This window comes from Cinclus cinclus, chromosome 2, assembly GCF_963662255.1.
Source record: "Cinclus cinclus chromosome 2, bCinCin1.1, whole genome shotgun sequence".
Lineage (NCBI taxonomy): Eukaryota > Metazoa > Chordata > Aves > Passeriformes > Cinclidae > Cinclus > Cinclus cinclus.
In genome coordinates this window covers 53,024,338-53,085,285 of record NC_085047.1, presented here as the reverse complement: position 1 = coordinate 53,085,285, position 60,948 = coordinate 53,024,338, and the positions used below count along the sequence as shown (strand labels likewise).

General features: G+C 36.2%; 1 protein-coding gene across 1 annotated transcript; it reads left to right on the top strand.

The window, feature by feature from the left end:
• The first annotated feature begins 1,360 nt into the window (after positions 1-1,360).
• POSTN (periostin) lies at positions 1,361-31,215 on the top strand. Its single transcript, XM_062514723.1, has 23 exons — positions 1,361-1,482; positions 2,948-3,046; positions 7,044-7,108; positions 8,319-8,476; positions 9,095-9,259; positions 9,675-9,821; positions 10,664-10,805; positions 11,419-11,631; positions 11,785-11,919; positions 13,321-13,469; positions 13,945-14,081; positions 14,762-14,892; positions 16,330-16,460; positions 16,628-16,730; positions 17,100-17,167; positions 17,715-17,760; positions 23,018-23,113; positions 23,702-23,791; positions 25,342-25,419; positions 25,826-25,906; positions 28,020-28,106; positions 30,181-30,222; positions 30,736-31,215. The coding sequence occupies exons 1-23, from the start codon at positions 1,361-1,363 to the stop codon at positions 30,774-30,776; spliced, it is 2,526 nt and encodes an 841-aa protein (XP_062370707.1). The 3' UTR covers positions 30,777-31,215.
• Positions 31,216-60,948: the final 29,733 nt, after the last annotated feature.

Sequence of the window (60,948 nt, the reverse complement as noted above, 5' to 3'; positions counted from 1 at the left end):
TTTCAAGTTAATTTTACAGTGTATCTTCTGATTTTTTCACCTTTAAATTGAGAACTGCAAAGACTACTCAACTAAGGCCAATTAGCAGCTTGAAATATCACAGCTAGGCATATTTATATTAAGAGGTATATTTCTCAGAGTATTTCTTGCTGCAAAGACCAGAAAGAAATAAAAAGATCTGAGAGGAATAAGACCACAGCACTGACATTCTCCTAAAGCTTGTAATAGGCAATCACAGAGTTGATCCATCACCTCCATCAGTGGATCTGTCAGTAAGGTTTCAGACATGGAGCTCATATATCAAGAGATGATGACACTTCCATGAGCTATCTTGAGTTTTTTGTAAGTTGGGTATGTAGACGTCATGACAGAACAGAAGCCCACATACCATTTAACCAAATGTCTCTGGTTTTAATCTTAGAAACTATGAGGTGTTATGCAAACACTTCTATATAAATGGCAGCATTTTTTCCTTGACATGAAAATTTCGAACTCCTGGTTTGAAGTCCAAATACCAACTGCCCCTGGAGCCCTAAGACTATCCCTTCACAGGAGGCTTGAGCCTGTCACTTCTGCCTCAGTTTCCTCAGTAACAGCTCAGAATTACATTTTCCATTTACCATACAAGAGGCTTTGAAGGACTCACTGATATGTACAGAAAGGTACACATTCAAATTTTCAGATACTCTGTGATTTTGATAAAGCTTTGAATGAAAGCACTATGTAACAGTACTTGTTATTATTAGAGTCAAAATGAATATTTAGACTAATACTGCATTTGATTGAGAGACTACTTCATAATCAGAATGTGTATTAATACAGCTTTTCTTTCTCAAGACAAAAATCTTATTTCAGGTTACTGTCAACTGTATTTGAAATTTTCATCAACTTCCCTAGCTAAATAGCTCATAGCTGATAACTGTGAGGACATGGAAAACAAAGGAAAGCAATGCAGTTCTTATGGGAACATCTTCCCCTGAGTTTGAATAAAACCACACGCAATGATCATGACCTCTGGATGCCTCAGTGCTATAAATACTAAACCATAAGTCAAAGTCTAAACTTCTCAAACTATCTCTGTGTTTGTGTCAGCAGAATAAAATGTTAAGTCTCCTGTAATAAGGAAGATATTAATCAATTGGGGATTAAAATAAATTATTTATACAGTTAATGTATGGTACTGATTTAGGCTAGTGAAGCTGGCAGCAAAAGCTGCTGTTCTAAGGGGGGTGGTACAAAGTTTCAGGTTTATCCTGTGGTTCCCTCCCACCACCTTCAAACATGTATATAAATTGTCAGCCCTCCAGACCCATTGCCAGTTCTCTCTTCTAGACTTGCCAGAAGCAACAGAGGACTAAAGATGAAGAACTTTTTCTTATTCACCTTTTTGGCTTTTTTGTTGTCTGCTTTTGAACCAGCAGCTGCTTTTGCTCACTATGACAAGATTTTAACTCATAGTCGAATAAGGGCACGCGACCAGGGGTAAGTAACTGGCTTTTATTTCTAATTTATAAGGAAGCTTGTTAATTTTTAGTCTCCCCTTTCCTCTGGAATTATATTTCATGTAATTTTTTACTATGAATTTTTACTGTCATTCAAGTAGACTTTTCCTTTATAATTCATTTTACAAGAATTTTTCCTGAATAAAAAGCCTTTCATGTAGTTTTAAAAGGAGACAGAATACTGGTAAACTTCATAAAATTGAAAGAAATCTAAAATCACGGCTTCTCAATGTATAAAATATGATTCAGAATCACCAAGATTAATTTCAGTTCCTAAGTATTGTAATGAGAATCAGAAATGTTTAATGTATGTTTTCAAACTCTTGAAGAGTTGGTAACAGTCCACAGTATTTTCTCTCTTTATTCCATCCTGATGAAAATCACTAACTCTAAATGTTTTCTAATATGAGAATATATCCTGGGAATCCTTTATGAAACTTCTGTTCCCACTAGAGCAATGCAGCAAGCTGCTCAGCAGGGCTTCCAAAAGGCAATGCTTACAAGCCAGGCTGCTTGGAGACATGGAAATAATTTGAACAGCTGGTGTCAGGGAAACACATGTGCCTAAAGATATTTTCCTCTAGTCTTCTTAAGCAAAAAACATTGTGTGAATAATTTTTTATCATCCTATATTCCCACTGCCTGCTACACGTACACTTCAATTTTTTTTTAGCTTTTCAAAAAAAAGCTCTCTGGCTTCCCAGTGATGTAAAGAATATATTCTAACTTCTGAACTGGTGAATTTTTTTAATTGCAGAAGTATAAAAATTAGGGATGAAAATCTCTTGCTCCATGGAATTTGACCATAAGTAATTCATCTTTGTACACCACCATGCTAAGAACATGTATTCCTCCTCTGAAGTCTGTGACTCCTTTTATTTACATGTCAATTTACCCTTTGGTCCCCAGTAATTCCCAGAATGTTTATTTAGGTGCCTGCGGTACTTAAAATGGTTGGTAATCAAAATAGCTGATTGATTTACAGAAGACAGGGCTTCCTTCTACAGAAAGAACAAGGCACATTTCTTCCCCACCTCCCCACGACCTTCAGCTGCACAGATGTGTAAAAGACAAAACCTTTAATGAAAAGAGCCTCATGGTGTTCACTGCTCCTTGGTGGCTGGTAATTCACTTCACAGGGGGAAGGGAGAAATGGATATTGAGACTTGCCTGGGCACAGCTGGTGATCACTGCCCATCAAAAACACAGGGTCAAACCAGAATGAAGGGGAAGCTTCTGTTGCTGCAGGCAGGGTGGACTTGCTAAGGAATCCAGCTGGGTAGTCCCAAGAGTTTGCATTGTGGCTACTTCAAAACACACTTGTCCTGGGAACTGAAGCCAGATGTTAATTTATTATTCGACGGGGAGAGTATTTGCTACTATTTCATGTAGAATTTTTCATGTACAAAAACTTATTTTTAAAATGTTTCTCATTCCCCTCATAGCCCAAATGTCTGTGCTCTTCAGCAAGTTATGGGAACAAAAAAGAAATACTTCAGCACTTGCAGAAACTGGTACCAGCAAGCCATCTGTGGAAAGAAAGCGTAAGTATGCTCTGCTTCCAAGCTATTCTCTGTTGACTGAAATTAAAAAAAAAAAAAAGTACGCTTAGAAAACTTCTTTTCTCCCAGACAAACTGTTTATATTAGAATCTTTACTTCTGCTCCTCCAGGTGGCATTGCAATACTGACTTCCCCTTTCCTTCTCTGGGCACATTGCAAGTCATCCAAAATACTTCACTTTTTCAGTAAAGTCTGCCATACTTCTGACAACTTTGGCACTAAATTTTGTTCTACCTCAGACACATTGGGAAGAAGGGTATTTCCTGAAAAATACTTAGAGTAGAACTTAAATATTCTCACAGGCAGTTTTTGGAAAACAACCTACTTCTGTGGTTTTATTCCTAGATAGATGTCAAGTCTTCCTATGAAAGAAAGTCTGCTCTCAGAAAGAATTTTAGGGAACACATTACTTTGCCAAGCTCCAGAAGCAAAATGTGTTAAGCAGTGATAGTTAACTTCATGCCTTAAGAAAAATAGTTTGAAGCAATCCTCAGCTTAGGTTCACTGAAATGAAGTCACATGGAGAATTCACTTTGAATTCACTTTGTTCTCATAATGACTAGAATTTAGAGGAATGTTAGTTGTAAAACATTTCACAAATACTGTGCAAGGCCCAAAGAAGTTTCATACAGCCAACCAAAGGAAGACATTGAGCAGTGGGGCTGAGTGGATTTGGTCATGACAGTCTACACAAAATTATGATCCACCCTCCCCCTTCCATTTTAACCCCCCTACCATTGTACAAGTTCTCAAAGAGCAAGGCTAGATGAGGAAAAGGATGTGTGTGAGAGTAAGTTGGGTCATAAAACTCCTGAGGGTTGTTTAAGGGGATCTTGTCGTTTTAATGAAGCATCTGTTATAAGTTAGTCTTAGCCATTAATGAGTTTTATACTCTGCATACTAAAATCAGAAATGCAAAGACTAAAGAGGTTACTCCAGTAGGAATGCTAATCTAAGGACAATAACTCTTCTCATGTCAATATTTCCACATTAACAAGTCCTCCCTAATTTATATCTATAAAATGTTGAAAATTCTTATTATGTGCAATGTAAACCCCTGTTTACAATGGGAGTGTAACATACAAATTTCCTAAAATCAGCATTTGTTGGACCAAGAGTCTTCCCACTGTTTCTCAGCTGTATTTTATCTCCATGCCAGCAAGAAATAGAAACAGATGAGTCACAGAGCTGATTTGAATAAACTGAAAACTGGCTCTATTAGCCAAGAATAACAAGGATTAAGGTAGTGCTGTTCTGTCTTTTTCCTTTGGAACATACTCCTTTGGATGAAGTCAGGACAATTTTGTATTAAAAAAAGAAAAAATAAATAAAAAAGACAATAACAGTAACAACAACAAAACCAACCAAAAAAACCAAAAAGAAACACAACCCAATAGAAACACAGAAACAAACCTCACCAAAACCTCAAGAATGCAGCATTGGTTTCTTATCTGAATAATTGCTTGCTTTCTTTCTTTCGTCTTTTGGCCACAGGCTTATACTAAGCTATTAGGGATGCATATGAGGGTAATTTCTGGTCTGGTCTGGTCTGAGGTGGCACTTCCTCTGTGTGCTGTGCCTACACACAGCCACTGAGGAACTGCATCTTGCACTGAGTTTTATTTGGCTCCAACCTTATTGTGGGGTGATGCTCCATACAAACCTCTTTTCTCCCATCCCATCTTTCTTAATTTTTGGGCACAGCTAAAGAACCTTTCAACTTCAGAGAACTGTAAGGGAACATTAATAATGTAAGCAGAAACTTGATAACTGAAAAGAAACCTGGGCTGTGCATAACAAGATACGTGGTAAAAAAGTCATTGATCTTGTAATGCTTGGCTTAAGAAACATTTTCTTCTTAACTATGTTCTTTAGCCAATTTTCTGTCTTTCATTAATTGTATCATTGTTGGATGTGCTATGAGGATTAAACTTGCCATGTCTTACTCTGTGCTTATAACTCATCTGCCTCTTTCCTTTTTCCAAAAGCTAATTAAACTGCAATTTTTCATAGCTTCCCATGGGATAAGGGGGAAAGATTTTCTATTCCAGGGAAGGAAAAAATATTTTCTCATGACAAAGCAGTTCACACAGTTGGGAGAGCATTTTGATTCCTATTCTGCTACACATTTTTTAAATCAGATAATCATACTATTATATTTTTATTATTAGTTTCTGGCAAGGATGCAAGAAGGACTAAGAAAGAAAGGTTAGCTTAAAAATCTGTAGCCTAAATTGTACACTATCCCTGCATTCCCAAGAAATAGCCTTCAGTGAATTGCTTCAAAGAAAGATATGTACTACAAAAACTACACAAATACTTTCAATATATGGCTTCTCAGTAGAAAATATGAACCTGGCAGGAGGGTGAATATGTCATATATGTATATGCATGTGAGGGAATGGAGAAAAATATTTTCATAGCACAGAGAAATAAAAGACTGTTTAAAAAAGAAATCATCTTCACCACCTCCATCAGATTGCTCTCTTTTATGGAATTATAATCCTCACTTTTCCAATTATCTTGTTTACTATTATTTTTCTTCCAGTCTACTTTATTTTGAAATCCCTTGAAGCAGTTTGGATGTTGAAGATATTAAGTCCAACTTTTTATTTGAATAAGCTGTTCATTTTAATGTGGTTGTGGTTAACTTTTTGTCAGATTTAAATTATGAAACATGAGAGAAATGTACTCAGCTGCCACCAAAGATTCTTCAAATTAAAAACTGGAGTGTTGTGGTTAAAGATCCAGTAAAAAACCTTCAAGGAATTGGCTTTCAGAACTTTTGGACTGCCAACATCATCTACGCCTATAAAAATAAATCTATTATGTAAAGCAGTGATGTCTTTGTGCTGTACCATATACTGTAGAGTGCACCATAATTTGAAAAATAATATGTGAAGCTTAATGTATTACATTTCTTCCAAGGAGCCAAAATTGCCTCTGTGATAACTTCAGTGAATTTGCATTTTCCTTAAGAGAGGAGAATTTTTCCAACTGGTCAAATGGTAGAACTCTTATTTCTGTCTATTAATTAAGAAGACATTATATCTTATAAGAAATACAATGTTTAAATGAACATTATATTATGGAATCATCATTCACCCCTGGTTTTCTGTTATGTGTAGCTTAAATGTATTTAAGAATGAGAGTATTTTATTGGCATAATTTTACAGCATTTCCTGGCCCATGGAAATGCTGAAGTCTCTCTGTGCTGTGATGACAAGCTTTTTAAACTCTGGTTTCTATTTATTGCATTCTAGTTTTCATCCTCACATTCACCTGTGAACTTTCCCTTGTGTCCATCCATCCATTTTTTCCAGTGACTTCCTTCTCTATAAGCAGTTTTATGTCTGGTCCTAATTAGCTCTCTCCCTCATTCCTGAGCTTCTTCAAATTCTTCCTTGGAAAACAGAGGCTCTTTTATCCCACTTTTTATTACCATACAATGCACAGGACCGTATCTGAAATACTGGCTAATTCCTATAACCATTATGTAGGTGATCTAATGTAGCTCTGTCACTTTAATTTCTATTCTGTTCATTTAAATTTGTCTTTTTTCCTTTACAACCCTTCGGACAGGATTTTGTTTTAATATCCTCATTTTTTTTTCTCTTTGTTCAATGACATAATCTGTTCAACTCAAAATAGATAAATTAATGTTCTTCAGCTGCTGTTCTAGTTACATCATCTTTTGGTATCTCTACATGAGTACCATAAGCCTGCATGTGTTCCCTCCCAATGATTAAATTCAATGATGGCAGTCATTCTTTAAATTCAAAAGTTTTACATTTAGTAAAATATGACCAATTTGTAATCAATACAAAAAAACAAAAGCTGAATGACAAAAAATAAAGCTGAATAGCTGGAGAGTATGTGCTAGCAATGAAAAATTGATAATGAAAATTAAATTATGCTTACCTAAAATTATTTTTTCTCCTGTACATTATTTAATTGTATTTTTGTCTATATCCCACAGAACTGTCTTATATGAGTGTTGTCCTGGCTATATGAAGATGGATGGTACAAGAGGATGTCCTGCAGGTACTAACTTATTTTCTTATGGATTGGTTGGCATATGGAAAGAATTGCAATTACAGCAGAGTTTCAAAGGTGGTCATCATGAGAAATTATTTATTATTTTTGAGAAGTACTGCCTAAGAATGCACAACTTCATTTTCAAGTCGCAAACACAGTTAAAAGTCAGCTAGCACTGAATTAAATCAGAGAGTTTAGGTCTAATTTCCCAGCTCCTTCCAGATTCTGGATTGGTGAGAATTGATAATGTCTTCAGTTCCCAAAACTGACAAAGAAAAACTTTAATTTCTATTCTCATCAAATCTGAGACTAGTCTAAAGCATACCAGGGTGATCAGAAAGCCAGGACAGAAGGAGTATATCTAAATTTTGTATTTTACTTTTTCTGAAGAAATCTTGAATCTAATTTACCTAAAGTCTTATAACCTTTATCAAAGAAAGAGTGAAAATGAAGACAGAAATTATTGATCTCTCCTATTTACATTTTTCTGCTTTGTAAAAATAAAACTAATTGCAGCAGGAAATAGTAATATGAGATGAGATACATTTCATAGTTTTTAATCCCTATATCTGAAATTATCCTTTTATTTTCAAAAACGCAGAGTTCCATTTGTTTAGATAAAATAATCTCCCTTCAGATGCTGACATCAGGATGAGATCAGTCACACACTAGAATCACCTGTTCTTCTCCATAACCATAAAAAGAGCCAAGAACCATTACATTGCACACAGATTTCTCACTTCTAGATGCCTAAAATTAGGAGAGATGAATGCTGTTCTCATGTAGCTGTGTTTTAACTGTGAGACTGTAGCCACTCTTACTGTTTGGATGAATCAGTGTATGCATAAACCAGGCACTAGAAGAGGAGCAAGAGACCTCCCAAAAAGAATTCTGGTCCATCGTGACCAAATGAGACCCACTCCACTGAAATTTTCATGCTGAGTTGATACAAAATACAACAGCTCTTCTAAAGGAAGCTTAACAATATTCAGTATTGTTCAAACTAATTTTTCGTTAAGAAAAACACAAACAGCAATGGATAGCAGATGTTCTTAGATGATTTTTGAGTATGTTGGCAATGAAATTCTTAATCTAAACATGTTGTTTAATACTGACTTAAACAGTTTCAGAACTATTACACAAAAAAAAAAAAATTGACTGTGCTAAACTGGGGCACTGAAGAGTTTACAGTATTCTTACCTCATGTTTATTTTAGTTGCTCCTATTGATCATGTGTATGGTACGCTTGGTATTGTGGGAGCTACCTCCACACAGCAGTACTCTGACATATCAAAGCTGAGAGAAGAGATTGAGGGACGAGGATCATTCACTTTCTTTGCACCAAGCAATGAAGCCTGGGACCAATTAGACTCAGTAAGTGTGTGTGTTTTTGTCTGTCTGTCTCTGTGCATGTGTGTGGGTTAAGCATTTTAGTTGGAGCAGCAAGCATAGGATAAATAAGATTGGAAACAATGTCAAGATTTTAGAAGGGCAAAATACGAGTAATAATATAAGTAATAATCTACATGTTTAACACACATTTTTGAAGCTAGAGAGGCTGAGTTTACTTTCAGGAGTACTAAGGAACTGTAATTGCTTCTTATTTAAGCACTTACATGACACATATTAATATCATTGATTTTATTAACATAGTTTTGGGGAATCTCCTAGGAATTCCAGCAGTTGCATGATGTATGGCTGTACATTGTCAGTAATTTAGTTGTCCATCTTTTAGTAATTATTTTAGTTAAATAAGCATTGAATTAAAGCTTCTCCAGTGACTTGTCTGTGATGAAACCTCATCTTCCATTTGTGAGCAAATCAGACTTAAAGATTATTTAATAGACCCAGATCTATAGGCATCAAAGTAGTCTTCCCTAACAGATGTTGAATATGTTGAAAGCATATACTAAGGTAAAGCAATATGTACATTTTTCTGAGTGGAAAAATGCTTTGAAGCTTCAAATTAATTAACTTCATTTTTTTCTTCAGGAAATTCACAGGAATTTGGTTGACAATGTAAATATTGAACTGTATAATGCTCTCCACCACCATATGTTAAACAAGCGCATGTTGACAAAAGATCTTAAGAATGGCCTGACCCTGGTGTCTATGTATAATGGCCAGAAATTGCTTATTAACCATTATCCTAATGGGGTAAGTCTATTCTCTTTTCCCCCCTAATATATTTATTTAATTGCAGCCTTTATTTCCTTTATTATTTCCTGTATTTCCTATATTTCCTTATATAACTTAAAAAATATATTATCAAGTTTACCATCTACCAAGTCAGTTGCCACTGACAAAAATAAATATTCTCTTTAAGAACTTTTGACTACTGTGTAGAATAATCACAAAGAAAGAATGAGTAAAAATTGTGCTGTTAAGAAATCAAAGTTCAAATGAAAATTAACTTTCTTTCAAATCTTACAAGGCTTTACTTCAAATTTTGAAAAAAAAAACCAACTGAAATAATGACAGTGATTACACGTCACCAGTCGGTGAGAATCAGGTTCCAAGCATGTGCTCAAATTAATATTTAATCTTCTACTACTTTATTCTTCAAACGCAGGTTGTTACTGTTAACTGTGCCAGGATCATCCACGGCAACCAGATTGCTACCAATGGTGTTGTCCATGTTATTGATCGTGTGCTGACTGCTGTTGGAAATACCATTCAAGATATCATTGAAGTCCAGGAGGATCTTTCATCATTTAGAGTAAGTGGACAAAAATAAATCTGTTCTCTGTTTATTTAAGGAGGTTTTTTAATTCCTTTTTAATTTCTTCGTGATACCTGGAGGGAAGAAGTAAGAGAGAGAAATAAATTAAGAGCTCCAGCTAATATTACAAATACAACTATACAAAAAGGCAACATCAATAGGACAGAATGTGCCCCTGTGCATAAAAAGTGTCTTCTCTTCAAGCATTGAGAAAATTAAACTCGACCATGTGTCTGGTGCTAGATAAATAACAATTTCAAAATGGATGATAAAAAATAGTAGAGATGCCAAATATTTTTCAGAACCTCACAGCAAGTTTTAGAGCACCAGTAGATGCATATAAGACAGATTTTTCTTGCACAGAGAAAGTATGATTAGAAATTGTCCAAGTTCCTAATTTTTCTATCCCCTGAAAAATGTGTCTGCACAGTGTAATGGGATTTCATGCTGCATATTCAAAAAATGTGCCATTGGTTTGAAAATAACTGTTGTCTTTTTCCATCTTCCATCTCCTTAATAAATGCAAAAAGGTATTTTAAATGCAGAGTCATAAATACGGAAAAGATTCTCTGAATCCCTCAAATCCAGTTCATGACAGTTACAAGCAACCATATTTAATCTCTTAAAAAATATATAAAAACCAATACTTTCTAGTTTTCAGTTTAAAAAATTAATCTGTAAATTATTTTTTTTCATCATTCTATAGCAGTCATGATCTATTTTTTCAAACCACTATTATCTCAGTCTAGCGTTCTGCAGGCATGAGCTGAAACTAGACAGATAATGTGTTTCAGTATTATTTCAAATAATCAACATTAAAAGAAAAAATTATATTTTAGGATTCTGCCATTACATCAGGTGTCATGGATATTCTTGGAAGACCTGGTCATTACACGCTCTTTGCTCCTACCAATGAAGCTTTTGAGAGACTTCCAAGGGGAGTTTTCGAAAGAATCAGGGATGACAAACTGGCTTCTGAAGGTATTTAAGCTTTTTTTTGCTAATGACAAACTTATATGAGTGGATCAGGAAGCAGAAAATACATTATCCTTACAGCTCTGGAATTAAGGACCTCTACTTTCATGTGTGTAGATGGAGTTATTTCTTCTGCCTCTAATACTTACCTAAGGGTAGAAAGTCATTGAAAACTTAGTCTCCAAAACAGTTTTAAGAGAACTGTGAAAATATAGGCACATTGACCTTCTAATAGTTCAGCTGCATAGGTCTGACAGACATTCCTGTCCCTAGAAATTCCAGGCTATCTGAATATTAAATTCTCTCATACCTTTGGCATAGGCATAGCCTATAGAATTTTGTACTCATAGGTCCTTTTGGAACATATCATATGCAATCACCAGCAGATTGTAGCATAACCAATTTAGTTTTAATAATACAAGGGATGCCAAATAATTTTGACCATAAATGTTATTTAGAGGCCTACAGTATAATTCAATTTAAATAAAGTATCTGTAAGTGAAATTAATTAAAAATAGTATAGCTGGAATAATTTATTCCACACTATATGTAAATTATACATATATTAATTTGTGTCCAAACACCTACATCTACTAAATTCCTGCTATTTTCTTTGCAGCCCTTGTGAAGTTCCATATATTAAATACTCTCCAGTGTTCTGAAGCCATCACAGGTGGAGCTGTCTATGAAACCTTGGAAGGAAACACTGTTGAAGTTGGCTGTGATGGTGAAAGTCTGACTGTGAATGGAGTGAAAATGGTGAAACGCAAAGATATTGTGACAAGCAATGGCGTTATCCACCTCATTGATCAAGTGCTAATTCCTGATTCTGGTCAGTGATGTCTTTGAAAAACTGAAGAAATTTTCAATAACCTTACCCAGATTCCCTCAGATATATGTAGTTCTGGATAAGCACAGGGAATCCAAATGAGGAATAAGAAGATATTGTGTGTTAAAATACCTTTTCTTAATTCTTTATTTGCAGCCAAACAAGTCATTGAGCTTGGAGGTGCTCAGCAGACTACATTTACGGACCTGGTGGCACAGCTAGGTCTGGCATCTTCTCTAAGGCCAGAAGGTCAATACACTCTATTGGCACCTCTGAATGGTGCTTTCTCAGGTAAGTAGACCTAAAAGATTGTCAAAATAAACAAGAATGTATGCTATTCTGACAGTTTTCCAAATAACTCCCAGTACTTGTTCTGTGTCACTGCAAGAGAATCATAGACAGAATGACTTCAAATTACATACTTTGCAGAAGGGCAAAACATGACTAACCACCAGACTGGACAGCTTGTTTTCAGTCATGTAATTTGCTAATGGAAATAGTAGCACTAAAATAAGATATTACATATGCACACAAAGATTGTAGGAATGGAATGATATTAATGAAATGCAAGTTTCCTTTAGCTTTACATTACTTCCATTAGATTTGAAAATTTTTTATTCTCAGAAAATGTAAGCAGTGGTTCAATTCCAGCTATGTATCACATATCCACTTGATCACTGCCATCTTCCCCCCACTCTGGGGTGAGGAGAAGAATCAGGAAGAAGAATATCTGAAGAACCTAATAGATTTAGAGATTAAGATAAGAACAATTTGATAAGTTTAACAAAGTAAAATGAAATATTAATAATACTATTATTGCCAATAACAATAATAGTAATAATAGTAATAGTAATAAAAATAATATAGAATACTTAAAACTTAAGAGAAACAGGTGATGCACGGTACAATTACCCACCACCAAGTGACCTATGTCCAGTCAGTGACTGGCACCTCCCAGTCAGCTTCCTCCAATTTATATGCTGGGCATAATATTCTATGGTATGGAATATCCCTTTGGTGAATTTGGGTCACCTGTCCTGGCCATGCTCCTTCCCAGCCTCTTGTGCACCTGCCCACTGGCAGAGCACGGGGCACTGAGATGTCCTTGACTGAGGATGAGCACTGCTCAGGAGCAACAAGAACATCAGCACGTTACTACAATTGTATTCATACTAAATCCAAAACTCAGCACTCCTAGGAGGAAAATTAACTCTATCCCAGTGAAACACAAGAAATACAAGAAAGTTAAATATTTATCAATAGATTAAAGCAGTGAGAAGCTGATATAAATATACTGAGAAACAGGTGTTTGTATATTTGCAGAGGTGACCTCTTGCCTATTCTCAAAGAATTAGTGTTGTCTTAGCATCACTGAAGCAAATTCGGATAGATTTTAGGTGCACATGTAGAAAGAGTTCTAATACTAACTATAGCAGTAATTCAGAAGATGAAGCAGGACCACATATCAATCATCAGACATATTAGTTATAGTAATTAATCTTGGCTGTTTCAAAAGTTCTTGACTAAATTTGAGGAATGGTCAAAATAATTTGCCTTCTGTAAACACAGACCTGTTCATGCTTTAACTCAAGCCTTTCAAATAGATTCGGTATTTCCAGAGTATTTTAACTTTATTTGAATAAAAATGCACGGTATGAATTGCTATATATTAATATCTAAATGTCTTTGTAGATGACACCTTAAGGCTGGATCAACGTCTTCTCAAAACAATCCTGCAGAATCACATTATAAAAGTGAAAGTTGGGCTCAATGAATTGTACAATGGACAAGAGCTGGAAACAATTGGAGGAAAACTTCTTAGGGTCTTCGTGTATCGCACAGTAAGTGAATGAGTCTTTCTAAAAATATGCACCCAACTACGAAAGTAGACAGTCAATAAAAGGCAAAGCTGAGTGAAACCCCCAACATTTATAATTATGACTATCTAGCAAAACATCCTTAAACTTTTAAGATAGCAAAAAATGAAAATCTCATCTTTCTCAATCCAAGCTTTGTTTACATGGAGAGCTCTTTGGGAAAATCCAACAGAATTTCAAATTGGGTGCTCAGTTGATGACAAATTTTTAAAGCTAATTTTTAGAACTAATTAAGGCATTCTCAAAAGAAAAACACACACACAAAAATCAAGTTTTTAAATATTTGCACCATGCTATTTTATTCTAGATTTTTCTATTTCTGCTTTCTTAAGCAATGCCAAATTTCCTGACAAGAGCACATAATTCAACTGTAGAAAATACATATGGTTGTCATTTTTAACATTGTGTAAACAGCTGTACTTGTATCTCTTTCAATAAGGCTGTATGTATTGAAAATTCATGCATGGTCAGAGGAAGCAAAGAAGGGAGAAATGGTTTTATTCACATCTTCAGGCAGATCATCAATCCAGCAGAAAAGACATTGCATGAAATGCTGAGGAATGATAAGCGTTTCAGGTGAGTGGCGATATCGACAGAACTGAGATTTTCCTGCGGAAGGTAACTATACATACAGCACAGCTGCTCTGAGAAAAAGTTTTGGTCTGTGAGCATGTGAGCTGTTGGGGTTTTGAGAGCAGGGGTGGCAGAGAAGGGTTTATCACCTACACAAATAACATAAAAGGAAAAAAACGTGGGAAGAAAAAGTGCTCTCCAGCTGTATGCTGAAAAGGCTTCCACACTTCCACAGTACGGTTTTTTATGGCACAAAGGGTTGTCAGACACTAGAATGAGAGGAGTAAGAGGACATAAGGAATTGGATGATAAATACAGAGCTAAAATTGCAATGGTCTCTTGAGCTTTAAGTAATGAGTGGCACAATTCCATATGGGTGCAGCAGGACTTCATACCTTTCCAGTACTTATTTCTGACTTTCCTGCAAGATTCAATACTCCTAGAGCAAGAGCTGCCCTTTGCATCCTCCTTTTATTTGACAAATCCTTCCCTGGTTCAGGCTGACAGTATTTTTATTTTTTTAATTTTCCTCTTCTACTATCTTTATTTCTGGGAAAGAGTGAAAGTGTTTGAAAATTGAAACACTCTCAGAAATGGGGGAACAAAGTAGCTGGACCAAATTATAGTTACCACATTTCAAAAAAAAAAAAAGAATTTGTGGTTTGTCTGTTTGTTGCCAACAGCATTTTCCTCAGTCTGGTGAAGGCTGCAGATCTGGATGATGTTCTGTCAAGACCTGGGCAGTGGACTCTCTTTGTCCCAACTAATGATGCCTTTAAAGATTTGACTGATGACGACAAGGACATACTGATAAGTAAGTAACATAAAGAACCCTGGAATTACAAGAAAAGGAATCTCCTAAATTATCTCCTTCTTGGGCATAGAGAAAATGTCTTTTTTGGAAAAAAATTCCAACCTGATTTTTAAACTTAAATTTCACTCTTTAATGTCTTATTCCACAGTGCATCTTCCTGTTATTTTTGTCTTCAATTCAGAACTTGAAGTTTTCCAAAGCCAATGCCATATTGGACTAATTCAGTAGTTAACAAGACAAATTTATTTGCCCTTCTACTTTTCAAGGAGCTTTATGCACCATTTTTCCTATCATTTTGACTCAGTCATTTAATGCTTTCCTTGGCCCTCATAATTTTTTTTTACAGCAGATGTTTTTTTGTGCCAGATTACTTTCTAGAATTCTGTGTTGGTTTTAAGTTATTATGTTTATTTCTCTGTGAAGTTTAAACCTTAAAGTATATAACTTTTTAAACATATATAAAGAAGTACTTTGTTTATCTGTAAGAAGGATACAAACCAAGGATTATTTTAACAGTAACTGAAGTGGCATAGTTACAAAGATAATCTGATAGTTTGCGCAAAAATTTTTGGAGTGGCTATGTTTAGGCTTTTTATGTAATTTAATGCAATCTATGAATGGCCCAGTCACAATAATATTAGTGCTAATTATACTACAAAGGAAAAGATCGTTTTATTGCATCTCGGTAATAAATTGCTGTAGTATCAGTGAACAGGACAAAATACACGGAAAAAAAGGAAAATGTTCACTGAGAAAGACATCAGGAAAAGAATATGACCATACAAGATTCCCACTGCAGTTTCATCAAGGCTGGAACTCCTAATAACTACTAATATCATCATGTAATTCTGTTATAAACTTAGAATGGTCAATATTCCATGTAATGGCAAATAGATGTGTTTTAAACTTCTCTGCTTGGTATCCTATCTCCTGGGGATGTTATGGTTTTTCTGCAGCCCACCCATGACTCTCAACCTCTATAGACCTAGAGAGCCCTATCAGGATATTAACTTGGGCTGGAGGATACATTTATTTTTTAAGAGAGTCTCGAAAAGTTTTTTTTGTTTGTTTGTTTGGGGTTTTTTTTATTTTTTTATAAGAGTTTCTTTTTTTTTTTAATCTTTTTGTCCCATATAGGAAAGCCAAACTTTGAAATATGGAAATCATTCCTAATAGGGTGGGTTCCCCTTTCCCCAGCTTCTCCAAGTTGCTTCTGTCCTCTAAGAACAGACAAACCCAGAATTTCTAACTGCTCCATTGTCCCCTTTTATGTTTTTTTGTAGAAGATTTCTCATAGGATCTCTGTGATTATGTTCTGAGTACCTTTTTGTCATGTAGTTGGGTTTTTTTCCCTTTGTAATCACTTTAACAAATTCAAATTCAAAGAACTATCCCCCACCATTTAATTTTTACTCCTACTTTTTCATTTTTGCATAGGAGACAAAAATGCTCTCAGGAATATTCTTCTTTACCACTTGACACAAGGAGTTTTCATTGGAAGTGGCTTTGAGCCTGGTGTAACCAATATTCTTAAAACCATCCAAGGAGGCAAACTCTACTTGAAAACAGTTAAGTATAGAAAATGTCTCCCTGCTACAGCCATGTAACGGAGATTTGATATTCCATGTCTATCCACACTATAGAATAGCATGCACTTCTCCAAATGTTCTAATAAGGTTTGGGGTTGTTTTCTAGTGTCTCTGATAACTTGGGTTCTCTCTTGATCCTTTGCCAGGTGAATGATACTCTTCTGGTTAATGAACTGAAATCAAGAGAATCTGATCTCATGGCAACAAATGGTGTCATTCATGTCATTGACAAACTCCTATATCCAGCAGGTGAGTATTTAATGGAATTTGCACCCACTCTTTTAAATCTGTTTACATGCTGTGTAACTGCAATAACTTCAAAAAGTTAATTAATTTGAAGATACAATTCCTCTGTGGAATTTGAAAGAGAAAATTTACCTCAATGCTCATTTTATGGATGAACCTTGCTCAAAACCTTGGCAAGATTTTGAAATTTTATGAAAGTGAAGTATATGAAAGACTAGCCAAAGACTAGTTTTTATACTGATATGGAATAATATATATAGAGTACATGCTTGTGTGAGTGTTTGAGATTGATTGCATATCCTGATCACCATAAATTAAAGTAAAATGCACACAGTTGTATATTTCCTCTTATATGTCTGCTTCTTTTGTCAGAACTGCCCGTTGGAAATGATCAGCTGCTCACAATACTGAAGAAGTTGATTAAATACATTCAGATTAAGGTAATCTTTCAGTAATTATCCTTCTGTCTTTCTGGCAGGATCTGTGAAACTGAGCACATTATAAGGCATAGGTGATTCACTGGTCCTTTCTTTCTTCAGCAGACAACATATTCAATAGCTTCCAGTTACCCAGATATAATCATTAACGATACCTTGCACTCAACAGTTATGCTTTTAAATGCCAAGCAATTGTGCAATATTTGCATTTGGATAACTCCAGTGTGAATTGGCCCAAATCCACTCTTCAGTTCACTTTATCACTCTTGGAAAACAAATCACTTATTTGAAAAAAATACCGAGTGGCTAAATTCTTATGCCATTAAAGACAACAACATCAATAACCTGTGAAGAAAAGTAGGCATCCTGGTCTATTTCAGCTATCCTCTTGAGATTATATTCTCCCTCAAAAATGAATGAGAGAACCTAGACCAATAGTCTCACATAACTTTTGGGTCACTGAAGCAGTGAATCGTACCCACACTCACTAGGAAACCATAAGGCAAGTGCTACTTTTTAAAATTTTTTAATTGTTTTTCTGTTTTTATAGTTTGTTCGTGACAGTACCTTCAAAGAAATTCCACTGACATTTTACAGTAAGTAAATACTTCCATATGTGTTGGAAATTGCTTTTTAAGTGGTGCCAATTCCAATTCGGAATTGTACATCTCTTTTTCAATAAAAAAGAAAACAATTTCTGGGAAAGTAAGATGTGCCAATGAAGAAAAGGAAGAGAAAGACTCAAAGTAGAATGTTTCTGGCTGCTGTGCTACTGTATTTTTCCCTTTCCAGATGTGTGACTGGAAAGTAACCCTGAAGTAAGCTGTTCAAGCTCTTGGGGTAAACAAGATACATATGGAAAAGATTGTTTTTCAGTGTTTAGCCAAGGTTCAGTGCTTGATGCAGAACAGAGTTGTATCTCTCTCTAGGATGTAGCATTGTACTGTACTCACTCTCCAAGATGCAGCACTGACTGTGATACTTCCTTTTTGATAAATATTTCCAGAGGGACGCAGTGTACCTCTTGTCCCTGTTTCCCATATGTACAAATATAAGGCTTGAATGGGAGACAGATGTTCAGAATATTTTCACTTTAGGGAGTAAATGTAAAAAAATACCCCTTTTAGCTCTCTTGCAGCCTTTCTCAGGATTTGCATTTGATTTCTGAATATAGAGTATGTGTTGAAACAAGCTGTTAGAAGAAAAAGATACGGCTGTGACTTTGTAAGGCAATATGAATTTAGACAAATTATTAAATTCTGATGGAGTTCTACCCATATTTCACAATAGAAAGTGAAAACATCAGCTCAGACTTTTGAAAATAGGGAATGAGCATAGTGAAGTTAAAAAACCCTTGGAACAAAAAATGGAGTCATTCACCTTGATGAGAAGTTGAATATGAGGCAACAGTGCCCCAGCAGCCAAAACAGCCACCTGTGTCCTGGGGTGCATCAGGAGTCAAGGGAGGGGATTGTCCTGCTCGGTTCTGCTCTGCACTGGGGCAGCCTCACCTCGAGTTCTGGGGAGAGTTTTGGTAGCCAGCTTTGGGACCAGTGTCCAGTGCAGGGTGAAAGATGGTGAAAGGTCTTGAGGTCAAGACTTATGAAGAGCTGATGAGGTCACTTGGCTTTTATATTTTGGATAAGAGAAGGCTGAGGGGTGACATTGCTGAGCAGTGACCCCACTGCAACCCACAGCTTCCCCAAGAAGGGCAGCAGAGGGGGTGTGTTGGTCTGCTTTATGGTGACCAATGACAGGACACAGGAAATGGAATGAAGATGCTTTGGGAAAAGTTCAAATGGGACATTAGAAAAAGGTTCTTCACAGAGAGGGTGGTCGGTCATTGGAACAAGATCCTCAGGAAAGTGGTCACACCAGCAAGGCCTGACAGAGTTCAAGGACAACACCCTTGGTCATATAGCTTAGTTTCAGGCAGTCCTTTGAGGAGGAGGAAGTTGGACTTGATGATCCCTATGCAACTTGAGATATTCTATGGTTCTTCTTTCCATGACCCAGGAAGTAAGAGCAGCACAGGAAGCAATGCCTTTAAAAATTAAGCTAGGGAGGTGGATGTGGATATCTAGAAAGCTGTAGCTGTAGATTTAGTTGAGTGAAAAACTAGGACGGCTGGAACCTCTGTCAGTGTGGGTTCCTCCAGTGGATAGATGAGTCAAATCACTATCAGAGGTGTTCAGTGAATACTAGAGTCTGTCCTGGGTGTAGAGGGACAACTTGATCTCCCAAGGACATATTTTCTGTGATGTTCCATCTCTAGCGAATGCCAGAAGGTTTCCTGTGCGTGCCTGATCAGCTCCCTTCTGAAAAGGGCAGTACTCAGGCATAAGGCATGTCAGGGAATTGTGGAAAACTTTCTGTGGGTGATTGTACAAGGCCTCCCTATTATGTACCATACATCATGCTTACCATGGCACGTGGGTTTCACAAGGCTCCAAGGTAAGTACCATATCAGCAGATTCTGCCTGCAGGTGACCTGGGTGGATCAACATTTCATAACCAGAACCAAGATTCATACCTCAGATCCTTTTGAGCTCTTATTCCACCCGTTTATATCTATGATTTTATCCACATCCTTATGAGCAGACCAAATCTACCTGATCATTGCCTCAAAGAAATTGCAAGAATGGAATGCACTGTATATTCCATTTTCTATATTTTCAGAAATTAACATAATTGAAAGCAACGTCCAGCCTATCATCACAAAGGAAGGTAAATGAGGCCCGTGGTATATATATTTCTGCATATGTTCATATACATATTCAGAATATATATTGAATTTATACCTATCAACTCCAAGATGCTAAGTACTTTGCTAGAAAAGCAAAGATACAAATATTGCAATTAGAACTGGCTGAAATATTTTGTGTGAAAATATTATCTGCACTTTTTCTCCCCAAATGATTTTTCTCCTTTTTCTTTGAGTATTTAAAAATAGCTTAAATAATTTTTTATCAAAAAGTTTATTTTGTCACCTTCTTTTTTCAATTAAGACATTTCCTTTTTTTAAAAAAATAAAAGATATTTGAAATTGGATATGTTTCTTATACTTAGAAGAAAAAAAGAGGGTTAATTTTTCTATAATTTCCAGTCAGTTCTAACTACCAATATCTGTTGGATGCCTGAAAATGGTATCTACCCAATCTCTGGCTTTTTTTTTTTTTAGTTCTCCATACAGAAGCATGACTTAAAATGAGTCGTGTGACTAAAGAGAAAAAATGTGTGGATGGGACTGCTAAAATCACTTCTGATTTATAACTTAAGTAAAGCTGATGAGATCCAGCTTCCCATAGAAATAAAAATGCTGAAAGGAAATTTGTTTTATCTCAAATAAGAAAGGCAGTTAAAAATGTCATGCAAAGAATTTTCTCCAGACTGCTTAATCAGTGTTTCTGTGAGAACTTCCTTCCAGAAGAAGTGAAAAATGCTTACTTTTTCAGGAGCTTGTCTGTGCTTCATTCCATTTAGAATTAGAGGCCATTTAACATATATGCTGATCTTTGTTGCCTAGTCTCCATCATTAAATCAGATCCACAGTGCAATATAATGGATGGATTATTTCATGTGGTAATTTGTCCAAGCTATTTTAGAAATCTTCCTATGGTGAGGGTGAATCACTCTCTGAAAGTGCATCTTCTGCTCTGTTAAACCCAGAGACAGAGTATATAGTTTAGGCGTTTTTCGGGATGTTTAGAAGTTGAAAATTAACTGAAATAAAATTGTCTCTTAAAGAAAATGTTAAATGTCTGAGCACTAGTATAGTCAAACGTAGAACTAAATTTTATTCACCAAGTAGAAAAAAAGAAAAATTGTGAGTACTGAAGAGCTACTCCCTTTCATTTCCAGTACAGTATTTCCGCTTTGGGAAGTACTCCAGAGAATGATCTCTGGCCAGTGCAACCTTTCTGCTGATAATTGATTTAGATATAGACCAAATAAAACTAATACTGCCACTTCTGAGCTTTCTCAGTAACAGTAATGGCAGATGCCATCAGAACCACATAAATTCATAAAAGCTGACAAAGTTAAATGTTAATTTTTGTCAGGAAGTTCTACTAGATCATAATGCAAGGGCAATTTCCACTAAAAAAATTTACATCTTTCCCCACCAAGTTTAAAGGGTCATGTGTGCCTTTTCCTGTCTCACTGTTTTCTGCTTGTGTTGTGCTTCCATTTTTTGTGCCTGGGCATGTATGGGATCTAAAAGATTAAATAGATATGAAGAGTCAAATTTGACTGAAACCCAAATCTTAGCAGATAAAATATTCAAAAGATTGATCCTAGACTAGGCAATATAACTGGCTATGCCTTCACCTTTTGGTTTGCACACATCGGCTGTATGAATCACATGAAATGGTACAGTTATTGAGAAATGTAAAAATAAAGCATTTATAAACATTCATAAATACAACTTTTGCATTATTTCATTTATATTAATCATTTCTACCAATGTAATTTGGTATTTAATGGATTCTCAACATGCAAAAAATTCCTCTGAGTTTAAAACAGAAGCAAGAAAATGAGTCTTCTAAGGCAGTTTCTTTAAAATATTTATAAATATTTTTCATTAATTCAAGTTGTTAAAAATAAAAGTGATGGCTTGTTCAACTGTTTAGAACTCAGAGTAGATTTATAGAGGTATATAGTAACAGGGAATCTTTATGATTCCATCACAGCATCTCATTTGCAGCAAATAAATTAATTATTTACCTCTAAATTATTAACCTTCTAATTATTGAATCATTTGCTACTGAAAAAAAAGAATGAAACATTTTTGCATTTTATTATTGAAGTAGCTTAAATTGACTGTTTTCAACAATTAAGAGGAGGCACACATCTTTAAAAGCCATTGTTAAATACTGATCAGTGCTTATGGAAAAAAATGCACAATCAACTTCTACAAAAATTTATATAAAGATATTTAAGAGATTTTGAGGAAGGTAAAAACACAGATTATGCTACATTTCTGTCTCTGAATAAGGAATAAAGAAAGTTTGTTTTACTGAAACTTCTTAAGTAGAAGGAGTACCACAAGACTCATTAGAGAAGAACCATATTATTACTGCTAATTGATGATATGTTCCTAATTTATCTAGTATCTCCTTCTTTAGCATGTCAGACAGAGATACATTTGGATACATTAGTGTAATCAAGATGATCTCACCCATGACAATGATAGCCAATAATGCTGATAAATGTCCTTACAGCCATTCCAACTGATCTAGAAAGTTTGCTTTTTAGTTTTCTTTTTTTTTTTAACTGCTTAACCACTGGCCAAGTCTTGAATAAAAAGAAAAAATAATAATAATTTTTAAAAAGCCCTGTAAAAAAAATCTCAAAGCAAAAAGCAAAAGAAATTACAAAACAAGAAATAAAAGAACCTCAAAAGCAACAAATAATAAAAACAATTAAAAAAGGAAAGCTCTCACTATGTAGATTGCAGGCTGATCACTAATGGAGCAATAGCTGCAAGATACCTGCAAAGATGCAGAATAGCCTTCTTACCAGTCTGTATAGAAAAAGCCTTCCTTTACACTGCTGAGGATCTGGTTTATTGCCTGGAACTTGTCAACAAGCGTTAAAAATATCATGTACACTAAGTAAATAAATAAATAAAGAGTAAGTGTATCATAGGATCTGTATTTGAGATCTCGTGTGAGGAAACACATGACTTATATAGACACAGATAACCTCTCAGATTTAAACAGATTTAAGCTGTCTATTGCAATCATCTAATTTATCTAGAGTACGGGGAGAAAATGCGAGCTTCATCTCACCCCCAGGGAATAAGTATTTTATGACTATTTGTAACGTGTTGTTTTCTTTCCTATGTCACAGACCCATCTATCACACAGCTCACTAAATTAATTGAAGGGGAACCTGAGTTCAAAATAGTCAGGGAAGGGGAGACAATAACTAAAGTGATTCATGGAGGTTGGTATGCTTTCAGCAACTCAATTTCTACTAGTGTTTACTATCCCCCATCAGTTTATACTTTGTCTAGGCGATCCATGTTGCTCAGCTGCTCTGTTTGAACAAGATCTTTCTGAAGTGCTGCAATTTTATTGCATCATATACTTTTTAATTCTCATGCATTTCAAAAACTTGGGTGTTTTTTCCCCTAGTTGTGTTCCACAGATGCAGTCAAGACAATTTAGAAATACTCTGCATGATAGCATAACATATGTGTCAGCCAAGAATTATTTGCTCACTGCTGTTCTGCAATCTCATATCTAGTATATGATTCTGTGATTAAAAGACAATTTTGTGAGACTGAGGGGTAAACCTTGTGTTCTGTTTGCTCTGGGCATTGAGATATTCACACCTAGGATGGTTTTAAAGGAAAAATCATGTTATCATCCTAGATTTTGAGTAGATTTAGTTCCTAGTCTCTGAACATTTTTTTTTTCATAAAATATTATATGGTATTTCCTTCTGTGCTTCAGTCAGTTTCCACATCTCAGAAAGAGCGCTTCAAATTTCATCACTTGATTAATGCCTTGAATTTAAAAATCCTTGTAGAACCAATTATTAAAACATACACCAAAATCATTGATGGACGACCTGTGGAAGTGACAGAGAAAAAAGTAACAGAAGAAAGAATTATTCAAGGTAAATTAAGCTGAGATATTAATTCTTAGTAATGTCCACCTTTGCATACAAAAGTAACATTTCTTAAGTTTGATCCTAGTGCCTAAACTTCATTTCTTTGGCAGATGAATTTTCACCTAATTCTTCCCACTGTCTCTGTAAGTGTGTCCTACACACACACATACATAAATGGCAACAATATTTTAGCAGCATGCAAAACTATGAAAATTTGTCTTCTTTTTTTAGTTTTTATTTTCATGTATTTGCTAAGTGTCTACTTTTGCAAGCTGCTTGCTACCATTTCACAATGAGACTGCTTTTATTGCATTTTTGTACTGTCTTGCTTTACAAGGAAACCTTTTTTTTTCCCCCTGAGCTTCTAGATTATATATCTCCAGAAGGGTTTTGTTTTACCAGACATAGATGTTTAATGTCTAGATGCCTACTTTTGTATGTCATCCCAGGCTCTCTTGTCAGCCATTTCAGAAAAAGATCTGTATTTCTCTGTAAGGTGGGGGACTTGATCTGATATCCACAAATTAGACACTTGGATACAGCTAATGGAAGACAAAAGCCATTTCCATTTGCATGCCTTGATTTTCTCACACAAAAGTTCCCAAATAGCTTCACCAATTTCAACTGTATTTGACCTACTACAGAGCTATTTCTCTGAGCATCCTAGAAATCTGTAAGTGGAATGAGGCATATTTAAGCATAATATGGAATATATGGAGTTCTTTACTGACACCTTTTGATCACCTTACTTAAATATCAGTTTGAGTGCTACCATTAAAATGCTGTCTGCTAGAGAGCTTGGAAGGAAAAGACATTGTTATAACAACATATTGACTTAGCTGTAAGTTCTAATATTCAATTTGTTTAGAAAATATTAAAATTTAACCAGGGTAATTTGAGAAAGGCAGAAATTAAAGATCATGTAAAAGTAATTATCATACATCTTTTTACTACAATGAAAATAAATGAATGGAACGCGTTAATGGTTTCTGTATAAACCTGGGACTATTTTCTGTCAGAAATTTTAAAGGAGAGGAAAAAAATAAAATTTTCTCAATTCTTGGATTCAAGTTTCACTAATCTTCTACGTGAAATTGTAAATATAATGTAAAACACCAGCATTTCAGACCTGTATCTCATTATTTTCAACCTGTAGAAACTGTAGATAAGGAATCTCAAATGTTAAGTCTTCAAATGATTCATAGCACTAATAAAAGAAAAAAAAAGTCTATTTGCAACAGTTAATTCAGACTAATTATGGACTTCAGAAATATCTGATCTGTGACCTAATACAACAGTGTTTCAAATTGTGTCTTACTCTAAGAAGGTAATTAACTATGAAAAATTTTCCTAATTGCTTTCACAACTAGTTCTAACTACTGTTTTTAATGTTACTTCAGTTTAATTTTGGAAATGGGAAAAAATAAAATTATCATATAAGCAGATTAGAGCATACTAACCATGGAATCACCATATGTATTAAATAGGAAAAAATAATTTAAAGGACAAACCTGTTATATTTAAAAAAAGCCACTATCTTATAAATTTTTTTCCAGGTCCTGAAATAAAATATACCAGAATTACTGCAGGGGGTGCAGAGAATGAAGAGAAGTTAAAGAAAATCCTTGAAGAAGGTTAGTATGCTTGTTTTATTTAATTTCTTTAATAAATATATATCTTTATATATAAATTAAGTAATTACTGAATGGATATTTCATGTTTAAAAAAATTATGTTCATACTGCAAAATCTTACCCAGACATTAAACCTCAGAATCCCCTAAATGTAACATTATGGTTTGAGTTCTTGTTCTTCATATTTCAGTCAGGTCTAGAACTGAGGCTGCCTGGCTGTAATACACAGCATGCTGTGCTTGTCATAAAATATGGTGTTTCCAGTGTTTATGTGGAATTTGATAACATAACATGAATTTTAAAATTTAAATTTTTAAAATGCCATGACAGGATTACATATGCTCTTGTGGGATTTCCAAATGTTTTCTGTAAATGAATTTTTTTTGCCATAACCTGTATCCTATCAGAGGTTACGAAAGTGACCAAATTTATTGAAGGTGATGGTCATTTACTGGAAGATGAAGAAATCAAAAGACTTCTGCAGGGAGGTAATTCAGCGTATTATAACTAACATTTTTGCAACAGGTTTTGATAACTGAAATTCCTCTCAGATATGTTGAACTCAACATTTTAAAGACTGACGTAGCAGAAGTGGAATTTAATGGAAAAAATAGAACACTGTACTCTAGTGCCAGATATCTGTGAAATGGAAGTAAGCACCAGAGTTTGAGTAATCAATTTTTTAATGCCATTGATCACAGGAAAAGAAAATCATTTGGATTATTTCAGTCTTTAAAAGGTTACCTAATTAAAACTCAGGGGAGCAATGAAGATTTATTCCAATTTTTTTAGCAAATTTTATTCTGTGAAAAACATTTATGAAATGCAACATATTATAACCAGTCAAATTCATCTTACTTATCAGTTCTTCAGAAATGAATGTTCATTGCCCTCAAGTTAATAATTAAAGGCATGTTTAACATCTTTAAATGCTTACAGGTGATGGATACTCAGACATTAACTTTAATTCTCTTCAAATACAGCATTCCAAGGAATGGTTTTCCTTCCTTCTTTCTCTCTTAATTCTAACAGTTTTGGCAGTACATAACCAGTAGCTGTAGAAAACTAGTAAAAGAACTGCTTTTGAAATTAATCTTTATCTTTGTATTTGGAATGTTCTCTGCTTAATGTAGACTAGAAAAAACTATCTATAATAGCAATGGGAAATTAAAAAAGAATTCGAGTTATATGGTTTTTGCAAATGTTAGTTTAAAATTGAGTCAGAAGCTAAAAAGTATGGATGGATGCTTCTCTTGAAATAAATTCAACGAATCCATTTAATTTTATGTTCACTTTTCAGTAAGTTACCAAGTTGTACACCAGTTAAGTAACTTACAGCCACATTTAGCTCACTGAACTCAATCTCATTGTTTTTCAAAAACAGTATTGTGTGGATGTGACTTAAACCATATCATTTCCTGATGGCTGAACAGCTGAATAGCTGACCACCAAACTTAAATATGCTAGTTGATAACACAGCTAGTCTGAGAGAAAAGCCAAGATAAGGCTTTGACTCCTGTCGGCCACAATTCTTTGTTCAGTTTCAAACATCTGAATCTTAATTTTACAGACCTAAGCCAGAATGCACCTATAATATTGGACAGAAATAGAAACGTCCAGAGGATTTTTCATTTTATCCTAAGTATCCCAGCTATGTGAAAAGATTTGCCCTCTGGAGATGCCTGTTTCTGGATTGGCTATTTAAAAGAAAAGCTGGAAATTTAAAAATTGCAGCAAGAAAATTCCTCTGTTTACTGAACTATGTTCTACTGGTTTAAACCAGTCAACAAGGAGCAGGATCAACCTTTATCTGTAGAGGTGTTCAAAACTGTTCTGATGCCATAATCTAAAAATTATAACTGTACTCATAATCACCTTCAGATACAGAGGTATGCAATTAAATAAGTGTAATCTGTAGAGGTACATCTTAGAGCACATAGGTGTACGGAAAAGAGAGTTTCTCTCTAGGAAATTAGAAGAAGACAATATCATCTCTTGAATTCTTGCTATTTTCCTTGCTATTATATGTTAGTTTGCATAAGCATCTTGCTTTACAGAATGGACCAAGTAGGCAGATTTGTTTTTTGCTTTAATTTGATTTTTCTCTATCTTTTACATGATTTATCCAGTCAGCTACCCTTGGCTGCCATGATAATACCTTACTATGCATTAAGTCAATAAAAGCAGATACACATGCTGCTTTAGCACTGCTGGTGATAATGGTGATAATGCTTTATGGCCCTCTTGTCTACATAAAAATATTTTTTACTGAAAATTTCCTAACCATTTAAATTTGAGTACAGTCACAAACAAATGTATTATCACTGTCTAAATAAAGGAATGATTTCAAATGGGCTTTCATTCTGCTCATAAAACTAATAGAACTACTTAAAACAATTAGCAGTCTTTGCTGAAGCAAAACTTCAAACCAAGATTGTAATGATAGACTCATCCCTAGAGATAACGTGCCTTATGGCATGAGTAGCATGGTAGCCTGCAACACCTATGCCCAAAAATGACATTGTTTCCAATGAAGGCTCCTTGCATATTGAAAAAATGCTATGCCAGATTTAACTCATTTGTTTTTGATGCTTACCATAGCTGGAACTGAGTACACCAAGGTTACTAAAGTAATTGAGGGAGAGCCACAGATTATCGAGAGAGAAATCAAGAAAGTTCATCTGGAAGGTTAGTTTGTCAAAAAATTCAGTATCACTAAGACCTGCTTTGTCCAAAGTGAACGTTCCAGGTGAGGTTTTACAGTATCTATTCATAAAAATTATCAGGTCTGAAGCCAGCATTTTAGCAAGAAGTGTTTTATAATTGTTTTGGAAAAGAATTCTTTCACTGATGTCGCAAAGAAAAATGTTGAAGCTTATCTTGGGGCTAAAACTAACTAAAAGATTTGGCAAGCATAGTAGACAAGAGGAAATACCTAACCACAAATCTTAGGTAAAACATTTTAAGGAACATACACCATAAATAATTGACTTTTCTTTAAGCAGCACATACAGAAGAAGACCACGTGAGTTCCTTTTAACTTCAGTTATTTCTTGTCAGTGTAAATGTGATCCGTTGTTGCCAGGGATTCTCAGCGTTGTGAAGGAGTGGGTGGGGTGCAGGGATTATAACCTCTGGGGTTGTGCAAATTTCTCACAGGGTCTTGGAATTTCTCTATCTTTGTCATGTTGATAAATGAGGGAAGCTCTTGATTTGAAAAAGCAGAATGGAATAAAGGTCCAAAAGGAGCCAAATATAATTCACTTTGCCTTTATACCAGCAATTTGTTCTTCGAGTTGAACAACGATTGTTTAATGACCTTCATTCAAAGTTAAGAAATAATTTGCTTAGGGTTTCTTTTGTATTTATGTCTTTTTCTAATTCTAATTCTAATTCTAATTCTAATTCTAATTCTAATTGTAATAATGCAGAATAGGTTATTGTGTCAGTCTTTGAATTGAATACATAGGAAAAAATATTACGGCTTTTGGAGAATGAAATAAATGTGTTTCTGCCTTTTTAATTTTGAAGTCTGTGCCAAATAGTGAAGGTTTGTACATTGCGTTTGCACAGCTTCAGTGCTGAGTAATACAAGGCATGCTGGGGAGTCTCCTATTGCCTGAAAATGACAGATAGGTGTGATCTTCAAACATGAGGCTTATCTGAAAGCATAATTGTACGGACAGTGCCGAAGTATGGAAAGCATACTTTGGATGGACCATATTCCCTCCTTGTCAGAGCAGTGCAGAGCTTGGAATTTTCTGCCATGGTGGTGGAGATACCCAGTGTTTAGTCTCAGCTGGAGTGAGGTCAAGCCTGTATCTCAGGGCTATTCATTTATAAACCCTGTACATCAGGATGAAAAGAGAACTGGCTGCAGATTATTAAGCGAATACACAAGTATTTCATGGTTCTAAAGAAGGAAAATTACTGCAGTAACTTTTCTGTGACAGTAACAGAAAATCTATTTCTCATGCTTGCAATGTGATTTTCCTCCCGATGAGTAAGCATCTGGTTAAAAAACACCCAGGGTTTGCTGAGAAAAAGAAAAACATGTCAATAAGTTCACTGAATAAGTGAAATAAAAAGGATCTCTCAAATGGGGGTGGCTGAGACTTGTTCAGCTCCACCTTTTAAAGCAGAAACCTGAGAAAATAACTGAACCCAAAATGTGAAACTGTACTGTGGACTCACAATGCAGTTACAAATCAAGCCCCAAACACAGCTGGAAATGCAGCCAACATCTTGTAATGGCTTCAAGCATTTCACTTTTGAATAATTCCTGAAGTAATATCAACGCAACAGACCTGGACATCCACTGCCAAAAGCTGAGACTGAGCCCTGTGACTTAACTAGAGCTTGAACTTCACTGACTATGTCACATGGTGTTTGAGGAACAAAGAGCACAGATAAAATGCCCTGACACCTGCCTACATCATGTAACCATCTGTAGAAGATCAGTGCCGATAATGGAATAGTTAATATGTTTAAAATGCAAAAATGCTTTTAAATATTAAGATTTTTAATAAGATTTTTAATATTAAGATTTAATGGATGACTGCTTATGAAAGAAATGTAGGAATTATAAGCATTCTTATTTCAGGTGATCAAACCAACATGCTTCTGGAACAAAATTCTTAATTTACTGAAAAATTTAAAGAACAAACTTCAAAAGTCAGCAATGAGTTTCCAATATTTCTAATGAGTTTTAATTCAAAGACTTCAAAAAATAACTTCTGACTGCAACATTTCTGTTTTCTAGAAGCACCTGTACGGAAAGCACAACCAGCCAGGAGGACACAAGGTAAAAAAAAAACCATACATTTAAACATCGTAACACATATCAAATATTATTCTCAGTTGTCTTAAGAGTCAGGAGGGGAAATAAATCTTAAAAATACAGATTACAAAAGAAAAAATTGCATTTCTGTTTAAATAAACCTAACAAAATTTGGGATTCCTAATTATTTTTTTTGGATATCCGAGAACAACTTAGATTATGTGCTTTATTGAATGAGTGTTCCAGATGTGAATAAAGCCATTTGAAATCATAAAGTGAAGTCTGACTGTGAAGTCTTAACAATGGGAAAATGGCACTCTGGGATTCTCCACCACAGGATTTTTAACTCAGAATCTATGTTAGTTTGATTAATGATCAGTTTAATTTCACAGCTGCCAGCACAAGAGAGAAATGTTCAGCACCAGGCTTCATCTTTGCTTTTCACATGTCTCTTTCACAAGTAAATACAGTACACAGTGTTACTATGTTGTATATGATTGTAGGTAATAATTAGAGTTCTTTTTCCATGATTTACAGGAGGAGCAGCAAGAAGGAGGACAAGACTAGATCATTCTTAAAACTTGCCAGGACAAAATTCACAGAATTGCATATTAACAACATGGTCTTTGAGAGGAACTGCTTGTCTTTTGTTTTTTGTTTTTTGTTTTTTTAATGAGAACATTAAAAAATGACTTTGTTTTGATGACATAATGTAAACTGAACCATGAATCCACAAAAAGATGTGAAGCTGCAGATACTCACTGCCAGTGCAGTGCTCACTAGGAGTAGTCCATTGGAGATGCTTTTACTGCTCTTGATAGTAAGCACTATGCAGGGTGGGATCCTGGAAGTCCAAAAACTTCTGTAGAACCAGGATTCCTTCTTCTGCTGGTTAGTACGTGTATGCAGGATTGGATTAAAAATGAGCAGGGAAAAATACAGAGTGTATTTTTTTATTATTATTATTATTATTATTTCCACTAAAAAGAAATATAAGGGGAAAAATAATCACCTCAGGTGACTTTTATAGTAATCTAAGGAAACATGAGATGTTAACATAGCACTTTTGGTTCAGTAGTATTGTATACTTTTTATAAGTCAAAATTCCTCATGTGTTTAAATTCGTAATACCATAATGTTACCTTTTCTAAGCAAACAAATATGCCTTATATTAAATCCATCACGGTTTTTTGTTCTATACTGCATATCCAAATACCTTCTATTAACTTGGCTAATGGAAGCTCTTGAAAAAAGCAAATATTACGAGCTCCTTGCAATGTATTAGAGATCATGTTGACTTCTTTATTTATAAGAAATCACATTCCCATTAAAGGAATCCTATAACAATACATATACTGAGATTCTTAAGTGTTTTACCATTTTCCCCTAATTGTCTTTTGATTATTAAAGTGGATTATAAAAGTGATAAATAAAATGCATGCAAACAGTTAACTCAGCATGGAAAAAGGTCTTAACAAAAATGAGGCCGGGTCTGAAAGCTTTTGTATCAAAACATGCTTCGCTAATGTCTGGTACTAATGTGGAGTTTTCTGTAAATTATGTCAATTTTATAACTCTAATTTTGTACTCATAGAAGTTGTCTGCCTTTATCAACAAAAGATGAAAGACAATTATTCATGGAGTAGAAAATCCTGTTCAAAGTTCCTTAATTTTGTAGACCAAAGTATAAGAGGCATTGTCTAACATGCTTTTCTATTTCTGTTTTGAAACAAATACTCAATAAAGAATTTGGCTGAACTGTGCTTGCTTTCATTTGTAAATATTTTTAATAGCAAAGCAAATTCTAAATATTCTTAAGACTTTTAATCTAACTGGCAATTGCAAAATATAATTTCACAGAAGCAGACTGATGCTTTCCTTTCTTAGCACATGCTAATGGACTTAAACTGCATCACTCTCCTTAAACAATAAAAAACCTTCCCTAATTCCACAATGACATACCCTAAACACTGCTCCTAGAGCAGTACAGGTATCTGAGAATGGGGTTGATGAATTGTGCAGCCTTACTGGGCCATCAGGCGTGTCACTAAGCTAACCTCAGTATCTGCTATGATAGTGCTTTAATGGAAGGACAGCTTTTAACCCTGGCAAGGGGTAGATGGCTTTTAGGTCAGCATCAGATCTCTTAGGACTATCTAAAAGGTGAACTGAAGCTGTCACCTTTCCCTGGGACATTTCATTGTCATTAAATAATTGGGTTTAAATTTCTTCCTTCACTGCTGTGCTACCATGAGCTATCAGTCAAATAAGATTTTAAATGACAGGATTATTTTAGGGGACGAATGTGCCTGTGTTCTCTCCTCAGAAAAGATTAGGAGATAAGGAAGAAAATGGAATGATATTGGCAGACAGAAAATGGGAAGAAAGTAAAAGGGAGCAAAAAAATCGATTAGAACCTCTCCTATGGTATGATGATTTTACTTTTTGAATGAGGAATAAATTTGTGGATTTGTGACATAACATAACTTTGGTATATTTTCTGCTATGAGAACATTTTTAAGCATTTGGTATTCACTAAAATGCATTTCATACTTCACTCTTCAATATAATCTATTAATAATATGTAATGTATCATATAATAGTAATATGTAATACAAGTTAAATACAACACTCTACAAAGGGCACACCTCTGTGAAAACTTGGCTCCCTGATATGTCATCCCTCTCAGTCCTTCTTAGACCACAGTAAATGTCTGCCCAGCTACAATGAGCAGTGACATTTCTTTTGGTGGAGTGGCCCTTTCTAGCTATCTGAACAAGAATCTTTCCACAGCCCAATGTAGAAAAAAAGTTGACATATTCCTTTATTTTCTTTTCATATGCTTAGCCATTTCTGTGTCAACACAGACAGTCTTTTACTGAAGAGCGAATTTGGAGAACTTACAACTTCTCCTGCCCTCCTATTTGTTTCCCCTCACCTCAGAGCAATTTAAATTAATGTAATGTGATTAAACAGGAGGTTAGCATACTACCAAGTTAGAACCCTCATTAGCAATACAGCACTCACTTTTTTTTGTGCTTCCTTATAGTCTCTCAGGTATTTATAAAAGGAATGTACAGTTGAGTTGGTGATGGAATTCTCAAAGCATTTCTTCTCTTCCTTTGATATTCTGTATGAAAACTAATGCAGAAGAATTTTGAACTGTCAGCACTACCAAACCTTTCAGTTTTGCCAGCAGAAAGTGCACATCAATAATCCACAAGATCACAAAATATGAAAGATGGTCTAGGTAGAATAAAATGAATAGTTTTCTTCCTTTATAAAAAACAATGCTGTGGGGAAAAAAAAAAAGCCAGGAAAGATGTGAAAATGTGATAAGCAAGTGACCATCTCCAATGTAAACCTAGTATGCCCTTTAATGTAGTTCATCTCTTAAAAGGCTTAGAATAGCAAAACTATATAATTCTACTTTTTATCCACGAAGTATTTTAATAAAATACTAGGTGGAGGCAGTAGTCCTTAGACATCAGTTGTATTGTAATTAATCCTTTCACTGTCCAAAGCTCAGAACCAAAAACACCAACCCCAGATAGAAAGTCTCAGTAGGGATACCAAAGCCAAAGTGCAACTCAGATGAAAGAAAAACTGATTCCTTTAAGTACTGAGCTTCAGAATTCCCAGTGATAGCAAAGATGTGTTATTGGATCATGCAGGGTTTTCTAAGATTTGTAGTGGCACAGGGTTTCATGTTCTATTACTAAAGGAAGATTTGCCTCCCCTTCTCTTCTGCATAAACCCCAAGTGTGAAGATTTCAAAGTTTTGCCTCCTCCTTTGTGTCCCCTTCCTCCAAAGGTATGGTTTTTATAGAACCCCAGAAAAATATAAGCCTCTCAATATTGCCAAGGGTTGTTTTTCAGTATAGCATTATTTTTTTAATATATGGAAAAAATTAGCTTTGGTATATCATTTTTTTTAACCAAGACTAATTAAAACATTCAGGGATAGAGAGGATTTGTCTTTCATGGCTGATACAAAAGATGAAAATTAGCTACAGATTCTATATGGGGAGAATGATTCTGTGTGGAACAAGTAATTAGGACCAGAATGACAATATCTCTTTTGGAGCCCAGCATGTTATTGACTGAAAAGTAGAAGCAGTTTATATTCAGGGAACTTTTCAGTCTCCTTTTACAGTCATACTAATTTATTTCTAATGTCATACTAGATTAAAATTCTTCCTTTCTTGCTCTTTTAACTAGCATCTTTTAAATAACACAGACATCAAGCTTTCTTTTATGGATTTCTTCCCTGCTAAACAAAAGTAACCTCTATGATAGAATGTGCAAGTCAGAGAAATGGCATCAGCACTTAAGCTTTGGCTCATAATATTTGTCAGTCCTCTTGTGTTGCATTCTTGCTTCACTTTCTGATCTGACATATCTCCTGTCTGCTCTGATTTCTTTACTTTTGATTTTATCTTTCATTTATACTACTAAGTAAAAACATAACTAGAGATTTTGCTTGTGTATTTAGATCTAGTGGCACATGCAGCCTTCGTCCACTCTACCATCACTTTGTCCTCAGCTTCTTTTACCACCTAGTGCCCAATGCAGGTGCAGCCCTTGCACTTAAACTTGTTAAACCTCATAAGGTTCTCACAGGCCCAGTTCTTAAGTTTGTCCAGGTTGCCCTGGAGGGCATCCCATTCTTCTATTGTGTCACCTGCACTGAGCAGCTTTACGTCATCTGAAAACTTGCTGAGGGATGCACCACTAAGAAAGAGAACATGCTGCTGGTCATGGTGTGTTGGATGTTTAAGTTAGGTAGGAGCTCTGCTTTCTGCATGCCTGCTTTGTATTAAATCATTTCAGAATAACTCCTGCTGATACATTTTAGGGGGGCTCTTTTAATCATGTCTGGGATGGATCACAGGCATTTATACTTCTAATTGCTAGTCTAATTGTATTTTAATGTTTTTCTATGTGAAATACTTAACAGTTTTTCCAACAGCCATATTTCTCACTAGGAACAGCTGTATTTCTCACCAGTGGAACACGTGGCCTGAGTCAGGAGCACGTTGAAGCCATGTGATGTGAACATAATGCTAAACAGAATTAAAACAGCATGTTCATTAATTAAGAAAAACACATGACTGCTAAATGTACTGGCAGGGAAGAAACAGGGATGTTTTCAGGGGCATAGACAGCAGTGATTTGGGGTATGATTTCCAGAAGCTTACACCAGTCTTTTCAGCTTGCTGACTATACAGAAAAAGACCTATTAAGCTTGTCATTGCCCCTGCAATCCCCCAAAGCTCAGGTGCCTGCCTGTCACTCTGTCACCATGGTCCACAGTAAATTCGGATCCCACATCCATCTGTCTACAGAGACTTAGGTCCATTTGTCTGGAGGAGCTAGTGGGACTTTTTTCTGTTTTCTATGAAGACCACAATTATAAAGTGTCTGTATGGCAGTTGAAGATATAGATGGAGTGGTGAGGAGACTGCTGAACCCTCTTGTTCCATCTCTGGAAAAAAAGCAGTTGAGACTGGGAAAGTCTGCTCTTTCCAGGGAAAGCAGAAGGATAACTCATTTCTGGATCCCAGCTGGACAGAGGCAGGAAATACAGTAAGAAAAATTTTTAAAGAGGAGTGCTGGCAAAAAACTTTTTTAGAATAAGAAATATATTGCTATTGTTTTAGGTTTTTTATTTTGAATTTGCATATGAAATTGGATATGAATAAGGTGGTGTTTGGAAAGGCTTATCCCATAGTGCCAAGAATCCAGGAATATTGCATGTAACCCCTGCAAGACCCTTGCCTTCTGTACAAGCCTGCAGAAGCCTCAGGAGCATTGCCAAGATAATGGATCTGTATGTGTGTAAAAACCACCACAACTCTTTTGGAACAATACCTGAATGTGTGCTCTCCTTCACCTCCAGTCCTCAGAAAGGACTGAAAACATAAGCCAGGGATATGTCATGCCACAATCCAAACAGAAGCAAGCCTGGAACAAAACAGTTGCATATCAAATGTGTATTTGTTATTTCTCCAGTTAGAGATCAAAGACATTACAGATGGAAAAGTCTTATTAGATCATTTTATCAGTCTACTTGCCAAGCCTGGATTGTTTCCCACTATTACAGTCTATAATGCTTCACCCAGATGAGTGGTACCTTCCATCAGTCATTCTCTCCTGCTGTCTTCAGAGCCACTTTCCTGTATTTTGTTCCCCTTTCTGGCTTACCTGCCATCAAATAAGGCAGACATATTCCACCAAGTAGTCCTTCAGCAGAAATTAAAACTGTTTTAGCTATACCAATGATGAACATCCCTGTTAATGTGACAATAATCCACCCACTCAGATTTTCCTGAAACATCTGTACTACTGAAAAACTATTTTGGCTTTGAATGAACTACTGACTTTGACTTAGTTTGTGTATGGTCTCATAGATCTGAGACTTTTATCTTTTTTTCTCCATCATATGATGCCATATAAGCTCAGGATGTGTGGTTCATGAAATCATGGAACCACATGTTTAAGGTTGGAAAGGACCTCTGGAGGTCATCTTGTCCAAACCCACTGCTCCACTAAGGCTATCTAGAGCTCTAAAAATTATTTAGAGACTCAGTTGCATTTGTGAATGACTTCTTATGAATTGGAAATGTCCCTATTTCCCTCCTTGTCCCAAAATCAAATTATTTTTTCAACACCATGCAATGAAAAACTATTTTGTGTAATTGTCTACGGTCTTCATGAATCAAGTAAAGTTAGGTCAGTAGGAGTGTCACAGCAGATGTTTATAAAATTCAACATTCTTTTCAGTTTCATCACTGTAAATCTTACTGGACTGAAAGTCTTCATCCACTGTCAGCCATGATACCAGGGCTGTGCCCATGAAGCAGGAAACAATTTCAATTCATTTGGCTCTTGGCATGCAGACCCTGAGTCTCAAAGTTCAGAAAGCCCCTAGGCTTATGGTTTCACAGCCAGAATTACCTGTGAAGCAGGAGCACAGGTAACTGACAAAACATGAGAAAATCAGGCTGTATTAGCTGATCATAGACAGAAAATAAACCATATGTGCATCTTCAGTTTTTTTCTACGGAAATCTTCAGAATGTGCCTGTCTCATCTGTCCATATAAGCCATATAAACAGACTCCATGATTTTACCATGTCTATAGTTTTACACATTTTTAAATTGGGTACTCAACTGGAAATGTAAAAATTTGCAGCCTAGTTATATAGTACAATTTAAATTAGCTTAGTACAGCAACAAGGCATTCTGAACTACCATATGAAAAAAAAAGCTCATCTAAATTTTATATAAGGAAGCAGAGTCTATGCTACCTATGAGCTTGTGGCTTAGCAGTACTTAAGTACCCAACCATGTCATTAATCTTGGACTGTCCTCCACCTCAAAGGGTAGTACAATGGTAAATTCTGTTTAAATCATTAAAATATTTTATTGTTAAAATGCCCTACACTGACACTTTACACACTAATATTCTAGAGCAATTGCTAAACAGCTCTTTTGGATATGTTGTTTTCTCCTCGTCCAAAATTCCACACTCCCATATAATCAAATTGTGAGGTTATGATCTAATTCTATGTGGTTTCTGTGTGAATGCCATTAAAAAATATTTTTGCAGTGAAAACTTACCACATAAGGAGTAATGAATGATGAAGATAAAAACCAGACCTTTTGTATGTCCATTCCTGGACTCTTTTTTGTTCATTCATGGGTGATGAGGCATTATTAGAAGACAGTCTGGCTTCACTCTCCACTCTGTCACCATTTCCTCCACTCAGGGAAACCACAGTGTGGAGAGGAAATCCTTGTATGACCCAGGCTCACCTGAACATGAGGGTGATGGCAGGTCATGCACAAGCCCTGCACTGTAGGAGTACTTTCAGGTCACACAAGAACATCATGATCAAGTTAACAAATCTCTTCCCCAGTTAGACATATCCCTATGTTCATTTCTCTGCACTATTTAAAATGTGCTAATCTTTTACACTTACAACGTAATTGTTTATTTTTCCTTCTATGATACCACTATTTATTTTTATTCTTCTTGTCATTTTAACAATCTACAGGAAAATAAGAGATTTTCGGGGGGGGGGGGGGGAGGGGAGGGGCAGGGAAATGGCTATACCTGTAACAATCTTTCAGCTACACAATCTTTCATCGGGGCTGAAATTGAAGTATTCAATAATTGATCCAGTACCACATGTAAAGGTCACTTCATAAGATTAATTTGAGGTACGCAGAATATATCATAGGGACACAGATTTTAACAGCTATTTCATCAGAGACAGTAGGTGGATATAATCTGGGACGAGACATCCTGCCCCTGCAGACACTAGTGGGAGTTTTGTTAGTTTTAGTGGAGGCAGGATTGCAGCATAATCTTTTTCCTTTCTTTTGGTACTGTTTCTCCACTCATAATTTATTAAATTACCTAATGAGAAGGAGTTGTGACTCTGATATGAATAAAGCTTTTAAACACATGGTGTCAGTGGCTTGGTACATGAGATGGTCTTGCTCCAGTACTTGCTAAGTGCAGCAAAGGGAATTGTGAGTGGGAGGTCCTGAATTGTGGGTGGCTTGGATCGACACCATTCTCATCTGGAACTTTGAAACTAAGGCAGGTACCCAAGCCTGTCATCTGCTCTACAGTAAAGAGACAGATTATGGTTCTTGGCATCTCAGTATCCAAGGAAAGGAAAGTGTGCAGTTATGCCTATCACCTAGATGAAGCTGTAGATGTTATTTGCCTTCAAATACCAGTGTGAAAAATGGAACACCTGGATTATGGTCTAAGATGCTGTTAGTTAAAACACAGCTTGATGTAAATTACTCATATTCAGGGGTTTTTTCAAGGGAATAACTGACTGAAACAGAAGTGTAATGAGGAATCTGGCTTACTTATGTTGCATCTAAGGAAAAAGGAGTCTGTTTTGGATAATGGCATTCTGGAGCCCCCTGAAACAGGCCCAACTAATTCGTTCATAGAATTATTTTTACACCTAACCCCATCATCCTTTTTGTAACATCAGATATCCATAGTAGTTTGTCAATACATCACTTCCACATTTTATTTTTTTATTAAATTATTAAATATTCTATTTTAAAATATTTTAACAAGTTAAAGGGAGCACACAAAATTTACATCACAGGACACACATGGAAATTTACCAGTTTGTAAATACTGGATGCAACCTCCCTAAGGAAGTTCACGGCACATTGTTCTATGAAGCTGTGACAGAGACTTCACTTGTGACACTTGTGACACAAGTGAATTTGTGACTTCACTTGTGACACTCTGGATAGGCACAGACCAAAGACTTATAAGCTTGAGAGAAGGCTTGGATTGATGCACTTGTGTGGATGAGCCAATCTACTGTAAAGGAAGCTGACTCTGAACAGCATGGATACAATCACTGTCTTCAGATGTTATGATGTCCCTGAGCAGATTCATTGACTTCTGCATAGCCACCAGCTGTGAGCAGAGTCAGAAAGGTACAAGCTCAGAAAACACTGGTAAAAGAGAAGCCATGAGGCTGTTCAAGCAAGTGCATAAGGCAGTGAAGACCTCCCTGTGGAGACCTGCCTGGTTAAACATTTCTCTCTATTACAGCTTTCAGCACAATAGATTTTTGTCCTGGGTTTTTTAGCACTTTTCACTTACACTAGACCTTATTTCTGCTGATAAAATTAAGACATGCTTTGCTCTGGAGAACATCATGCATATGCCTGAACTGGAGAACTTGGGAGAGCTTTCTCTTTCTGGACCTGGGGGCATATTTGTTTCAGTTATGGAAAACATCATCTCACCAGTTCAGGTTTTCTAATAGAAGGACACCCAAATACATGTGCACAAGGATAGTGATGTGCTGAACTCAGTAAGCTGCTGTGGACAAGCAAAGAAACAAGTCTTTAAGACCAAAGATTCCATCCACACATTTAAAATTCTTCTCCACCCACAAAATCAGGAAAAGAAGGTTCTCAGGGGCAAACCACATCTGAATAAGTTAGCTAACCAGAGCCTGATCTAAAGTTGGGTGAATCCTAGGAGTCCTCAGCAGAAGAAATGAAGATGTGATGTTCACTGGATTACTGGGATACTTTCAGGCACACTACACATAATGTAGTCAGCCAGACGCTCAGTAAAGAGACCAAACAGATCATCCACTGCAATCTTTACACTCAGTTAATGTTCCAACATAATGACAGAAAACTCTGGCATACTACTTTACCTTAATGTACTTTTTCTGAGTTTTTTTGGTTTTGTTTGGTTTAGTTTGGGATTTTTTTTCCCCAGGATAGATTTTTAATACTGCAACAAAAGCAAAGGAAATAGAAACTACATCTGCAACCCCATCCTTCATGGCAGGTTATATTATGAGATGTGAGTCCTATTGCTAAAGGCGCACCTACTTCCCCAAGCTTCACTTGGGAAAGATTTAACTTACCTCTATCCATCTCGATCTCAATATTTTTAGATTGCTCTTATCATTATGTATTTGTTAGTAGTTAATTGAAACTCAACACTCAAGCTGTCTCAGCTGAAAATGCACTGATGGTGATGCTGGCCAAAATGTCAATTCTGAGTGATTTGCGGACGGGTTCACATCACCACCCCCCAAAACATTCTATTTCCACAAGCTGGTGGGAGTGCAGCTGCTGGTGCAATCACCCCGGGAATTCTCTTCCTGCATATACAGACACCCTGGAACACAAGAAAGTCTCTGGCACTTTGACTTCTATCAATAAGGCTTTCTGCCATGGGTGAGTGTATGCAAGAGACTTAGCTCACTATAGTGAATTCAGTCTCATTTTCAGTAAGTGCAAAAACACTTGAGTTATCCAGGGGACATTTCACGTTTCTAAATTGGGAATTTGCTTTGTTTCACTCAGCCTGAGTGAATGTTCTTCACCCAAAAAAGGAAGAGTCATTGTAATGAATATAAGCCTGATGCATAGTGTGCAGAATATTTGGCTATCTTCATTAAAGTCTTTTAAGGTATCAAGTGTTAGAATCAATCTTAGGTATTTAGACTTCATTGTCAAAACATTTAGGCAGTCTCACTTTTTAGCGAGCTGTACAAATGTAAAAACATTTGAGGGAGTGCTTATAACTTTCAATTATATGAAGAAAGATAGCCCACACATAATAAAAACTATACACATAATAATAAATAATAAAAAAGAATTACTGTTTCTGTTGCTTCTGGCAATGACTATAACCTTCAGTGTACTAGTAATAATAATAATAATAATAAATTTTCAAAGCCTCAAAAAACGCCTAGATGTCACTGATAAACTCCTCCATATACACATTACATGTGGAAAAATTATGACCATGTCTGGTTTGTGCATTGTTTTATCTCATTAAAGACGAAAAGTGTAATAGACCCTGCTTGCTTTCTTGTATAAAGGAAATGATGAGCCATTCAAAATATGTCAGGTCTTCATACTAAGAGAGTATATGCCACATATAAAGGAAAAACACCTGTGTTTACCCTCATCCAAGAAAGTTTTTATCATATTTATATAGAAAAAACTTATTCTCCCCCTTTTTGTAGATTGTGTCTTTTAAGTGGGTTTTTTCATTATGATGAGCAGTTCTTTTTTATAAAATAAAATATTTAGTGTGAAAATTAATATTTTTTGAAAAAATCACAAGATTAAGAGTACTGCTACTACCAATAAAAACCACCCAAATTCTTAGAAAACAAGGACTGCTACGTGTGATCCTTGGAGTTTCCTGTGGCCACTGATTGGCTTGAAGTATCTCATTTCCATACTTCCCCAAAACTGTCCATTATCTTGTCCCTAAGATGTGAATAGTGTCCCTCAAGGTTCTTTCCCCTTGTCAATGCAGAGGACAGAAAGTTCTATGTCATGCAGGATCATTCATTATAAATTACTACACACAGTGTTTCCATGGCAGTGAAATGTACAATAAAGTAGTCACTGGGGCGTCAAAAATTGATGATGGAAATGGATTTTGTTTCCATTCTTTGTGGGTTGCATGAATCTATGCTCCTGACCTTGGCTCAGGAGTGCAGTCATTTGAGGTTCCTGTACTCACTTTCCAGGAGATAGTCATGAGAGCTTTTCAGTCAACATATTTTGGGCTTGTGCAGAATTAGTAATTTTCTCTTCCCTCAAAGAAATTGAAACTTTCTATGAGAAAATTCATTTTTGTTCTGCATTTTAGACAACTAAGTTGTCACCATTTGGTACAATTATACACTTTGATAGAAATTTTCTGTTTAATGAATCCTTTCCTGCGGCCAGACTCTTTTGGGAAATTGATAACACTGTTTTCTGATCTTACATGCCACAAAAATAACTTGAAAGCAATTACTTGGTGTCAAATTATTATAATTTAGCACTATAGAATTATACCTTCCAAAACACTGCATTGAACTGCACTGAAGTGTTTTCTGCATTTATACATTGTTAGAGAACATAACAGGTCTAAAAGGTTTCTGGTTAGGTATTTATAAAGTTGGGATCATGGAGCCATTATGAGTTCTATATTTGTTCTAGTGGGTAGAGTGTTTGTTCTAGCTGTAAAGTGTTATAATGTTGGGGGGTTTTTTGTTTTTGTTTTTTTAAATTATTGAGTTGAATTTACATGCATTTCAGTGCCCAAAATTTAATTATGCAGTTCCAGGAAAGAGACAAAAATCTGTCAGTGGCCTAAAGATTCTTAGTTCTTCAAACTTTTCCTTTATTACTTCTTAATTAGGACTTTTACCTAAATCAATCATTAAGACTTCTTTACCACAGGAGACCAAAGAGACAGAACATGTCTTAACTATTTTAACAATAAAGGTGTTTGAATTTAAGCACACATTTTTTCTTCTCCAGGCAGGCCTAAACCAGTGTGATTCTTTTATGAATTCAAATATTTCATTATTCTCAAGGAGAGTAAGTTTAGATTAGATATCAGGAGCTGGATGGAGCCCTGAGCTCTGTCCATGTCCATGGCAGAGGGGCTGTAACTAAATGACTTTTAAGGTCCCTTCCAACACAGGCCATCCTATGATTCTATTATTCTATGATTCTATGATTATTCAGAGAAAAAAGAAACATGGGAGAAAGCCACAGGCACCAGGACTCATAAGTCATACATTCACATTTTCCTTGCCTCTACATTTCTGACTTCTAAGGTAAGTGGCACAAAACATCTGCACACATCTTTGTCAAGAGTACATGCTTCTGCTATGTAATGTGATGATTATCTTCAGCTGCTCTTTAAACACCATCTGAGTCCTTTAAAAAGCTCTCATTACTTCACATGTTTTCATCATCATCTTTCAGCTTCTTGAAAAGCCAAATCTGGCAGTTTTCAGCAGTTTTTGGGTTTCCTCTGTCTGTGTGTATTTGCTGGCCTAAAGATACAGGGCAAATATATTATGATAGATAATAACACTGTAATTTAATGCTTTGTTGCATTTGTTCTGCCTGTTTTGGGTTTAATGGCTCCCTAACACATGAAAATTATTTACTGAGATGTTATTTTGGGGTTTAGTCCAATATTTGCAATTAAAAGCATTTTTCTTGTTTGTTATCTTGTGTTATTTCATGCCAATAAATCCTTCACCGTTTAGGATTTTCATTTTAACTCTTAAAATTCTTATCAATATTTTTGCTTACTGATTTGGTTTCTATTATTTTCTCAAAGTAAGAAATGACTGTTCCCAGTTACTGTGGTCACAAATCCACCATAGAACACACGGGCTGTAGCTGAAGGTCTGAAGATCTGAAGGTCTAAGTTAAATAACTTCAGAGCAATATCTTTGCTCCCATGGTGTGGATAGTGATGAGTAACAGTATTGTTAAATTAAATATAAAAATGTGAAAAAATTACTTAAAAGAGCTAGCACAATCATAGAGGCAAATAAAGAGGTCAACACAAATACAAATTACACTTAATCTTGAAAAAATAGGAAATGCAGCAAGAAAGTAATTTGACTTGCATTTAAGTTCTTCATTCCCCTTCAGCGCACAAAGAAAAGACACAGAGAGTGGAAATAAGATGAAAGTGCTAAAAAGAAATAAAACTAAGCCATCCATGCAGAGCGTATATCAGAAAAGTCAAGGCAAAAAACTAAATGAGACTAACACTGTGAGAGTATCAGCATGTAGTTGCTGAGTTCTTAAGCAGCAACAAGAGCATTCAGAAGTTTTGTTCAGCTGGAATGGTGAAAGGGAAAAGCACCAACCAACTTGATGCTTTCCCTTGTAATCCCTTGGAATAGTGCTCCCCAGGCAAGTCAGACCAGTTGCTTGCAAAATTAACTCCAGAGAAAAGGAGCAAAGATCTTCCTCTAGAGTAGAATGAAAAAAAAAAAAAAAAACAAAACTAAAACTTGGAGAACTGAATGGTTTTTAATTGGTCATATCTGATTAATTCTATTCTAGGGGGTAAAAGAAACTGACCTAAACTCAGAATAAAAAAGAGATTACCTTGAAGAATATTTTTGAGAAAGGAAGGGTAGGTCTATTTAGAGAAGTGTTTCTAAAAGGGGAGAAAACAGAATAACATGAATTTTCAGTCCTATTGGTTGCATAAAATTCAGTGTGATCCTAAAAATGGACTGCAATCCTGGAAAAGTTCTGGAGGAAGAAGATGTAGATAACAAAGAAAACCGTAACTGAGAGAATGGTCAGTTAAAACTCAGGTTGAAAATGTGCAGTTTTCTTGTAGGTAACAGACTTACATGATATAAGGGAAGGGAAACATTAAAGAAAAAAAAACCAAAAAACATTTCCATGAGTCTCTTGAAAGTTCTCTAAATGTCCCTTAAACAATTTGTCAGTGTTACACATATAGTGTAGGAAAACCCCTAGGACAGTGTGTTATGTAGGAGAAGTCTTTATTGACATGCCTTTGAAATAATCTGCATTGATTCAATCTCAGAATTAGTGTTTTGCTTTTGCAATTAGGTATTATATGGGCAGCTTGTCAACCCCGTGAAAATATGATGATTGTGTCAAAGTCTGGTCTTAGCATGCACCCATTAGATCTTACACATCCCTTGTAAAGGCCAAATGTTTATTCTAAAACTAAAGCTCTTCCAAATGTTGTATTTATCCAAATGTCTATTAGTTTACAGATGTAGGTTATAAATTTCACAAAGTATAATATTTCTTACACATTTTCTGGCAGCTTTATTCTCAGCTGTGGAAAATCTAAACAGAGCACCTTAGAGCAGTCAAGTATTTCCTCTTTTGGCTCCAATCCAAAATTCAGAAGTCAGGAAGTAAAACTCCAGTTTTAAAAGTGCTGAAGAATTTTCAGTTTAATTTTGCTACTGGAGAAAGAGAATGAGCTCTTGATGTTTCTTAGGCATTCCAGTCCAGACACTGATGGTGACCAGTGCATTCTATCCCATGAAGCGTTCATCCATACAGAAGGGTCAGCTGGACATTTCTGCCAGATAAACCTCAGGAGATTTATTTTAAGTTTTTTGCAAAGGATGTCACTTCATTTGAGGTTAACTGAAGTTCTCGTGGATTTGTTTATACTAATTGTGGGAATTCCCTGAGAACCAGGGGAAGCTGAAGCAGTTCCCTTTGGTGGCCAGGGAGCCTGGTGTTATTTCAGCCATGCTCTCTGCACAGCCATTACTCAGTCCTTCAGCAATTCACCATTGACACAGATGTGGTCAAGCAAAGCTGATGCAAATTGTTACACAAACAGTATCATTGTTGCATTTAGCTTGTAGCAGAAGATTTATAGCTTCACATAATCCCATAAATCACTCAAAGAGCCTGGAGTTTCTCAAATCCAAGGAAGAGTTTTTGGCTGCAGCACTCGCAGAGCAGAGGACTTGGTGAGTAAAACAGGTGTGAACTTCAGCAGATCCCTCTCTCCCGCCTCCGGTGGGCAGCTGCCTTCTCCCAAGGGGCCATAGAGTTGTGGAGGTACCACTGGCAGGATTTGCAAAGTCTTCCAGACTGAGGGGCTTCTCACCCAGCACCTCCGTGTCCAGTTTAAAACTAGGGATGCAGGTCGTGTCTCTCCGTGGGGTAAACAGAAAATCAGCCCGAGGTCTCCTGGTCCACACAGATCCCTTCTTCCCCCGTAGGGTCCAATGTCATCACTTCTCATCCCAGAGCCAGGAACAAGTCTTTTAGGCATTGCAGCACTGAGTAACACAAATATTTCCAGTTTTGGGTGCCTATGTATTTTTCAAATCACTTGACAATTTGTCAACTGAAGAGCAGGGAAATTTAAAGACAATGTCCACCTTATAAAGTAGAATTGAGGTGGCACACTCCCAGCTCAAGCTGATGAAGAAAATGAAAGAAAGAAAAGAGATAAATATGTAACCAGGATTACTGCACTACTGATTTCTATTCTTGTTCCTGTGAGGCCCACCAGGCTAAATTTTCTTAACTGAAACTGTGGTGATTATAAAGAAAGCATAAACTGCAATAAGGATTCAAAACTATTTTCAGAAATATTGGTTGCCTTCTAAAAAAAAGAGCCAAAAATCCATCTGAGGTGATCTATTTTAACTCTCAGGCCAACAATTATGTCTCATTTATTCGATACTAGAATGTGTTGAGATATTAAAAAATGAGTCATTTGTCCTACTGCTCTTTAGGATTCTTCACAAGCATTGTGATCTCTCATCTCCATGCATTTGCAGTTAGAGCAGCTAATCTTTGCATTACTGATTTGGTCTTAAGATTTCAAAGGAACAAAATTAATGAAGATAAAATGATACTTAAGGGAAGGGGGAAAATATATTCAAGTGAGTAACAAATATATTACACCAAAACTTGTTATTTTATTTTTATTAATCATGTATGATAACCCATACAAATCTCACAGAATAATTTGATTAAAACTGGAAGAAAATTTATCTCAGCATTTTTCATCTTTCAGTTGGTGTTTTAAAATCAAATTTCAGGGGAAAAATTATTAAATGGGATGAAATGTGATCAATTTACATCTAAAAATAATGAATTGTTTTCTTACCAGGTGTTTTTTGATAAACCTTGACTTGCTATTTCTAATTTTTCATTTGACAAACAAAATAAGATGATATGTTTTATATGGATTAATTCCTTAAAAAAAGTCAACACATCTTGTTGGCCAGAAGTTAATCATTAGGACAGCTGTAACTGCATTTTCATAATACCATTTGAGAATACACCCAATTACACAAACTGATAGAAGATCTGACTGCTATAAAATTATATTATAATGATTTTTTTATCTAATAGTTATTGGGAAAAAATCAAGTTATTTTACCCTATGACAGTAAGTACAGTTTTACGTGCTTTAGTCACTCAGTCACTCACTCAAAAATTCATTGGTGGTCCCACTATAGTCTAATTGACACCTCATGTACAGAATGAGCAAACCTCTGGATGCAAAGCTGGGTAAATACATTATGAGTGCATTGACCTCAGCTCAGCATCAAAGGTTTCAGAGATTCTTTAGAGAGTTGTCAAAGACAGTGATATTTTATTGTCATTTCACTAAAGGACACAATCCTTTCTCATTAGAAATTATCTACAAAAAATATTTAACTCATGATTCATAAAATCACATGGGTGAATTTTCCAGAAGGTTTCTTGAATCAAGATTTATAATTCAACATTTATGTCTAGATTGAAAAATTCAAAGGCACAAATTTAAAAAATATTCTAACCTTTCATAAGGTAATACTTTTACAAATATTAGCACCTTTCATATGTACTACTAGCAAGGATATAAATTCCTTTCCCATTTAAAGAATGAAAAAAATAACATTTACCCTTTTCCAAATACCTGCAAAAGAGAATGAACTAATGACAGTGCAATGAACAATATTTGCATTACTGGCATTTCCTGCCAGCCTTTTCTGAAAAGTCAGCAATGTAACTCAGAAATCTCTATGCTGTCTCAGACTTTACCTGTAACAGTGAACTCCTCATTAACAACCAGCTTTTACATAAGTGTTCACTTGTGGAAAATGGTGCAGGAACAGAAATTAGGCCCCATTATCCAGAGTTATCATTCCTACCTCCATTTTGAGTTCCTGCTAAGTACTGAAGACTGCTAAACTGCACAATAATCTTTTGCTTTGCAAATTGACTATTCCCCCAGTTTTTGAAATTCTGAATTGATCAAAGGATGCCTCAGTCTTGGCAAGGTAATTGTCCCACAGCTGACTCTGCTGTGATGCAGGGATGACTTGTTCCTTCTAAACACCCAAAAGACCAAACACATCTGAGTCAATGCAACACATCACACCGAATTCCTTCCAAAATACCCTGGCAGCTGCAGCTTTTACTTAACAATTGGCATCACCAGCAGGTCAGGGGAGGTGAACCTTCTCTCCTTGGAACAAGTGAGACAAATCTGAAAAACTAGGTCCAGTGTTGGGCTCCTCAGTAAAAAGGAGACGTGGATGTACTGGAGACTGTCCAGCAAAGAGCTGTGAAGATGATGAAGGGACTGAAATATCTCTTCTCTGAAGAAAGACTGAGAGACAGTTGGTACAGTTCAGCCTGGAGAATATTTCCTGCTGTGAATGCAAAATGTTCCTGTTTACTCTGGTTGTTTTATATTGACAAGTTCAGAAAATATAAACATACATTTGGAGAGAGCTCACATGTCTGGAGGTGTCACATCTGTGTGAGCTTACCAGGGTTGCCAGTCCACTGCAAACTGCTGCACAACTTTATAGAATATAAAAACATTCATTCAGTACTTCCATCACACAAAGGCACTGCTGGTCTTCAGCTGGTCTAGCAAAGCAACAAGCTAATGAAACATTTTTTAACATTTCTTTTCTTCTTCTTTTTATCACCCTTAGTCATATTTAACAAGTTCATGGGTTGGGAATCTCCTCCTTCAGCTTTGGTCTCTTATAGTATCTTCAGATGTCCTAATCGTAACTCCATAATAAGAATGAGCTCGGAAGCTTTTTCTCCTGACATTCTTCTCAGAAGAACCTTTAGACAGCTCACTGCAGAGAAGCGAGATCCGTGCTTTCCCAGAAGTCAAATAAATTCCATGCCATTTCTTTACACAGCTGTGCTCAGGGCTCCCGTTCCTTGGAGTGCATCACTGAAAGCAAACTCCACGAGGTAACAGTTTGTACCCAGCACATACATCACTGATGTGCACATTCATCAGAGCCATGCAAACAGAGCATGACAGAACTGGATTTGGATATTAACAAGCTACCTCTTCCTTCCCCACTAGAACTTTCTCACAGTCTCAAACCATGATCTCTTACCATTTTCATTAAACATGCATATACATCCTTAGCATACAGTACTTAGCTCTTCTCTTGCCATTAATAAAAGAAATTATATAAATTAGCCTGCAAAAGAAAATTGACTCCCGGGGGAAAGTTCCAAGTTGCACCAATGTAAATGTTACAGGGCTTCAGGAGGTTAAGGAAATTTTTGTGTGAAACTGAGAGAACTTGGCTTATTTTTTCTGCTTTACAGCATTCTGATAACTTTCCACACAGTAAGATACCCATTAAATCACTAAGCCAAATAGCTTCCTAGCCTGGAGGCTGGCTAAAATCCAGGAGGAGCTTTATGCATTTAATGTGACAGTTAAATGGAACTTAATTTCATAAATCCCCAGCTGTGATTGAGAAAAAACCATTACAATGGTCAGATCACCTAAAGCTAAAAGTATGCAGGTTCTGTGGGTAATTTGTTCTTCTACTTTGAAGATTGTAGGTATCTGTGTTCATAGTCCCAGAAACACTTCAGAGCTCAGTAAACTGACACCTATCCTATCACTCATTTGAAATCCACATGTTCATCTGCTTGAGCTGACTGACAGATCTGATCTGTCAGGTCTGGTAATTATGAATGTGTTTTGGCTAAAACATGTTAAGGTAGAATAGTGACATTTCTTCTTTTAAAACCTGTAGAAGGAGGCAAGGAAGACCATGCTGGTGGCAGCCATCTCTTACCTAGCAACTGTCCTTGCTGAGGAAAGAAAAGACCTGGATTTCACCTCAGTCTGCAGAGGTTTATATCAGCAGCTTCTATGAGACTTTCTCTGCTAGAGTGAGGCACTCTGCACCTGTCCTTTTGAAGCTTTACTGCATTAAAGTACACAGGGTGATGGACAGAGACCAGGCAAAAGAAAATACTTTGGGCCAGTCCATGGATGTAACACCCCACTGCGCTGGGTCTTGCATACAGGTCCTTGCTGTCAAGTTCACTTTTCGCACTTTTGATATATATTCAGCATAACCTGGACAAAATAAAGGAGTGGTTGTAGAAAATCTTCCCTTCCCAGTGAAACGCAGTGCTGATGTACAGAGCTCCTCCTGATACTTGTCGAACACAGCAGCTCCTCAAGCCTTTGTTGCAAAATACTAAGTTTTCAAAAAAGAAGGAAGAGCAAATACATCATGAGTCATTACACAGAATATTCTGTACCCTTGTGCTTAAGGCCTCTGTTTAGAAAAGTAAGCATGGGTTTGTGTATTTGTGTGATCTGCCCTGCAGCAGTGACCCCTGGAAGCACTGCAGTGCAAGGCCAGGGTTGCGCCTGCCAGAAAGCTGATGAGTGCTCTCTGAAGGCACTGGGCTTCGATTCAGACAGAACACTTGCTTGGACTCAGTCCAGTGTGTTAATTTATGAACTGAAAAGGGTCTGAGAATCGACTCCATAAATCCCAAGCTAGTAGTAGAATATTCATATGTACAAGCTACATGCATAGCAAACTTCTAAAATTAAGTGCATTAGACCCATTTTCTTTCACATACAAAATTCAGATAGCATTCTAATTTCATTAATCCCACGTGGCTTTCTCATTCCCAGTCACAGGGATTTCCCTTTTACTGATATTGAATTCAGTGGTAGGAATGTGCCTTTGCTGCTTTCCCATTCTTTGTCAGCCTACCTGGTTCCACTGCCACAGAAGTGCTTAGATAGCCAAGAAACCAAGCAGCACCTCCTCCACATACATTAAAAGAGAGAGGTATGTTATCTTCCACACCCCATACCATGCCCTCAATGCACTTGCTGTGCTCGTGGTAATTTTCCTGAGCTTTATGGCCAACACTGTAGTTGAATTTTGTAAAGCAGAGATGCTAGAGCAAAGTATCCCCACTTTTCCTGCCAACATTTTGTCACCTTGCTTCTTTCACTGTGGTATCCATCCTCTAGGAGGTGTTGGGTCACCTCACAATATCCCAGAATGTTATTAGTTTTACAGATTTATGGAAGTTGTGATGATTTCCAGAAAATAAAATTTTCAGGACGCACATTCCACTTCCTTAGATGTTCATCAAAAATTGTAGTCTAGTGTGATCCTGAATTTTAACAATATTTAATAAATAATAAAATTAGATAATTACATGTCACAAACAGCTGCCATTGCTTAACTGCAGCAACACTACAGCAGGATGGGAGGTAAGCAGAACCCTGATACAAAATTCAAATTATTTCAAACGTTTCTAGAGTGAATGTTCCCTTCTGGACAGTACCTGGACAATTAGAGGTTTGAAATCATTACTTGTAGTTGTGCATCCAAAAAAAGGCCCATTACTGCATACAGATGATTTTAGAATCAGAAAGATCAACATTATAGGCCTCATAGAGCAGAAAAATTACTGCACCTGAAACTTCATCTCATAAAAACAAGCAGCAACAAGCAGTGACCTGGTAACTGTATAGGATATAAGGAAAAGTAGGACACTGAAACAGTATGGAACAGTTCTAATGGGTCTTGTAGAAACTGATTCTAAAGTCAAAAACAGATGCAAAAAGAAACAAGGAAGCTCTGGAGATTTAATGGTGCTTTTGCAGATAGTTATTTTCTGTAAAAAAATACATATGAAACATCATTCTAAAATGTGGGTACAGTTAAAGACAAATAAACTACCAGAATATAAAAAGGAAAGGAAAATTAAATGAAACACAGTATTTGCTGTGCAAAGGAAAATCAGATTGCAGGCTGTTCTTTGGTTAAATTGTGATTTATTTCTTTTCTGTTGTAAGACTTGCATTACTTTGAGGACAACATACCAGTGGGAAATCAGAGGGAGTCTGGATTTTAAACTTATATCTAACAAAGGAAGGCTAAGAAATGTTCAACTTAGTTTTAACGAGAACGGTGTTCCTTGTAGTATTAGACCAGTCAAAATTTTTAAATTAAAAAAACAAAACAAAACAAAAAAATCCAGACCAAACTCTTATGAAAGATAGAATTATTGAAGACTTACGCTGCATGTTTGAGGAGCTACATTCCGGAAGAATATTCTTAAAAATCTTAAAAAGATTATTAAGACTAAATGAAGAATGATTTCACTGTGACTACAGCAAGGGGGTGGAACCCTCAGCCAGACACTTTATACTAAGCAGAAACATGTCCTTGGACACTGAATCACACTCAAGTGTTATGATTTGATCAGTCTTATGTCAAACAGCATTGTGTTTGCTTCCTATTTTTAGAGGTATTTCAAACTATATCTGGTGGGATTAAAAAATGCCCTGTTGGTTCCACAGTTGTGGATATTTGGATACAGGCCAGATTGAGTGTGGATTAAGCTGATCTGTGCCAGTGTCTCACTGAAGAACCCCTCTGATCAGAGGCAGGTTATGTTTAGCCAGCCACATCCTGGCATACCATGCAGCTATGTCCAAAGATACAGCCAAGCATGTGCAGGGATTTTGAGTGTGCCAAAACACCCTGCTGCTGGTGGAGAGAGCTTAGGTGAAAAGCACTCTGGAAAATGACGTTACATCATATCTACAAGTCCAAAAATCCTAGCAATCATTGGAGTCTCTGGAGTGTATTCAGAAGAGTTGGCTTGTTTGCCCCTTAGAAGATGGTTAAGAGGCTGTCACTTCAGGACATACCCCTGGGGAGTTGCCTCCCTGCTCTCGGGCAAGGGATGCAGCAGGAGAAGAGGATCAAAAGCTTAGGGCACTTGCTCTGGTCCTAGTTTCCATTTCATGCTCCATTCCAAACTGCTGTAAAACATGATGTTACCTTCCATAATGAGAATGATATCTGACATTGTATTTTTATTGTGTTTGGAGTGATAGCCACTAAATATCACCATTATCTGGAATTACTATGATTTATAGGCTAAAAAAATTCTCAAATTTTCATCATACATCCCTGTATATGAGTGTACTTCTGGAACAAGTAGCAGATATTCACACATTAGTGTGATCATATTTAACTTAATTTTAAAATATGTTAAGGACTTCATTTTTACTGGCTTCAGGCTTACTACTTGTCTTGCCTTTTATTTTACTTTGAAGAAGAAAATTATTATTAAATTATTAAATTTTATTATTATTCTGAAGAGAATATTAGACATGCTTTAGCACTTTGGGAGACTGAGGAGGAAGCAGGAAAACACATAGTAGAATGAGAAATGTTTGGCTCATGAACAATGCAACAACAGAAATTTGCACAGCACAATTATTTTAGTGAAAATTTTATAGAAAATAATAAAAATTGCAGTCCCAAAGTCCCAGTTTTGGTGTGATGCGCTTTCAGCAAATCCTGAATACTTCCAAGGGAGAATAATGTAGATAATGTAGACACTGAGAAAACAAGATTATCTATGATAATAACAGGGGCTTTTAAAATTAACTTTTAGTTAAAAATTTGCTGCCGCTTCAAACGTTTCAAACGTTTTTCTGAGCTGCAACTGCGAAACAATCTTCTCATCTTCTCATACTGCCCTCAGTCTTTACTATTCTTTCTTACTGTAATCTGCATAGAGAATTTTTGCCTAGTTCTGCACTCAGGGCATGAAAACCCTTTTCTGATTTAGTTTTCAGAAGTTTTGTTGGATAAAATTTCATAGTATCATGTGCAGCCTCCCATTAGTGACAAGGATTAACTGGATAAAGGCTCCTCCTGCAAGCTAGCAATAGCATTAGGCTACTCCTGATTAGGAAGAGATGTCCTCCAGTTGAAATTGCTGGTTTTCCATCGTTAAATAAAACAGATGTCTAAGAAATGTGGACAACATCCACCCCTAAACCTCTAATGACAGGGAGAAACAGAACATGAAGAGTGTAATATATATATAATTACATTGTGCTACCATATTTCCCGTTACTCTTTTCAGCCACTGAAATAATTCTCCTCTCTTATGGTGGATGGTAAAGGAAAGCTAACACATGGTATTACACATGATAGGCTTTATGTCTCCATAAGTCTTTTGACAGTGATGTGGTGAAATTTCCATATGGAGACAAGGAAATCTGGAATAGAGGAAATCATCACAAGGTATACATAAGTTTGAAGAGTGATTCTCAAAGCCATTAGCCATGATTTTTCCTGAAGTGCTTGATACAATTCTCTTAGGATCCCATAAATGCATTTACTGGGTTTGGTTAATAACTTCCTGAAATACTAGGACAAGAACGGAATATATCTGTAAAGTAGGTGGGTTGCATCAAACTGAGAGGCCTGAAAACACATTGAAGGAATCAGATGCACGACCTGGCAGAAGAGTGGCAGATTAGGATGCAGAAGGTCACTAATATTGAAAAAAAATGAATAACAAATATGATTCTCCTATTTTAAAAAGGGGCAGATTCTGTGATCCTTTAGAAGGTACGGAGTAATAAGACATTCAGGAAAATTTTTGATTAATTAGTTTTTAAAAAGCAAAAACAAAGTATGAGAAAACCGAGAAAGAGCTAGGTTTTTTCCTTTGTGGAGAAAAGGACAAACTAAAAGCAAAAGTTAAGAGACAAATATGCCAATAAGCCTGTTTAAAAAACTTATGCCTGGATGAGCCAAGAGTTTTCTTCAATGTATTTGAATCTGCCATTTCTCTAAACTCCTTGGAACTTATATGGGTATTGTAACAGGCTTTCTGCCCATGCCCACCTTTGAAAGGCTGGGGACTGTGCTGCTGTCTCAGCCATACCAGTAGCACACAAGCTGCTGCTTCTCCTGCTCTCCCTCTTCAACACCCTTTGCTTGGTCCATCTGCAAGCTAAAGACTTGCTTCTGACAAAAGCATAAAAGACATGAGAAAACAAATAAGGGCTAGAATAAAGCCACAGGGACCACAACAGCCTGTCCTACAAGATGAAGTCAGTGTCAGGGAATGTACTTTAAGATGCGTTGTGAAACCACTTTCAGACTTCCTGTTCCTTTTGAGTGTAATCACAAGCAGATCACTGTGCTCTGGGACTCAGTTTATACAGAAGTGATATTGCAATTCTACACCAGACTTTGTCACCTCCCTGCGCCACCTGTGGCTGCAAATCGCCTTTTTTGTGATGTCAATGTTCTAGTTTGTCTCATTTAATTTGTTTGCCCTCAAGAAATTTTCCTCTTGTTTGAACAGCTAAAAAAACAGCAGAAAATCTTTTTTAGTGCCAGTGTTGACAATTGCCTGTGATAAAACTTTGTGAGGATTTTCTATGTATAATATTTGTTCCTTTTTATTTGTATTTTTTTATTTCTAATTTACTAATGAATTAGTAATCCAGGTAAATAAACTTGTCCAGTGAAAGTAATGACTATGGCATGAATCAGATAGATGTAAATGTGTGTCCCTGGTACATTTTGCTTAGCAGCCTTATAAAAAAACTTAAAAGTACTACTTTAATTGGATATTAAATGCATAATTTATCTTTTTTTAAACACTGCTGCCATACTGTAGCCAACCTGAGAAGATGCAGATCTCTGTTTTCTAAACTGATAATTAAAATCTTCATTTCATCTAGGATTGGGAATTAGCAGGACTTTGTACTGTTATGTGCAAAGTACTAAACTCTGGAGAACCCCTGGAAAGAGTACTCAATCCCCACATTTCAGAGGAAGGCTATTTACTTTTCATTGTAAGACTAACCAAATATTTCTTTTACTCTCAAATGAATTTTGTTGGCAGCTAACTCTGAGTTCAGTCACACAAATTGTCAATTCAATATTCATCCCAAGGGGCATAAACATCTGGAGAGGGGAATGGAAATGAATTGCAAAAAAGGAAAAGAGATTTCCTTCTCCTGCTGAAGAGAACTGCCTTCTTAGATATGCCTGAAGGAGGTTTACATTTGTATCCATTTCTGCCTACCCTCTCTCAGACCATGCCGGTAAATGAACTGTTTATGTCTCTTTAAGTGTTGGGGCAGAAACTTCTACCTGAGTTGTGTGAAGAAGGTTCAGCTGGAAGGAAGCTCAAAAAAAGGAAGGCAAATCATCAAAGTAATCCTCAAAAATGGTAATCAGCAGGTGAAGTGCTTATCAATGATAATTGATAAACAAGTTTTCATACACCAACTTGTATTCATCAGTTGATTTAAGTGGCCTATTGCAAACCAGCAATGAAGAGATTTATAGAAGTGTTTTCCTTTTTTCTTTAATCTGTGCTTCAATCACTGGGCTCATCCAGTATTATGTGACTCTGAGTAGCTTCTATGGAAATGACCTGGCAGAAATTTCACATGTATGCAAATATCATCATATACCCACAAGAAGTATTTCTGCAAGTTTATGAAAACAGTACTAATGTTAAGGATGTCCCTACAAGAAAATGATGATAAGGCATTCTGCCTATGAAACCAGTAAAAACGTTGCATCCTATTCCCACATGGAACAGAGTATCCAAGATGCATAGATAGCCATAGTGGAAAGAGAATGGCAAAAGCCAAAAGGGTTCCAAAAAACGAAGTTCACAAAGTTTTGATAACAAACTACACACTTGGTATATGTTGGTATATGTTTTGGTATTGGTATATGTTTTGTGCCTATCCTCTAATAGTAAGAGAAATAAAAGAAAAAAAAGTTAGAGGCAAGAAGCAGAGTATGAAAGAGGCATCAGATGGGAGAGGAAAGATCACTGTCCTGTGTCCATTGATTCAGTTGACAGGGTGTCCATGGTTCTGGGGGCAAGTTTTCCCACTTCTGGGATTAAGTGTCTTGCTCTTCATGTAAATGAGTGAGCCTGAGCAGTCCATTCCTCTGGACCACTCTGTGCATGGGCCATGGGCCTTTGACTGTCTTTTGGGGGTGTTGATCCCTCTCTACTGGATTGATTTCTGGTGTATACTGCATGCCCACTTCTTGGCCCCACTTCTGCGCTTGGGCTGTCCTTTATGTTATGCAGGCACCATGAAGCAAAAGAGAGAAGCTGCCCCCAAGAAGGTGCTGCCATACCTCTGTACAGCCCTCCTGTCCAGACACATCCTGTTCTAACTTGTACACTTGCTTGGCCATTGGTGTTCGAGGCATAACAATGCATTAACTCCATCCTGTCCAGGTCTCTACAAGCATGAATGAATAGAACCTGCTGCCAAAGATAATTGCTGAGTCAGTCTGAGACCATTGGGATGTTAGTCTATGATGAAACCTTAACTGTTTACCTCTTTCATTTGATTAAAGCTAGCACAAATTGCAACCATATCTTCATTTGCTATGTAGACATGGTCTTCAGAGCAGACTGATTTGGTCTGATTTCAGTCCTCTGATAAATACATACCTACTGTAAGGTAATTATACATCTAGAGTTATTTTTACTAGTTTATTTATGATAAAACCTACTGAGGACTAGCAAAAGCAGAATATGTCTTTGGACCTGAATAATGTCAGGCAACAGTGCAGGATACAGATGACTGGCTGGAGGCAGCTCTGAAAAAAAAAAGAGAAGAGGAAAAATATTAATGCTCTTCTTAAGAGAAAGAGATTATATGAACCTTCACAGAAGGTGGGCTGATCTTTAATTTCCAAATGGACACTTTGGAGGGGTTTATGACCTGCTGATTTCAGAAGACAACTGAATCATCTGCAATGCTGAATTACTCAAAGGAATATTAAAACTTAAAAATTTTTTTTTTTTGGTAATATTTTTATTGCAGCATCTTACTGAAAAGTAATCAGATACAAATAATCAGTTACATCATTAAACTTGTGCTGCCTCAGTTACTTGTGACATTCTCTTCAATAAAGTATTACACAGTACATGAACAGTCCTCAGTAGTTCATATGTGGGGCAGGGCAGTTTTTACTATTTTTCTTTAGTGACTCATCCTATAAAAATTTTGTACTAATATATGGTGCACCATAAAAAATAATCTGTGGTTTTGAAAAATATTTTAAATTTTCTCCATCTAAAGAGGTTTAAAAAGATATCTGAATATTCCATTTTTTACTAAGGCACATGATCTGTTTTGAACATTTTATAAGGATTTGGCATAGTTGACAAGTTAATGTAAATAAAATGTACATTAACCTAAAAGGAATGTACATGAATTCAGTAATGTCATGATTATTTCTATGTCATTGCTTTCTTTTGATACAGCTAAAAGGTAGCAAATTGAAAGACTGGGACAAAATAACCAAGAAAGAAGAAAGAGGAATAAAAGAAAAAATCTACTAACTTGTTCTTACATAAAGGTGCTATAAATTAGAAGAGAAAGCCAAAGAATTTGAGACTAAGTATACAAAGACATTACGTCCCCAACCTCTGGAAATGTGCTGTGCTTTAGACTGTAGAAATAAGAAAGAGAAGGTACATCTCTCTCTCAGCCTAACCACAGACATGTCTCAGCTCAATAGGATTAAAGGTTTTTTCCTGACTGTCTCTTGGGGAACTTGGAGGTGTTTTATGGCTAAATACCTGACTTAGGGCTGTGCCTAACAGATACGTTTTCTGCCTTGAACTAATAAAGAATGTTTTCCATTTAGTAGCTCCAGACTGTTGCTCCGGCCATCTGGCAACTATTCCTGTACATATTTAACATTCTATTTTCTTGATTTTATGAAAGGAACTATTTGCATAGTAGATTTCAAAGCACAAATACTTTAATGTGCAAATAGTATTTCAAAAAGTATTTCAAAAGCTCATGGGTAATGAAAAACACCAGTGAAGTGTTCAAGGTGCAAGGTTTTACAGACAAGATTTTTTAAAAAATACTCATACTTATTTCCACAGACTACAGTTCTTCAGCATGATGAAGACCTCATGGATTTCAGATACACAGTATGCCAGCAATAAGGCAGGACGGAAATTTTAATGTACAAATTGCATTTCAAAAGCTCATGTGTAGATCAAAAACTACAGGATAATTGTACAATGGAGTAGAATTTACAGGAAGCTTTCCCAAATGTCATATTTATTCATATGGGCTACAGTAACATCAAGATCTCCAGAATTAAGACCAATTATTATGACAGATACAGAAATAGATGTTCAGATACTGTCAGAGAAATCAGGCAATTGGAAGTGAAGTAATATAGTGCAGGACCATAGAAGTGCTGCCTGGAAGAGATCTCTAGACATGGCACAATCCAATCTCCTGCTTAAAGTGGAATTATAGCTAAAACCATGCCAGGTCAGACTGGGTTTTGTATAAATTCTTGAAAATCTCCAACAATAGAGATTCTACGTCCCTTCTGAAATGAACATTTTTATGTTTAATCTAAATTTCAAGTGTTGCAATTAGTCACCATTGTCCCTTACTGAAGATGATAAAGGAAGTCATTAGCACTACCATAAATTAAGCTTTAAGCCTCCTCTCTGCATATTGAGCTGACTTCCTTCACTGAGTGCTGATTGCAATATGGCAAAGCATCATGTTTTCTTGAAATTGGATTTCTGCTGGTAGATATTCCAAGTGTCATCGGAGAACATCAAAATTTCTAAAGATGGAAGCCGGAGTTGAAAGATGAAATAGTGGACTCAATGATCCTTACCGGTCTCTTCAATTTTGAGGTATTCTGTACAGAGATGGTTCTGCCTGTGAATGTGTGTTTCCTTCATGTTAGACCCTTTGAGCTTTTCCTTTTTTGCAACAGAGTACAAATGCTGGATACTTTTCCAGCACCCACACAATGCATCAAGGAATTTGGGCCAGGATTACAAATTTTATATATCCAGCGAGCCTTCCTGATTAGTTCTACTAATCCCTGTCATACCATATTTAAAAGCAGACAACTCCAGCCCACTAATACTAGCAATAATGAAGGGCCAAAAATCAAAGCATGTTTCACCTTTAGATTCAGGTTCTAGATCCAAGTGTGGCTTTGTAAACATTAACTACAAAATTCAGGCTCCACTTAACTTTGTTGCGGTTGTTTTGGTGAGGGTGTCCATCACAGAAGAGATCCACAAGCTCTCAACGTATTCCATGGAGACTGCGGACTGAGTTGTGGAAACACAGGTTTCCAGGCCATGTCAGGTGAGAGTGTATCCTGCCAGGCCCCTCCAGGCAGACATTCCTTTCTCTTCCTAGGAGCCAGAGCCTGAGTAACAACTCCATTCAACAGCAGTACCTGCTTTATTGCTCCCAGGTTCCTCCTCCCTCTTCCCCCTCCTGCACTCATGTTTGTCCTGCAGCTGCTTCTGTATTGCTGCAATGGCCTAGGCAGCTGCTTGGTGACTCAAGCTGGGAAAATGATACCGGTTAAAAAAAAAACTTTTTTTTTTTTGGTCAGATTATTCTTAATCCAGACCACAGATTATAATGAGAGCTGAAGTCCAATAGTACACCACGGACACAGCCCTTGTTAGATTTCATTTTATACAAAATGTTTCTCCTTCACAAAACTGCCATCAGCAGATGCCACCATGAAACTACATGGATTTATTCCTTTTCTTCTCACAGAGAGCATCATGACTGTCAATAATTTTTCCATCACTTGGATATCTTGGCTGACTTCTTATGAATTCATTATTCTGAGCTGTAACTCCCTCATAAAACCTCAAAGAATCTGAGACAATTTCCTGAAAGAAGGTGCAGAAAGTGGACACAATGCAGTACCCAACTTTGAGGATTATTGGTGTGAAAGCACACAGC

Bases quoted from the DNA above. Each gene is read 5' to 3' on its own strand.
- POSTN (XM_062514723.1), top strand. From the start codon at position 1,361: ATGAAGAACTTTTTCTTATTCACCTTTTTGGCTTTTTTGTTGTCTGCT. The intron at 9,260-9,674 runs GTAAGTCTATTC...CTTCAAACGCAG, and splicing joins TTAACCATTATCCTAATGGG to GTTGTTACTGTTAACTGTGC. The intron at 17,761-23,017 runs GTAAGTAAATAC...CCTATGTCACAG, and splicing joins AATTCCACTGACATTTTACA to ACCCATCTATCACACAGCTC.